This window comes from Xenia sp. Carnegie-2017, unplaced genomic scaffold, assembly GCF_021976095.1.
Source record: "Xenia sp. Carnegie-2017 unplaced genomic scaffold, XeniaSp_v1 HiC_scaffold_42, whole genome shotgun sequence".
Classification (NCBI taxonomy): Eukaryota; Metazoa; Cnidaria; class Anthozoa; order Malacalcyonacea; family Xeniidae; genus Xenia; species Xenia sp. Carnegie-2017.
Window position 1 is genome coordinate 396,520 of NW_025813507.1, and position 72,089 is coordinate 468,608.

Consider the following 72,089-nt stretch of genomic DNA (forward strand, 5'->3'; position numbering starts at 1 on the left):
AAAAAAAATCTAATTAAATCATTCTCAGATTTTACGGATAATTTTGCTATATTGAGCAAATATTGTAATATTTTTGAAAATTGTTTCAAAAAATCTGGTAAACTGTTGAAATTGTTTTTTTTTATAAAAATTTGATATATGTGATCCTTAACTTCACCATTTAATGTAAAAATGGTATTTTTATATTGTAAATCAATTAATTTTTATTTTTTGATGTATTCAATTTTTCACCAATTTTGAATGAAATATACTAACTATTTTCTTTATTTCATCATTCGAAATAATTTTCATTTTTTTCTTTCTTCTTCAATTTCTTCATTTTTCCGTTTTGACATGGTTTGGGTTTTCTTTTTATTTTTTCTTTATTATTTTCTTTTTCCTTTATTTTTCTTCACCGTCTACATTATCATGATAATCAATTTCATTTTCGGAACCTTTTATACACATGCAGTTTAGATTTAATTTTATAAGCGGTGTATCGTTGGATGGTTTACACATAGAATTACCCATTGCTAAAATTAATTAATAAAATGGCTGGAGAAACACTATGTTATATAGAAGTTCATTTATTCTTAAATGAAAATGAAAAGAAAAAATAAAAATAATAAAAGAGCTAGTACTAAATGTACCTATCAAATACTGGATAATGATAAATGTATTTTATTCTCACCTTTCTTATTTCATCAATCAATTCAAGATTGGAAATCAGATGATAATGATGATAATTCTGTAAGGTATTATGATGTCAATTCATTAAAAAAGAATTTTCTTTTTTTAAAAAAAGAAATATATAATCTCGAGTCAAATCATTCTGATATATGTTTTAAAATTGAGAAATTAATAGAATATATTGAAACAAATATTGAACTTTATGCTGGAATAAGATTAATTTACTAAAAAATGAAACAAAGTATACGAAAAGTACAACAATGTGATGGAATTACCTTAAAAAATGTAAGATGTCGAAAAAAAACTTCAATGACCAATTTATGTTGGATTCACTTGGGAAAAAGTTTAATTTAAAATTAAAACTTCAAACATTTCAAACGGTGGTAAAGGATTATTTGCATACAAAAAATTCCGAAAAACAAAAATTGCAAATTATACAGGAAGACATCTTACCTCAAGTCAAGTAATAAGAAAATATGGTGATGGTTTAGCAGAATACGCAATTTGCGATAAAGGAAAATGTGTTGATGCTAATGAAACAACTGATGGCGCACCAAGATATGCAAATGATGCTCGAGGGTCACGCTTTAAAACAACTCGTTTTACTTGGAAAAAATTTAATTATTTCTTAAAATCATCAAAAACATTAAACCACACCAAGAAATATTTACTAATTATGGTAGAGAATATTGGAAAAAAAGTAAAAAGTAAAATATTTTGTAAATAAATAATATTTTTTTATTGAATAAAAATATATTTTTACATAAATGTTTTTTTAATTAATTAATTAAGTACACAAATTGATTTCAACTAAAATATCGATCCCAATATTGGTGCTAACAATGGTAATATTCCTCCTTTTTGACCTCTTCTTCTTTTACCCCTTACATACATCTGACCTCTATATGCACCTTTACCCAATTGATTATTTGCAATTTCAAATGCTTTATCCATTAAGGGTGAATTTACAAATTTTTTTGCTTTAGAACCCAGTATTCCTGATTTTGCTATAGCTCTGGCAGCTTTTGCAGATTTTAACGCTAAATGTTTTTTACTTAATGCTTTTTTAAATCCTGATTTAAGTGTATTGCGAATTTTAGAAAATTTAATAAATCCTCCTTTTTGTCGTCTCCCTCCTCTTTGACGTCTTCCCATTTTTTAGTAATTTTAAAAAAATATTATTTCAGAAATTTAAAATGTGATTTTGTAAAAAAATCTATATATATGTTATAACAATTGTACTACTTCTGCATAAATAAACAGATATTGCTTCCCATGCATATATTTATTGAATTTGCTTACTATTTATTTTACTTATTTATTCTTTTTTTAAAAATAAAAATAAAAAAATGTATAAAAGAAAACGAAAAAGAATTAAAAAAAGAAAATATAGAAAAAAAGCACAAAGAGGAGGAATTATTGGTGGACTAGCAGGATTGGCATTAAAGGGTATTGTTCCAGCTATAACCGGTGGAGTTGTTAAAAAAATATTTAAATAATAAATTAATAAGGAATAATTTCTTTCTGATGAAACAAAAAATGTGTAAAAGGAAAAGAAAAAGGAAAAATTATTGTATAAGAGGATCAATAAAAAAAATAAAACAAAAGGGAGGTGGTTATTTAAAGACAATGATGAATGAAAATAGAAAAAATAGAAAATTTGTATTTAATTAATCAATTATTTCCATTAAAATTTGAAAAAAATAATTCGTGTCTATCAAGTCCATTTTTTTTTAAAATAAATAAAATATCATTACAAGTTGACGTATGAAAATTAGGATCTCTATCAAATATTAAACCAGTTTGTTCAAACGTTAAAAAAGTACGTGTTGTTAATGTAAAATTAGGTTTTTCTAATTGTTTACATTTTATAATAAGTAAAGTTATAAAATCATCAAACAATATATTACAATATTTACAAGATAATATATGCCGTGCATAATCCGTATAAATTTCGTTTTCTATTAAAAATTATAAATTACATCTTTATTTACATTTTTCAATTTTATTTTTCAATTGTATTAAAAATTTTTACAAGATATATAAATTTTTACATTACTAACATGTTGAAAAAAATATCTATATATCCCATTACACTCTAAACCTAAATGAAAACTATCTTTTTTTACAACCTGAGAATCATGCAAATAAATGTTGAAATAATCATATAAAATTATATTCGTTTGTTTATTTACATTAAAATAATGATATCTGCAACAAAATTTTCATTAAATAATAATATTTTTTATGTTGCATATAAACTTTGGGTAACCAATAAGTCGAAATTAAATAAAGATGTTCGGTATTTTCATTCTCCCAACAACGTATTATCCCTACTGTTCCATATAGAAATTCAATGAAATCTACATTTTGAAGACGGAATTGAATTTTTCATTATTTGAAAAGATTTAAAATAAAGCGAATATTTTAAATCTTCTACAGTTGGTTTAATTTTAAGCACTTTCATTAGTGACGAAGTTCTTTTCAATTTTAATAAACAACTGCATACAAAATACAACGGATATAACAATGGATGACCGGATATTCGTTCAATAAAATGGCAAATACTTGGATAGATAAAAAATCCATATCGTTAAACTATAAAAAAAATATAATAAACGTTAATTCTTTCGAGGTTATGTAATGGGTGAAATACACAAAAAACGGTATCAAATATAACCAATTTCTTTGTCACTATGTTATCTGGAAAGAAATACTAATAAAAACCATTTAAAAATGAAACAATTGATTTTTAATAGCATATTCATTTATATACATTGTATAGTTAGAGTTAATATCGACTCGTGGTTTATATTGATTATAATAAAAATTACAAGTATGTCCACCAAAATGCCCTACACGACTAAAAATATATCCATTGTGATCTATAACAGCACATGACTTTTGATATAATGTTTTTCCATTATACAATTTCCAAAAAATTACTAAGGAAAAAAAAAGTTACATTAATTTAGTTTAACTCGTTTCATAGCTTTTTTGTCAGATATTATTTTTCTTTTCTGACCTTTGTTTTTATTAAATTCAAATTTATCATTGTCATATTCTTCTTCTTCCATATAATTGTCTTCTTCTTCAGTATCATTATTTTCGTCTTTTTTTAACCCCACATAAATTTTATTCAACAATCCATTTGGGTTTAATAAAGTACAATCCATATTTCCTTTTTTCAAAATTTTTAATAGAAAATTGTCTTTAATTTGAAAATGATCCTTTCTTTGTATCTTTCCACGAATAAAATGAAAGAAATCAGCTTCAATATAGTCCAGTATTAATTTTGCTAAGCTTAACTTGAACCTTACACAATAAAAGCACTTTTGACAGTTCTGAAATTTACTTTCGCCGAGTTCTTTAAATAAGGCCATAACTCTTTTTTTTTCGAAATAACCCATAATTTGCCCTAGCAAAAAAATTAACATAAAAATCTCTTGTTCTTTTTTAAAACCCTGATTCTTTGGATTATACGCATAAAAATATTTAAAACTTTATCAAGATCTTTAATATCATAAAAGTTCTCCTCATATCGACTAACTTTTATAATAAAATGATTTTTCATCCATATTAAAAATTCTAAGGGTAGGTGATATACGTCTTTACAATAACAATTTATAATAAAAACCCAGTGTGATATTTCATCAGTATGACGCAAATACTCTTTCAAATGATCCATTAATTGTTTTCTATACCGTGTGATCATCTATAATTTTTTACATAAATAATATCATACTTCGTAAGTAAAAGCAAATAATATTTAAATTCTCACCTTTATTTCAAACAGTGTATACTCCTTCCAATAAACACACTTTAGCGTAGCTATAGAATGTTCAAAACCCAATTTACTGATGATACAAATTGTCTCGTTTCAATATATCATCCACAATAAAAAATGGGAAATAGCATTCAAACTTTTCACCATATTCATCATCCCAAAACCAGTCTAACCAATCTTTCATTTGTAAACAAAGACATGGCTAAAACCTTGAATTAATTGGTATGTTACACATAAACTCCAATTTACTGATGATATAAATTGTTTCGTTTTAATATATCGCTTTCCAATAAACAGATTTTAACGTAACTAGAAAATACAATTGCATTATTAAGAACTATCTCGTAAATAAACGCAAATGGTATTAAACAGACTTTAACGTAACGTAACTAGAAAACGTTAATTCAATTGCGATATTAAAAAATTACCGCGTAAATAAATAAAGGCAAAATTCTTACCAGTACAAGTTTCGTCTCAACAAATAGCGAGTGGTCAACGATTTCCAACAAGATTTCAACCGATTTCCAACAAGATAACTTCAACAGAGCTTGAGAAACTTCGATGCAATTGTGATATTTACACGTTCTTAAATACTCTCGTTACAACAAAATACCCTTTGTTTCCGTTTCACCTTGAACGATCGTATCTACATCTCAATACACTGTATCTTTGTTTGCTAGTTGCCCTTGAACATTCGAGAACACAAACAAACCCATTTACTGTCATCATATCAATTAAATATCAATTAAACACCTGTGACTGGTACAATCTGGCACTGACTTCAACAGAATCGAAAATGAACATTATGTAATAAAGAAAGATACAAAAATTGTTTTCATATCTTTAATGTATTTAATAATCAAAGCGAATTGTACCATGACAAAAATCGCAAGATTTAATACATAAAATCACACCTAAATTCAAAACAGAATTGCACAAACTCTAGAGAATACTAATAATATCTCAAACAAAATCCATTTGCTGTCATCACATCTATTAAGCAATTATCTTTAATACCTGTGACTGGTACAATCTAGTACATATTTTCAACAAAATCGAAAATATGCATTTTGCATTAAACAAAGATGTAAAAAATTATTTTCACCGTTTTAATGTATTTAATAAACAAAACGATGTATCTTATAATAAAAAACGCATGTTTAATACATAGAATCACACCTAAATTCAAAACAGAACACAAATAATATCTCAAACAAAGACCATTGGTTGTCATCACATTTATTAAAAATTATCTTCCAATGCTGTCATCACATTTATTAAAGTATTATCTTCAACAAAATCGAAATATGAGATTTGTATTAAAATTTTGTAAAATTCTAACATTTTCTGTACAATTTTATCACATTTAACATATTTTCACGTTCTTTTTGTAATTTTTGATTGCTTTGATTTCATCTTTACACACCGAAAATATCGATGTACTTTAACTTGATCGTAATTTTGTTCTTTTAATTCAGAGTGCATCATCTCTAATATGTCTTCTATAAATCCCTTGAGGGTGTCGATACGAATTTCACATTTATATATCTCATCATCTATTCTATTGTACCAATCGCCATCTGGTGTCAAACCATTATGATACACGAGTTACAAAACACACTTTAACCTTCAACTACCAACAATCGATACAATTTGTGTTGTGACAAAAAAACGCAATTTTTAATATATAAAGAAACAATTTTTTTCAAAATAAATTCAAAACAGAATTATGTAAATTTTAGACAACGCCAATAATAACTGAAACAAAAGCCATTTGCTGTCATCACATCTATTAAGCAATTATCTTATGGGTAATGATGGAATCTGATACTGGTAGCTTCAACAAAATCAAAATATAAGTTTTATTAGAAAATCTAAATGCAATTTTTTTCAACACATTAATGTAGTGAATACTCGATGCGGTTTATGTTATTACAAAATCGCAAGTTTTAACATATGTGAAACAAGTAAACGCAACAACAGTATGTTTCACTGGGTCAAAGGTTATATTTGCGCAAAAATTGATCTATAAAATTCAAGTATTTGTTTCGTTTACTTCACTTGCAAGCATACACTTATCGCAAAGACAGTGAGAAAAACGGTGAAACAAAGAAAAGATGGGAAAATGTCAAAAGAAAGAGTTCTACGATACAAAAGACGCGAAAAAAAGAAACAACGCAATATAAAATATATTAAAATATACAGTCATATTTGGAAAGAGGTTTGCGACGAGATGGTAGAGTTTATTGAAAAAGAAACAAAACAATTTGGAGAAATCTTCGAACTAAATAAAAAACAAATAGAAGAAGAAGAAAGAAGAAAAAAAGAAAAAGTAATTAGAAAATCTAAAGATTATTTAGACTTTATTTTTTTAGATGTTGACATGTCTGACAATGAAAAACAGTTGCATGTTAATCGTCTAAACAAAATATTTGAAGAGTTATATTAAAATCGTTATATGAACTATATTTCATCACTTTGAAGTTCTTCATCCAACTTAGCTTGTGCTAATATTAACTTTACTTGAGTATTTTCTTTTATTTTTTCATAATCAGTTAACGAATTGTTTAAACAATCGCATTCATCTTGCAAATCTTGAACATCTTTTAAATATTCAATATGCTTTGCTTCATTTTGCTCTTTCTTTTTTTCCAACTCATCTTTTAAAGCTTGAATTTCTTTTGAAAACTCGCTCAATTTTGCTTCATTTTGCGTTAGCTTCTCTCTCGTTTCTTCTAATTCACTCTGCAAGTCAAGTATTTGTTTTCTAAAATCGTTAAGTTTTTTATAATTTTCGCTAAGTTCGATGTTTACATCATCATCATCAGATATATAATAAAATTTTCTTTTGAGCCAATGCGATGTGTTAGGACTTTCATCTTCAGATGAATTTGGAGTTGAAATGTGTGATGTATTTGCGTTTGATTCTTGTGATTCCATTTTATAAACAAACTTAACAAATATATGACACGTTAGTTCTTCAATGCATACAATTTCAAATAACAGGTCTTTTATATACCGCACCAATATTAAAAAAACCAAAAAAATTCAAGCAATGCAAATATGAAGCGTTCAAGGTTATCGTGCATGTAATAACCATATATAGTAATAAAAACATGTAGTAATTCTTCATTGACGTCAAAAAATGCAAAGCATCTCAATTAGTAACTTCTAGACACTCAGTAATGTCAATCAACTTGTAAAGTCAAGGTTATATTCTAAATTTAAACAAAAAATGGTATCAGATTGTACCAAGTACAACCAAGGCTATGTAGCAAGTTCATCCAAGGGTAATCATACCATAAATAGATTAAATGAAAGGAAATACATATTTTTTATATCAAATTCCAGTAGTATATAAGAGCTTGCTCGTTAAAAATTTCTTTATTATAAAGAAAAATGGGATCAAACGTGTCATATGAAGATTTTTTACTTTATTTGAAAGATAAAAGAAACAAAATCGTTTCGATTTGTTTATAAAAAAATAAAGAAAAAAAATTAAAAGCAAAAAAAAATCAAGAAGAAAATCAATTTCAAGAAGAAAATCAATTTCAAGAGAATATTGAATATCCCTCTCTGCAAACACCCATACCGAATTGGGTAAATACTGAGAAAAATAACGAGACAAATCGTGCATCATCATCACCAGATTCTCCACAACCCATGGATGAAGATACAGCAGAAAAGAATGATGGTAAAAGTCCTTTGAATACTTGTCATGATAATATTCAAAAATCATCTCCTTTACCCATAATTAATAATGTATATTCAACCAAAAATTCTCCTACTAAAAATAATACAACTCTTATGAATATCATGTCTCCAATCTCAACTACAAGTATGATGTCACCAAGCACGATGTCTTTCTTAAATTACAATGTCCCCACACCGCGCACTTTTTAAGAGAACTTGAAGACATTGAATTTAATCAAGATCAAGGATTTACAACTCCTCCTAATAATAATACTGTGAATCAAAATCAAGGAAATACATCTCCTCCTCCTGAACAAATGAATCAAGATCAAGTATTTGCTCATCCCGATCTAGTATTTACAAGTCCTCCTCATAATCTTAATGAATGGGTAGGAAAAAAGACAATTAATGGATGCTACTGAAAGTATAAAAAAAAAGAGAGGACGTCCGACCAAAAAAAAAAAACTTGAAGAATACAACAACGAAATCGGAAAAATCCTGAATACTCTTGTAATATGTTATCTTTCAACAATGGACAAAATTATGTTAATAGACAATTTTATTCACTTATAAAAGGAAATATAATATGTAAAATGAGGAAGAAGCCAATTTTTAATTGATCTGTTTGAGAGAAGAAAAAATTACTTGATCAATTAAAAGAACTCAACCAAGAAATTAATTTAAACAACACAATGGAGTATTTTTTTAGAAAAATGTCTTAAAATTCTTTTATATATACATCAAATTGTAAATACTTCATCTAATACTTTATATAATACTTCATATAATAAAAAATTCATGTTTTTTGTATTTTATTGAGGGTAGTATCAGGTTGTACCAGACACGGTTCTTAAAGATGCTCGCTTAATTGATGGAATGGTTGTTGGTGTTAATAAATCAGTTCTACATATCGGACAGTTAGAAAATCCTTGTAATAATAATTGTGTCAAACAATCAAAATGTATCTTGTGACCACATTTTAACATTCCGATTCCAGTTAATGTATCTTCCAAACATATCATACATTGAACATGTTCGTTTTTGCATATATGATATTGATTTTTTCCTTTTTCCTTTTCGAAACACAATCCACAAGCATCACAATGAAATGATCTATGTAATTTAACTCTACAAACACCACATTTTACACAATGATAAGGATCTTTCGAATAATCATCGTAAACCTTACATTTGTCACAAAAATAATCAGCCAACTTTTTCTTACTTAAACAATATTGATGAATTCCTTGCTCAAACCCACAATAATTACACATTATCCAGGAAATATCTTTTGGATTGACTTTTTTATTGCAAAAATGATCTTTATTATGACAATGATGACATGGATAAAATCTTTCACAACATTTAAAATAAAAAGAACAATTTTTTTTAGAGTGTATACAATTTGTAAACATACATTGATACTTCTGTATCCGAGACATTTTTCATCAATCTGTTTTACATGGAGGGTAAATTATATATATACACACATCTTCACCTATTCAGCTACATAGGAAAATATTTTTCAACATTACTGTTCATAACTACTTTCATTTGTTCAAAATGTTGATGATTATCATCATTTTCATCCAAATATTTTTTAATACTTTAATAAATGCTTCAATAAGTGATTTTTGTTCAAAGATATATTTCTTTTCAGTTGCATCAAAATTCATTATTAAATTATATTCTTGACATTCATCAATAACATCAAAAACCCTGCACTGCTTTTTCCAACTCAAAATAACATCTGAAGATAGAAACACTTTATTCGAAATATCAACATCAGCATCATCATCAGGAGTTAAGAAAAATACTATAGTTCTGCTTCGCCAATCCGCCATTATCACCAGCAAGAAATGATACTAAACATCTAACACTCAAATGTCAATCAAACTTCGTCTTCTTAAATATATTTTCTACATCATCTGGTAAACTGAATATTAAATTTGCATTTGAAGACCGCAACCATTTTTCCGAAATTTCAGCAATTAATACAATAATTCTATACAAAACAGTCATTTTACCAGTAAGAAATTATATTATGCAATATCCGCTACTTTTACCATCTTATATATATATCATATAGTTACTATTACAATTTTTTCAATAATATTTTTATAAAACACTTTAATTAAATCCAATTGTGTAATGTGTTTATAAAATTCTTTTTCATCATGATAATAAAAGTAGTCTTCCAATTTTTCTATAAATATGTCAATACTATCTTTTTCGCTGATTATCATCCCTTCATCATATAATTTGAAATTAAATTTTCTTCCATCTTCAATTTCTTTATTAAAAATAATCATTCCACCACCATCAATGAATTTAGATATATATTCTGATTTCATAATAATTTGACTTAAATCTTTTCTTCATCAAAATCTTCATCGCGCTCAAATATAAAAGTAATGCTATGATTTGAAGATTTTGCCATTATCAATTAGACAGCAAAACATTCAAATGAAAATAAATCTTTTATTGAAGATTTTACATTAAAAGAGTGATAAAAAGGGTAAGAAATTCGAATTTTTTTAAAAAATAAAAAAAGAAATATGATGAAAAAATTGAGAAATTCGAATTTTTTTATAAAAATAAGAAATATGTTTTTTTATAAAAATAAGAAATATGTTTTTTTATTTATTTACTAAAAAAGTGTAATATATAAATCCTTAATATCAATGTAGAGTAGATAACCACATTGGTATTGGATAAAGAAAGATGGAAAAAATGATGTGGATAACCCTTCCAAAAATTATGGTGGTTTTGGAAATATTTCATATGGAAAATCGCCAACATTTCGTGAATTTAATAATTTTAATTCACACCGTATTTCTCCTCTAAAAATATGTAAGCAATCAACATGTACAAAATGTATCTATTGTGAAATTGAATCTTCTGTAAATTCAAAAGTTTTTTCTGAATTTAACAAAATAATACCAGTAATAAATGGAGAAATAAAAAAAATTGAAGAAAGACTTACAGAGAAAATTGATGAATTTATAAATCATCTAAGAATAGAATTTGAGTTTAATATAAAAGAAATGTATGAAAAAGTAGAAAAAGATATAAAGTAAGAAAAAAAGACAAACAAAAGATTTTATTAATTCAAAATAAAATTATTTGAGTAAAAATGTTTGTACTTATAAAAAAAGAAAAATAAAAAACCCATAAAAGGGAGCATTACAATGATTGGTTACTAGTAATCATTGTGAGGCTTGCTTTCATGGTATTATTTACATGATGTCAAAGAAACTGGTAAATGCATCAAGACTAAATACAAGAGAAAATACTAAGCCACTGAACTGTATTAACTATGTTGAAAAACATTCTGAGAAATATCCCAATGGAAAATGTATTTACAGCTACAATGCAAATGAATTTCTTTGGAGAGGAAATATTGTTCATTGGTTGAATAATCGACAAGAAAGAATTCAACAGAATCAACTTTATTATGAAGGAAATTATGAACTTTTTCAATTTCCATATAAATCAAATAGAGGTGAAGTTGAATATGTTCCTATTCTTTTATTTATGGATAAGGCAAAAAGAATATAAATATGTTGGTGTTTGCAATCGTTTGAAGTCGTTTTTTAAGAAATAACTCAAAGCAATAAAAGAAACCCTCATTTACAATGTGTGTGTGTACAATGTGCGACATAACGTCTTCTACAAATTCTTTGACATGCGTTTGTGTAGAAATAGAAGATTGGATTAATTGGTTTTGGGACGATAAAGTTGGTGAAAAGACTGAGTCATATTTGCGTTTCTTTCTTGTCGATGATATATTGAAACGAAACAATTTATATCATCAGTAAATTGGGCTTTGGCAAAATTTAGAATGTGTAACATACAAGTTGGGTCAAGTTTTTATCCATGTCTTTGTTTACAAATAGAAGATTGGCTTAACTGGTTTTGGGATGAAGAATTTGGTGAAAAGATTGATTCCTTTTATCGTTTCTTTAATGTGGATGAATCATTGAAGCTTGACAATTTGTATTATCACTAAATTGGACTTTGGACTTACCATATTATCATTTTAAAAAAATTGGACTTTGGACTTTCATCAATGTAATTATTTTATATTATATTATATTTGAAATATATCTTTTTTTATAAAATCTTCTTGTTTATATATTTTATATTAGTCTTATCCAATATTCTAATATATATATGTATATTATCACTGGCTCACCCTTCTCTATTTTTATGTTTACTACCGCTGACTGCCTCAAAAACGATCCCCCCGGTTTTTTTTATTATAAGATGTATTATGACTATTTTTAGACATAATACATTTTATAATAAAAAAACTTGAGCCTGCGATGATATATATATATATATTAGTTAACTACTAACCTTGAACGAATATTGATTGTAAGAAACAAATAAGCTTCAAGATTACAATGTTTTAAATACTAAGTAACTTAAGTTTGTCCAAAAGAGTTATATTTTGAAAAAGAAAGTTCTTTCAAGTTAACTTGAATAGCTGCCTCTATCATATTGCTGTGATCATCTGCAAAGTGTCAATCTGATGCTGTAGATATTTTTTCTTTGACAAGTAAAACTGTAACAATTTACATATGTAAGTATGTACAGAACTTTTCATCTGCCAAGTTAAACTGTAAACTGTTTACCATCTAAAAGAAGGGGGCAATTCCACAACATAGACAAAACATAAGAGAAAAATCTTATCATATTTCTTTGTGAAAAACATATCAATAGTTGTAGATAATAACCTTAAGTGCATAGAAATTGAAGCTTGGGCTTAAAAACATCAGTTCTGAGAATTTTTTAGGCGTGATAATTGGTGGCCTCAACTCAATAATTATGCAGTCACAATATGGACGACATTTAGGGATAAAAATTTTGAGTGTTAAATGTTGCTGAGAAGGTTGATTTCAACAACAATCAATTGAATAAGTTTTAAGATGTGATAGGATATGTTTAAATCTAGGCTACCACGTATATGTAACATAATTACACTCATCCATTGAGGTGCCTGTAATATGTAACGTCAGTCACAAAATGAATATAATTTTTATCTTCTTTAGAAAATTACTTAATAGAATTTCTAAAAGACACTTTGCATTATAAATTTATACTCTTACAAGCAATAAAAGCTAACAAGATAAAAAAATATAGTTCTGTCTCCAATATGACAAGTGTTAAAACTTGTAACGTCAGTCACATGTAACGTCAGTCGCACCATAGAAAAGCTTTAAATCACGCAAATCACGATAAAATTTAGTACATATGAGTTAGACAAAGTCCATGCACATTCAGTTCATTACTGCTGACCCAAACGCTAAGTAAAATTGTATTTGTGTCTGTTTTTGCGTTATGTTTAATTCACGATGCCACTAACCGCAGTTCAAAGACAAGCTAAACGGAGACAAAAATTGAAAGATACTGATAAATATGAAGAGTATAAAAAAAGAATTCAGAACAACAACGAATAGTGAGGGCTAAAAAGAAAATAAAAGAAGATCGGCTACCAGCGGGTGAGAAAACCAAGTTGCAAGCAGAAAGAAAAAAGCATGTCAGAGCACGTGTTGCTGCATGTAGAACACGAAAGAAGCAACTGAAATCAAACTATGTCTCACCCCCTACTTCACCAGCTTTTAAAAGTGCACAGGCTTTAGGAAGAGCTGTTTCCAGAGCAAACCGAGCAATAACTCCAGCTTTTCCTTATACAACAAAGTGCAAAAGAGCTGTTGTCCAAAAATTATCACAAAAATTCCAAATAGAATGTGGTACCTCCCGTGAGGAAGTCACTACACAAACAATTGCAAGAAAAATAAGTGATGAAACCATCAATTTGGTAAAAGCGTTTTACGAACGTGATGATATCAGTCGCCAAGCTCCAGGCAGAAAAGATTTTGTTATAATTCGTGAGGCAGATGGTTCAAAAAAGAAACTTCAAGCTCGGCACCTCAATATGTGTGTCATTGAAGTGCAAGCACTTTTCAAGGACGCTAACCCAAGTACTAAGATCGGAAAAAGTAAATTTGCTGAGCTGAGACCTAGGCACGTTCTTCTGAGCAGTCAACTACCTCGAAATGTCTGTCTTGATAGCCTTCCAACAACAGTGAATACTGTCTCAATATGGTCTGATGGTCCTTCATCACAATTTAAGAATAAATACATATTTGCTGTTCCTCAGTATGTTTTTCTTGATATCACATGCTCATTTATTTGTAAAGTTTGCTAATTAGTAATTACAATATTTTAATTTTTTAACATTTTTTATAGATTTTGATGTACTAGAATTAGATGATACAGAATGTGTTGATGTATCTTCCAAAAAATTTGTAGGTTCATCAAATATTTATTGCAGATGAAATACAAGAAGTGTTATAACATCTTAGAGTCATAATGATTGTGCCCAATAGTGACATAGCAATCTCAATAGTTTGGGGAGCTGGTATTCATTTGAGTGCTTGTGTTTTGCCATGCTAAGTTCTTAAAATAATTGTTTCTTCTGGATTAAAACATGCATTAATTTTTTACTTCATTGTTGGCCAAGGTTTCCTTGAGCTTACATATACAGAAACAAAACAGCTCAGCAATATAAATAGCTTGTGCAACAACTTTCATTGATGCTTTCAACATGCCTAATTTTGCAGTGAGACTAAAAGTGAAATACTCAGCTTGTAAGTTGTGATCCTGCTCCGTAAACATTTTACTGTAAAAAGAAGCCGTTCAGGCACAACTGAACTTATGAATAGTACACATTCCAACCAATTTGCATTGTCGAGACAACTCTGATAATTGCAATTTTGGAAAATATGCATCTGTGAGTCATTCCATTTGAAAATTAATCAGCATATTAATTTCACAAAAGAACAAAGTAAAACAGTATATGGTAGTTTTCTTGATGTTTGAACAATTTCATGCACAATTGACTTTTTCATCTAAGGTGTGTATAAAAAAGGGGATTTGCAATTTGCAGTAGCATCAATATATATATGTATGTATTATTGTATTGACTTTCAGGTTTTTGAGAGTCAGTTACTGCTGAATTATACAAATTCTAAGTGTCAGCTTATTATAAAAATAAGCAGTTTTTTATACACCCTATATATACCCATTGCTTTCATTCAAATATGCATGAATATAATTTTTTAAATAAAGAAATTTTTAAATGAAGAACTGATTTTTAAAAATGATGTTAAAACTAAAGGAAATTGAAATAATGACCTGTTGTTGTAGTTAAGAAATTAAAAGCAATTACTTTGTTCAACAACTTAACAAGAAAACATATAAATTAGTTAGTATAATGTAGGGAATACTGTTTATCAGGTAAGACTCAGCGACACACATATAATTAATGTTCTTGCGCTATTCTGCCCCTCATCGTTATCATCTAGCAAAAGTTTACCATATATCAAACGTCTATGAAGCGCACACTGTGTATTAAAACTGTGTTTTGAATTGTTGCTTTTATTGTGTTTAAATTGTGTTTTCAATTGTATGCATGTTGCTAAAACTGGGGATTGAAAATACACAGTTTTCTTGCACTTAAAGGTTACGTAAATGATGTGATTAGTTTCATGTTTGTAGATGTAGATCGTCCAGGTCAGTAGAGTTATGAGAAGGAGATCGTCCAGGTCAGTAGACTGTCTTTCTAAGGTTGACCGCTAAGGTTGTCGAAACGTCCGTCAACAACAACAAAAACAGTCCTTCTCAGGACTCTACTGACCTAGACAATCTACATCTACAAACATGTAACGATACTCCCGGGTTCAAACCCTTTTACATTATTACGATGATTAGTTTCCGTGGTAAAAGAATCACAGGACTTGTTACTGTTTGTCTTGTATTTTCACGTTTGTAGTATTACTTTTTTGTATTATTCGTGTATAAATGCAATTACATTTGGCCAGTTGACATATTGTTTGTTGCTGGACCAGATGGTTTTACTCACAATATATAACTACGTAAATCTTCCGCATTTTTTTTTCTTTATGGCTTTTATTGTTTTCGTAAAGAAACTTCCTTGTATATGTATATTATAGTAAATTTTCTATTTTTTTGCCTGATCTTCGAGTGGAAATATTTTTGATTGATATCATTGTATTATAAGAAGAACAGATTTTATATTATGCGCGTCATATCACGTAAGAAGTCCAAATAAAAAATTTCCGAGTCGTGAAATAAGACATTTATAACTACTTTGAACTTCACACTTTTTGTACTGCAGAGAAATTTCTTGTAAGTTATTTCTTAAAGTTTTCATACGGTACATCAATGAATGGAAAATGGCGATTTTGATGGAAGAAAAGTGTAGGGAAAGGCAGCGTGCTAAAACGTTTATCCACTGTTTTATAGCAGTGGAATGAGCATGAGCGGAAAGACTTTAGTTTCTTTTACTATGATGTTTAGAGGAACAAAGACATCGTGCAATTTTCATTCAATTTTTTATATGTTGTTCTTTGAGCTAAATACTTTTTAATTTTACGTTTATGCGGATGCTTATGTCATGTCCTTTAGAAATCAGCAAATGGTGAAATATTTAATGCCTGATGATATTATTGTGCAGATTTCACTGTTACAATTTACGTTAAATTTCCAAAAACAATCACTTCAATAATAGTTGTCACATAGATAGATAGTTTACAACCAAATGAAATGAGATGCACTTTTTCACGTAAAAATTGACGTATGAAAATTGTCTGTAGTCGCAGCCTAGTGACAGAGCATTGGAAAATATAAGAATAGATTATATGCTAAATATATGTTCTATTTCATAGATCATACGCTCATTCTTTCATAATTGCATTAAAAAATATTCCAAAATAAATAGATAAGAAAATAAAATTTGCGATATGCTTAGAACAACTAGAGCTCATTTATTATCTAAAATATTTATGTAATACACGTACGCGAATTTATTCAAGTGTTGTTCACCTATTAATCCCAAAAATAAGATGATTTAAAATTCTTTCTATGGAGATGCATAATAAATTCTGAAAAAAAGCATCAAATGTTGCGTGAAAAAACACTAAGACGCTAACAACCAACGAAATATATTCCAGGTGTATCAAAAAAGTAGACTTTTGGAAAAAATTTCTCTAAAATAAGACGCGCATGTGTATTTTAACGTTCTCTGGTACAGCTGGTAATGATTTATTTGCATGTTTGAATAAAGTACAATATGAGATTAAGAAGCCAATTCCAAAGGTAAGTAAAATGCGAAAAAGCAAAAAAATTTAAGTGTTTTAAAGATCTTGCGTTGTCCAGCGCTTGCCCTCAAATTGCTTGCAATTAAGATAGCTTGCACAACCTCCTCCATATTTTGACTCAAGATAATTAAATTTTCTTTTCAATGAAAATTTTTCGTGCGCAAGGCCTGTTTTAAAGGACTTTTACCAGCAGATATTTCACTGCTATAACATTTTGCATTTCCCATGTACCTTTCATTTCTTTTACCCCTGTACACATCTCCACGATATAGGCTACCCACATATATACACTATATACACTATACACACTATATACTAACAACTATATACACTATATAGGCTATATACACTATATACACTATATAGGCTATATACACTATATACACTATATAGGCTATTTACACTATATATACACTGTTTAGGCTATACACACTATCTACACTATATAGGCTATATATGCTATATACACATATACACTATGTAGGCTAGGCACATTATACACACTGTATTAAAAAAATCCCACTAGATACCCTGCATACACTATATACACTATATACAATGCATAGACTGTAAACAGTGAGTGTTTTCACCAACGTCACAACGACGTCACAATTTTTTACTGTCCACTATTATATAGACGGAGTGTAACACAAAAGAAGAAACAATGGAAACATAAAAGTAATATTATAATGTATAGTAAGAATATTGTGTTTATCATACAGTTTATAACATACATCAAACGACTTTTTCTGCATACGGCCTTCCCACATCATACCTTGACGTTCTATAAAGCAATTGGTGACATATTGCTTGCCATTCATCTTAGAAAAATCGGTTAAGGCTGCTTTTATAGAGTTTAGTACCAATTGCACAATTTATTAACAAAATTTAAAACAGAAATGTCTACAATCTTGATGAAACATGTTTTCAATCACTTTTGTTAACAAACAACTTATAACAGCTGCAAAAGGTGAATGGCTTCATTACATCCAGGGTGTTTGAGATATAGATATGTACGTGGTAATCACTTTCTCGACAGCTATGTACTGGAATTGAACCAGTATACCAGCTAGTGGCTGGTAGCGATTCATAGCTTTTTTGGTTACGTGAGTGAGAATGAACGATTGTTAAATCAATAAATCTATTACAGAGGAATCAGAAATCTAAATATCCAGGAAAAAGACAATTTGTGTTGCGAAAAAGGACAATTTGTAGAAGATCATAGATTGTTGCAAAATAGGCCGTTTGCACTGGACAACTACAAATGCGTGTATCTTCTTAGATGTATATACTTGCAAGTGTATGTGCATACATTTTTTTTTACAAAAAGAGGAACATGCAAATAATTTTTTATTTATAAAAAGTGCACACAAAAATATGATAGCAAAGTTTTCAGCAACAAAATACTACGAACTATATGCATCTTCTTCTTCAACATCTTCATGAACGTCATCTTTATCGCTACAGTCTGATTCACTGTCACTACAATGTACGTTGACTATGGACTGTTCTAAGTTGTTAAAGTATTGAAAATCTTTTTTCAACTGCACTCTAGCAAATGCAATTCCGCTGTTTGTGATGGCGAGACGACCATGCAGAGTCTTCATTGTGTCTTTTCGCACACAATAGCCATGTTTATATTCATCTAGAAGAAAGCTCTATAAAACAAACATAATCATGTCAATAAGTATGTTCGTATTTTAAAAGAGTGGTGTCATTTTCACTACTTATCTGACCTCTGTTTTAAGGAAAGAATAGTCATTAAATTTATCAACATTATATGTAAATACTAAAAAAATAATTGCAAAATATGTTAAACGCATGTACATTACATTCCACTGTATATAAATACGTAACCTTTAAGCTTGTTTTAACTTAATACGAACATCTATCTGTACACCTATCCTATCTTTTATCTTCTCTTTTCTTTCACAAAGGAGAGGCAAAACGTTTTCCAAAAAATAAATCATATAATTTTTCATCTCCATGTTGAAAAGTGCTTTTTCCTCTTCCAATCTTTTAACTACCATGTACTTATCGACAATTTGTGCCTTGAAACGCACAGGTGTATCTAAATATTGTTAAGTAAAATAGTTGAAACTAAAAGCGAGCATGGACGTCACGATATACATAGAACTATATTTGCTATTCTTTTACACACCATGTGAAGTCGTACTATCTATGTCACACTGGTTAAACGACTAAACAAAATCTCCAGACATGACTTCTTCCGCACTTGTCATGGGAAGACCACACAGACTTGAGAGGCAATTTAACTCTTCTACGGTGGATGTTATTTCGGACTTCTCTTTAGCGCATTTCCTTCTTATGGAAGATCTTCGTTTACTAGAATCTACAGTACGTGCATGTATAATATACGTAACAACGACAAATCGCAATTTTACAGTAATTTGGCAAAATGCTTTGAAATATAAGTCTACATATTTCTACGACGATGGTGTAGATAGTATTTACCCGTTTACTTTGAAATAAAGCACAATTTATCTCGAATAAAACTGTTCCATATTTTGCATTTTGTGTCGCCTATATCTAAAATCTAACTCACTTAGATTTTGCTACGAACTTTAAAATAATGCTTACAGTAACTCATAAAAAACCCCAACAAAACTCACCAGCAAGAGAAGTTATTTCTTTTGTTCCTCTAGTGACTGAAAAATACAACATTTCTAATCTCTTCTGCAGCTTTACTACTGTGATTTTTGCCAGCTGCGACTTTCCTTGCTCAAGAAGCTGCTCCTCGGTCACATGTCCATCTAAAAGCTGTCTTTTCAATTCCAGCAATCTTGTTGCATTTTGTTCAAGTTGTTTCACTTTGTTTCGAGCGTCATGAACGAAACGCCTATCACCCAATAATGTCTGCGTTTGATCATCGTCGGCTTTTACAAAATTCTACAAATGTTGAGCATTTTCAACAGTTTGATGCAAAAGGAAAAACTCTTCGACGGCACCTTTCAACGAAGAAACTCCAATTTTTTGTTCTATACAAACAATAAAAAATATTAATTTATCTACGTAAGTACTAAGCACTCCATACAATATTGTATAGCTATATATTTCCCGGGGGTAAAATGAATTGTTAAAAATAACAATTGCCAAACATAAAAATTTGAGCCAGGCCAAGAATTATTTAATATAGTTTCGTTTTAAATGATGTTTGAACAAAAATCAACCATTAGTACAGAACTGTACAATACTAAGCCATGTTTCTAAAAAATATTTGAAAGTAAACAATGTTACCTCTCGCAAATTGTTGAACTTCTTCTTTCCACTGCATTATCGAGTCGTCCAAGTCTGAATCCTGGACATTAAGTTCGCTTCTTAACTTTACAAAATTGTCTCTGGCAGATGAAAGTTGCCTTTCGGTCTTCGAAATTGCCTTGCCTTGCGTCATCCAATGCCAGATGGCTCAGGTGAAACATGAACGTATTCCAAGTGCCAGCGATGGCAATCTGCCATTGCAGTCACCAGGTCTTGTCCAGACAAGCCAGTTTCTTCCTTAATGATGTTCTTGAGGATGACAAACGGGCGCCCAATTCTTCTTTCTGCTGAGGGTGTCCATAGCAGAAGCCTACCAGCTGGCTCTTCATGACGACTAACTTGGCCCGCAAGAGTCAAACGCCGCTGACGAACCGTTTCAGACACACGAGGAAGCGTACCGTACAGAGATTTGTTGGTAGGATGGCTTTTCCAAGAGATGTCATAGGCGTGTCTAAGCATTCTTGTGTATGTGCCGTCGAGGCGATTTTTACGTTTCACATTTAGCGTCCATGAATCTGACCCGCAGAGAAGTATAGTTTCAATGCAAGCCTTGAACACTTTAGTCTTTGTTGACTTCTTGATTGGAGACTTCCAAACTGCCGGAAGAGAATGCAGCGCACTCCATGCCAATGCTATTCTGACAGATATATCATGCTCAGTATCTGAAGAATTATATTAGCGCAGTAAACGTATTGGATTCAAACAACACCTATACACAACTATGAACTGTAAATTCACTTCATATTATACACGTACGTTACACACATTAGAATCATGGACTGACACTAGTATAATTTTGAAAATTAACTGAACACATATACAACGTGTAACCTTTTTCATTCGAATAACAAGTGATTTTGCCAAGTTCAAAATATTTCCTTGTTCCAACTCAGAAGATATTTAGTAATGCATTCTTCTTGTCCTTAATAGGTACAACCATTAATGTGCACATTTGTTCGTGGACTTAATCGACCAAAAAACCTGAGTGGATACGCAGATCAGAAAATAATAATCACCGGAGGCCGTCATATTTTTAGTAGTCGAGCCAAGTCTTGACAAATACGAATTTATTTGCTCAACTTCTTCGCGAGCAGTTGCTGCCGCACCACTTTGCCATCTTCCGCTCCAAATAACCTAAAAAGTGTGAAAAGAATCATCCATTCAAAACAACCCATTTCAGATTTACGTAACAACGGTTTAGTTACGTGAAATACAATATTATTACAGTTTGACAAAGCACGCTTCGTCTCATAACATCTTTAATAGAGCATTATCGTGGTCGTATGTGGTATTTAGTTTACGAGTTATTGGGTAAACAATCATAACCTACGTATGTAACGTACCTGACATGACCAACTGTGTGATTTCCCATGCATTATAGACAATGCTGGTGCAATATTTCTTAAAGCATTTTGATTTTCTTCCTATGTAAGACGTAGAACCCACGGCCAATATTTGCATATAATATCTTCCCACATATATGTAACTTTATGTGGTTGTAAAAAATTCATATGCAAGTAGTGAGCATAGCCATAAATTTCTCCTCTGAACATGTTCAAAGTAGCTTGAGCAATCGAGTGCCTGCATCCAGCTAGTTCAAGTCCATTTGGAGACAATTTTTGCAGCTTTCCAATGGTTGTCACCAAAAGAATTATCTTCATTCTATAAAAACTGCTTTAACCTAATAATAGATTACTACCTTTCAATCCTACTTCATAACACATTACCTGAATTGACTTTGAACGAAGACTTTTTAAATGAGAGTCCACAAAACTGCTATTTGCAGTCAGTACATCACGATAATAACACTGGACTGGACCCCTGTGGTAAAAATAAGTTATCAATTTAGAACACAAGCCCTCATAAGCCCAACAATGCAAGTAAAGAATTAAACATGAGCAGTAGGTCTTTTTCTTGGATTTGTTAAAATTGGTTCAATTTATTTAAACTGGTTTATTATTTATTAAAACATAAAAATATCTGAATTGTTTACAAAGGGTAATTCCATTTTCGCAAGTTTGAGAATTTGCCATCGAATATCACAAACCTTGCTACTTTGCTGAATCTGTACACTTTTTGATTTCCATCAACATGACATGAATGTTGATCAATGCTACAAGGAGGACAATTTTTCCCATGTCTGCTCATGAAGAAGGTCAATTTCATGTTGGCAATAGCTCCATTCAGCAAACGATTTTCTGAATGTGACTGGATTGATAACAATTTCCTAGTGAAACCAGTTCCACATCAAAACATAGCACAAATATATACTATTTGTTGATTATGCAAAACCCAACTGTACTATAATATAGTTCTCATACTTCAAACGTACATATTATATGAAGCCTACAAAAATTGACATGTGCTTGTTACAAATTTTAAACAAATTTTCCTTGACTGTCCAGAATTTACCAAAATTCTCAGAAAGAAATGATCATAAAGGATTATTTTGAAACCAAGATTTACGTCTTGTAGCTTTTGGTTTGCGAGACAAAAAATATACACAAAGTAAAAAGCACACTAACAAAGACATGTAGATAGCATAAAAATTAATCACCCTTCCTCTAGAGCTGGAAATATCTTCCAAACTTCTTACAAAAGCAGATTGTGATGACCCAGGCATCCTCTTTCTAAATGCATCCCACAAATTTAAGACATCTTGACTAAATATGTAATGAACATGTTCAGGGCTATCAGGCCACCAGCTACTCTCAATTATACTGTCAACCAAAATTGGTGACCACTTCCATTGACAAGATGAGCAATGTACAGTGAACTGATTAAGAGCAAATAGTCCTGTTAAAGACAAAATATAATCAAAGAAAACCAGTACAGCGCTGAAAATATGCACTTCAAGAATTCAAATCCTGGGGTTTCATAAGAAGCCAGCAACTTCATTGATGATTTGAAGTTTTTAGTTTCAATTTAAAGTTTATGAATTAGTGTACAATCCAACCTGCTGCCTATGTATTTTTCTCAATAATCAGCCCCTAACATGCCTAACGTAATGAGCCCCTAACAAATCAGATTTTAATAAGATGCATCATATGTACATCCATGTAATAAAAATTGCTATTTGGACTCAGTAAAAAAATTGCATAAGGACACTTTCACCTTCACAAGTGATCATAATCACAAGAGAACTGTTGGTAATTTTCATAATAGATGCATTACACAACTGACATGATGATGGGTAAAGGATGGGACATGATCAATCTACAAAGATAACAGCATCATCACAGAAAAACATTTCTCTCACATTGGGCACAACAACAAAAAACAAATATATAAAATTTATATAAAATTCAATAGTATGTACATTATACTTACCAATGCTGCAAATCTTTCCATCAGATGGAATGGATTGTGTTGGCTTGATATATTGAAAATAACCATCCAACCACACTTCTCGATCATGGAGAGGATTGTTCTCATGAACATCATCATCGCATTCTCTACAAATATATCTCAACACACCACATTGTCTGCATCTCAGTACAGCTTCATTTTCATTGCATCTCCAACACTTCATAGCAGATAAAGGAGGAAGAAATAATGACACAGTGACATTGAATAATTTTTGCCTCATACTTTTCCAATTTTCTTCTCAATTTTCCATTCTTTTTTGCCAAGCAGATGGCCCAGTATCCACTTCTCGAATAACCAACGAAGAGCTTTCAAGAATAGCTTCAAGATCTAAAATGAAAATGAAATGATTTTATGACATAAAGCTGTTTCCTTTTCTATTTTTTTGTCTAAAATATGATACAAGAGTACATTGAAGTCTTAAAAGCACAGTCACATGTGTATAAAAATATAAAAAACTATGTATAGATGCAGTGGCATGGACAGCACAAAAGTTTTGCTTCTGTTATGTAAAGTTGAGATGTAAGAAGTATTATCAACAACCTCTTTTAGTCACACTGTCATCACATAACATTTCCTGTGGAACATCATGTAAATCTGACGATGTTGTAGGCATTTCCTCATCTATGATAATAATAACAACAAGTAAGACAAAAACTACCGTGAAATTGGCACCACATTGGCCACCACATTCAACACAACATTCATCACAACATTCATCACCACATTCAACTAAAATTTATCATTCAAAATGATAAATCGAAAAATCGTCTTTAAAACACGTATTCCATCAAATACGACAGTAAAAAACAATTCTTAACTGTTTATTACTATTTTACAGTCCTTACCCATCACAAAAAACGTATAAAAGTCAAGAAATTGAAGAAAACATTAAGATTTATATTACAATGTACTTTCCATTTCTCTTAATTAGCCTATAATTTAAAAACTACGCGGTAGAATTTTTTTAAACTTGGAAAGAATATAGATAATTATATTGTCTAAAATATATCCAAAATCTGGAGGTGGCACAAAAAAATAAGTTGTAAAAAATCATCGACAAAGTCGGATGACACGGATGCGCATAATATAATCTTATATAATTAACTTCCTATATCCATGTAATTTTTCAAACAAAGGCCTATAAATAAAAAACTACGCGGTAGAATTTTTTTAAACTTGGAAAGAATATAGATAATTATATTGTCTAAAATATATCCAAAATCTGGAGGTGGCACAAAAAAATAAGTTGTAGAAAATCATCGACAAAGTCGGATGACACGAATGCGCGTAATATAATCTTGCATATTTAAGTTAAGAATTCCGGTTCTTTAACAAACAAAGCCTTATAAATAAAAAACTACACGGAAGAATTTTTTTAAACTTTGCCATATTGTAGATATTTTATTAATCAGGACATTAATCCAGATATAGAAAAGAATATAGATCTTTTTGCAAAAGACAAAAGAAGAATTGACTAGCTTTCTAGTAAGGAGTGAAAGTTTTGATGCCTTTTTTAACTCTTGACTGTAAAGATGACTGCTGCTAACCTCAGTCAATATAAACACAAGCAATCGCTCTCAGGACTTTACTAACCTGGACAATGGACATCTACAAACATTTTTTGCTTTTTTTTGTTGGCAACTTCATTTGATAAATTGACATAAAATCGTTTGCATAATAATCAGCATATAGGTATGACTAGACCATTATAAAATGAAATTCCATATAAAAGTTGATGAAGTGTAAAGAATTTTTTTACGCTAAGTTTGTAATAAGCCAGGCAATGTCAGATGCCATCAAAGCATATTTTACTGTGAGTTTCCTAGGCATGCTGATAAGCTCTGATATTGAGCGAAACGGTCAAAAAACAATGATTTATGAGCAAGAATTTTAGCTTTCCAACTGTAAAAACGCATGAAATAGCGTTTTCTGCAATCCAATTTTAAAATTTTACCGTGGGGGACATGCTCCTGGACCCCATAGAAAAGTTACGCTAACGGTGCGACAGTGTGCCTAAGTTCATATACGAAGCTGGATGCGCCCCTGGTGACATGCACTGCCATTTCCTTTGTCCGGTTTAGTAATAATAATATTGGGTTTGTTACAAATGTTTTCGTGCATACGATTTTTTCTAAAATCAACTGGTGTAGGGTTATAACATGATATATGTGAGTGAGCAATGTGTGAAAAAGTCCCGTTGTGAGATGTGTGTTGTCTTCTTGATTACGAATATTGTGTTTAATAGTTTGATAGATTCTTTCAAATGTTGTCAGGATATCGGTAGAGCTAAGTCGTAGTGGTTTGATACTGAAGTCTAGGTCATTTTCAAAAGTTCCAGTTCTTCGTCTTTCAGTTAGTGTGATGATAACTTGGTGAATGTTTCGTTGTGGGTGACATGAATGGTAAAGCTTTGTTCTTCGTTAGATGAGTGTCTTTCAGTGTGTGAGCATAGTTTTACGTAAGTTTTTCTTTGTGTTCTTTTCAAAAGCTTTGTTTAGAATAATGCAATCGAGAGATGATAGAGTAGACTTTAAAATCTTGAAAAGAACACAAATAATCATAATACATAACATATAACACATAATCAACGGAAAAGCTAGCCCTTCAGTGGTAGTAGACCGCGTTAGTTTTACAGTAGACACTCGGTAAAACACAGTTCTGCAAATACTACATCATCTCCATCTACGTATGCTGGACAACAGCACAGCATGAGCAAGAGCGTACATGGGAAAACAATTCAGCATCCGTTAAACAGTTCTGCACAAGGTAACCTGGCTCAACCATGTCCAGTAACTTATTCTCATGTTTTTATAAAAATAGTATATTTATCCTTATCCACTGCTACTCTCTGAACCAAATACCTTTCAAAGTTCTTTATCGTTTGCACCAATACTTCAATATTTCACAAACCTTAGAACAGTTTTCCAGAGGCTCAACAACCTTTTGCCGTCAAACCACATCATCAAATCATGAAGGTTTCACCATTAGTCTCTTGCAGTTCTGCCGGCCCTTAGTTTGTTTTAGCTTTGGTTGTTAGTTCAGTCATTAATCCAGGAAGTAATACAGCCAGTCCTCCTCACGACTGAAATTACTGTGATCCTCTTTCTGGAGAAGTAAGAAGTAAAGTAGGAAACGTATATTTCCATGCAAACTTATATTGTGTCAGAATAAACAACCCTAATTTTTTTCCTCAAATTACGAAAATATCGACTAATTTTTTACAACACCTTGCGTCATTAATTTTTTAAAATGCATTTATAATTTCTTTGGCGTTTAGGATTTGGTATCTAGAAAGTGTTCTCACTATTTTTGTACCCACCTTTGCAATCGTTTGCAAAGCAAACAACCAAACTATCTTCATTTAAAGCGCATACGCCAATTATTTTTCTTATATCTTTTTATCATGATAAAACTGATATTTCAAATCTGTCAACAAAATTTTAATTACTCTCATTACCATAGCAAATATGTCGACGAACACGAATATTGTTTCAGAAAAAGTAATGTCAGTACTATTTTATAGCTACAGAAATCATTTGTATAAATACCAATTTTAATATCAAATTAAGACATTGGTATTCTTGTGAAAAGTTACATTCAGAGTTGAGTTGGTTGTTGAAGACTAATATATACACATGCTAAACTTACTTATTCTGTATGCTAGTTTTATCATTTTTATTAATAGTATTTGTTTTCATTTCTAATAATTCAAAGCAATTTTATGTTCACGAAAAGAATAAACAATGAAAAATAAATCAACAACATTCGCTAGTTTTATTCGTCGCTTCATCTCCAATTCGGCGTTTTATCCTCAATTCGGCGTTTTATCCCCAATTCTGCGTTTTATCCCCAATTCCGCGTTTTATCCCCAATTCCGTTCCGCTTACGTATTCCGGATCCGCATTCTACTTATGCATTTTATCCTAATCCCTTACCACAGAATAATGATTATACAGAAGGGTCACTCAGGTGTACGTGTCCTCATGTCGGCCATTATTCCAGCCAGATGATTAGGATTTCTCACTTGTTTCTAACCATTAAAATTACATGACGTCAATACTTAATAATTATTCAAGTATATTTTGACTTAAGAAATGTCTTCGGATAATTTTAAACGTTTGGAAACAGTCAAAAACCCCAATCATCTGGCTGGAATAATGACGGCCACTATGCGCGGCACGACATGCGCGACGACAAAAACATCAAAGGTTCCGACATGAGTGACTCTTCTGTATATTCTTATTCTGTGCCCTTACTAAAAGCACTTAGTCCATGAACAATCATTTTATCGCACCAGATGCTATTAAAAAGACGTTATTAAAAGGAGGTCTTATTTCTTCCAGTTTACTATCTAAGTGTGCGAGCTTCTAGCTACGATTATTTAGATAAAACATCTTCATATGCCATTATGTGATAGAAGAATATAACACGTATAGTCTACAAAATCAATTAATAATGCTACACTCGCTATTCATAAAAATAATATTAAGAATAAGTTGACTGAGCTTATTACTAATAATTTTTGAAACACCAGCTTCTTGTTTCATTATAGTATGGTACGTTATAAACGTATATTACTTTGTTCTGACTAACAGCTTACTCGAACTCAGCTGTCGCTGTCAAGATGAGGAAAGAAGTGTAAAGAACAAACAAAAATAAGTAGAACTTTTGCCTTTTAAACTGGCTACACCGGTAACAAGCCCAGGACTCTGTGGTTCGCTTCGTTGTTTGCTGCTGATGGCAGTTAGTAGGACAGTGAGTGGAAAGTTTACAGATATTGTTTTATATGATATGCTTATTAAGTTGAGAAATGAAATACAAAGTTTAGGTGTTTCACTAAAAACATTACTTGCTATGAGCTTAGTAAACTTATTATTAATATGTATCAAACACTTTACATTTATTCTTAACTACAATCTTGCGTTTAGCTTACAAGAGCATTTTTAAAGGCTCAACCTTTAGCTGTTAACCCCACATCTAGAAGGTGATACTATTTGTTTTTGTCTAATATTTGTTCCAGTGGATCTCAGCTCGGATTTCAGTCCTTAAGAAAGGAAGTATTTTAAAAAGCCTGCTCATGCTCTCACAATTAAATCGTGATGAGAGTTCATGATTGCCATCTTCTTACTAGAGTAGTCCGAAGTGAATCAGCTAGGAAACGTTTCTTTTCCTGGAAATTAATATTGTGTCGGAGTAAAAAACCCTACTTAAGGCTTCATTTGCAAATCTTAATCTTAATTTACATGAAAGAACGTTTTCTACAACATTTCTGACTAAAAGGATCGCGATCGATGATTTGCCTTGATTACATTTTGCTGGCAGACAGATTTATCCCAATAGAGATTAACCATTATTGCTAGTCTAATTGAACTGGCTTTAAAAAGTATTCAGTTTTAAAGTATCGTCGTATGAACAGTATGGCAAACACTCATTCCAAAGATTCTTTCTGTGCGTTCTAAACCATGACGCAAGTATTTAGTGAACGCGCAATGAAACGCTGCATAAAGAGTTCATTTGAAGGTACTTGAGAGCATGTATTAAGAAGTAGATCTTCCGTGACACCTTTTTACTACTTTTAAAATATCGTTGTCCCGTGATAGTTTTGAATCATCGTCGTTATACCAAGTGGATCAATCTTTGTGTTACTTTCAATTTGCTTTCCTTTGATGACAATTGGAGAAAAGAGATCGTCTGTGTTCGAGCGCTATAATTAACTCTGCTTTTTTGATGTCTTCCAGATAAAAAGTTGATAACCCTGTAAAAGACACTATTAGGAATATCCAAGAGTTGCAGTTTGCCAACTAGAAGGGAATGATTGATGAGGTCAAAATTCTTCCCATATTTGTATGGCTGCATGAGCCAGTGCCATCTGTATCTCCATACCATTTCTGCAACATGCTAATTATAGCCATGATCGTAGTTGAATTTACTATTGATCCAAATTAACTAGAGTCAAATTTTTTTATCACTGCTGTCTTAATATGGTCTGACATTATGAAACCCTCTACGATATTAGAAATAGTTGGTGTAAGTGAGTGCATGAACATTGTTGTGTGCGTTGAACAATAATGTGCGCGTGAACCAGAGGAACATTCAGTTTTAAACATTCAGTTTTAAACATTCAGTTCCGCAGGTTCACGCACACATGATGAACATTCCAATTAGGGACGCCGGTAGATCAATAATTTTGAAGGAGTGCCAATATTCATAAATGCACGTTTAACTTTTTTTTTCCTTTTAAATTATTGTGATGATGATTATAATACATGAATATAGGATTATGAGCCTTCCCTCCAATCACCAGATTTCTGGCATCCCTGTTAACATTTTTTTCTGAAAACAGAAATTCTTTACATATTCGCATGAAAACATTTATGTTGTTGTACGCATTAGCATTTTTTAACACTCCAAATGAGGGAGATTTCCATTTTCGTCAATTATATCCTCACAATCACCCCATTGTGCCTTTTGCTTTTTGGTCCAGTTAGATTGCGATGAGTTGTATACGAATCTGACAATTTGAGCATATGGTTTTGGGTAATCGTCTGGCTCACGAATGATACCACTTATCCAATACGATCTAATGTCACCATACCAAGCAAAGAGTTCAGTTGCAGATAAAGAGGGGAGAAACGTAGAGCTGGAGACAACCACCAGTCGATTACTGCTACGTTTTATGCGGTATTTTACATTTGCTAGTTGTTCCAACTTGTCATTTATCGTTTTCCAATCTGCTTCATTGAAGTTTGGAAATTCTTGTTTGCTGGATACTTTTCTAATTTCATTTAAGGCCTCGAAAACGCCCTTTTGATTGACGTAACAGCCTAGTTTCCCTTTTTCTGCATCGTAGTATCTTTTTTGCCCCATGTGTTCCACTTCGACAAGATATGATCCTATACATTCAAAATAGTTCATAAAACGTTTGTTGAAAAATTAAGCTTCGATTTAAAGCCATTTTGTAGAAAAATTATAGTTTATTTAAAGTAACGTTTCGTCCTTACACAAGACATCATCCGACTAGTAGCTGAATTGATCAAGGTGTGCGATCAAGATATTCAGGGATTTGTTTAAAGATTGTTTAAAGTTATTGAAAGTGAAATTTATAAATAATTTTATTGGGCTTTCGACTCAGTGTTTCGAGCCTTTTAAATCTTTACAATTGTTTTTGGTTTGTAGACGCTTAAAACTTCTAATTGGATTAATGCATGGATTGAGATAATTAGATGATGTGGAATGCGTTGGTAAAGTTTTTGGTATATTGTGAATAGAATTGGTATTAATATTATTACTGTGTGTTTTTGTAGTCTCGGTGTTGTTAGTAGTTCTTCTGTCCTTGTTTTTAATTGTAAACATATGATTGATATGTCAATATGTCTGTTTATTGTGTCGTTGTCTTAACTGCATTATGCACGCTTCTTTGAATTTGCCATCATGTTTTATCTGTGCGCGTCCGAGTACTTTAGTATCTGTGCAGTCCAATGTGTGGTTATTTACGTAAGCATGTTTTGCCGGTAGCTAGTGTGTTAACCTAACCTGAAATGCGACCAAACACGAAAACTTAAAGCTCAAAGGCAGTGATTGTACACGACGACATTTGGACTTGCCTGAATCATGAGGACGCTCGTTGCTCCACAAAGCTGAGTAGTCACATATGTAAGTGTTGGGTTTGATGATGTCCAAATGAGGCTTTAAAAACAATCCCATGCCAGCATAATTAATCGTTGATTCCGCACAGAAAAGACGCTCTAAATGTATCAAGGTTGTTAAGAGCGAATTGGCTCTTCGCATTATCTGCAAACAAAAATTTGGGACTGAAGATTACACAACGCGTGCAAGCAGAACCTCCCTAAAACGGGAGTATTCAGTTTCGCTCCAATCTACGGATAAATACCCTGAAACACTACGTTAAGAGATATCACCTCCAGAGACGCGTGTCTGGAGGTAAAGCTCTGCAAGTTTAGGCTTTATTCGTGATTCACTCGCTGGACTGTTGTGGAGATTGAAAAAAACCCGTAGTTGTGGTGTACAGAACGAATTCGAAAATACATTTTGATTTACTCTCTGATTTTTAGTTAAAATTTGGTGATTGGGACTGTAATAGAATGAGTTTTCACACCAACACAATTAGGTGATGGACAGTGAAGTGAAAACAAACGCTTTGACTGCTTGAATACTTTAAAAGCCAGAACTTCATAGCAAAACTAGTGCAACTACCAAAGATTTTTATGTGTATAACTTTGAGTTTGTTGCATTTGTAACTGTAAATAATGACGAGTTTTTCGTCGTGACCGTAAAAATATTACACGAAGGCTGTAGCTAAGTTTTATCAAAGCAATAAATCTTCTTTCAGCATTTCCAAATGATGAATCTTTATCAAAATCAAAATGTTAGGTTTTGGTCAATGATTTTAAACATAAACCTAAAATGTAGTTTTTTTGAGTTGTTTTAATGATGTGTTGTATAAAAGAATTAGTTTGGACGTGTTTTTTGAGCAGAGTGACTTAGGAAAGGCGGTTTCTAAAGTACACCGAAAGATTGCGTTAAACCAACGCGGTTTTTTTAGGTGTGTGGTTCACAGAATAAAGAAAAAGTAATGTTGGATTTTCAAAGAGCTTGGTTTTAAGGAAGAAATGAAATCTTATAAATTTTCTTTTTTGACGATCAAATTTCAAACGAGAATAATCTGTAATGATAAATACAGCAAACAGCCAACTACTTTTTGAAGATAGCTTTTTGTGCTTTAATAAAATCCATCTAAACGATAAAAAGTCAAACTTGCGGGCTCTTCCAAATTACTCTTCGGTGTACATGCTGGTGTGATATATCTTTTAATACTGGTAGATTAAACGTACATTTTTTGTTCCATAAGCATATTGGATATGACATAGCACATTTATTAGGTCTTAGGTAACAATACAATTTATACACATGTGGCACAGCTTTCGAATCATAAAAAGACTCCCCAACAACTTAAGCCTAGTTAACACCAGCGAAATAAACATAAACACAATCTAAAACAAAAGATTAAACATTAAAACATCCAACAAAGGCAATAGAATAACAAAAGATAATTGAAATAAAAAATAAAATGTCCATGTCCTTGTAAAGCTCTTAAGCAAAAAAGAAGAGCGGTGTTCTACAGGCAACATTTTAACGAAAACAATCAATGCCCAATGCTTTTAAGAAAAAACAAAGGCAGTTTGTTGCCTTTATATTCGTGGTATTTGACGTCACATTTCAATTGGATAGTGCGTATTAAGCTGTTGGGATATATTCATTCCCTGTGTTACACATAGAAAAAGTAAATATCGAATTTTTTTATGTACAGTTGTTGTCCTAATTATTGAGAAAAGATGCTACCAATTTCTCTAAAAAACCATTTTCATTTATTGTTTTCCCAAAGGAAAAAATACGAAAAGATTGGCTGATCAGAGATATGATTGGTCATTTAGCATTTACTGATAAACAGAAATCTCATGCTTCGTTTTTACATTTTATGTCAACTTCAACTTTTAACAATTAATTTTAAACTCGGAATATAAAATGTCAGCTTTAAAAATGGGCCATTGATGAAGAGTATAAAATTCGTCTCCCAGCTGAGGGGAAATAACAATTCAACTACGCTGGTACGTTGAGCTCAAACACGATAATAATTACAAATACACTTTCAATAATACAATTTGAAAGTGCACATAGGTCACATAGTGCACACAGAATTTAACGTGCGCAACCTCTTACCTGATGGATTCCAGTTATTTTGTACATCTTTGCTGTTTTGCCATGGGATCTTGGGTATAGCTACTGTAAATATAAGAGGCACATACATGAAAAATCATTGCTTTAGCCATTGTCATAACAACCTCAACTAGTTCACGGAGTAGTAATTTTTGAAACACCTAAATCTTGTTTTTCTTCAACTAAAGCAATCATAAAATAGTAAGTAAAATCATTCAACTCCTCCTCCGTGCAAACAAGACAAGTCTGCTCAAAAGCAGACTCTCATGCTTCTTCTCTTTTGCCCTCATTCAAACAACATAAAACCACTAGCACCAGTCGAGAAAACGCCTTCTTATATAGAAGCAAGAAATGTACAATGATACCATCCTCGCACCATACTAAAGAACCAGAGGAATACAGAATTCCCTTTGGTAACGCTTCATTCTTTTTAATGTTTTAAATTTAGTAACTTTTGGTTCTTTAGTATGATGCAAAGATTTTACTAGCATCATTTTACGTTTCTCGCTTCTATATAAGATAGCGTTTTCTCAACTAGTGTTAGAGGTTATAGCAATAGTTGTTTGAGATTGAAGAATTGAAGTAAGTACCCCTTCACCTTTCCACGCCGCTATACTGGTCACAACCACTGGACTTGTACCGTAAGGCCCTCTGCTTTTGAGTAGAGTTATCTCGTTTGATTGCTTTAGTGTAAGAGAAACAAAATTAAGGTATTTGTCAAATTACTACTCGCATTAGGTTTGGTTAATATTCTCATATAGTTTCTGTAAGAGAGAAAATAGACTTAACTAATAGAATTGCATGGAATATAATAATAATCATTTTGTATATTAGTTAAATATAGCAACAGAAAAACCTTGATATTACAAGGATTTTTAAAACTATTTAAAACTATTTGTTAAAGCTAAAATAGCGACAGGCATACACTGTTAATTTCAAGGAGTCATTTTAACTCCAAAAGTGGAGTACAATAAAAAGGTACAGAATGACTCTGTTTTTGGAGTTAAATTTTACTCCAAAATTTTAACTCCATTTTTGGAGTAAGCGTAACTCCAAAAGTGGAGTTAAAATAACTTTTTCTAGAGTTAAACGTACCTCCAAAAGCGGAGTTAAAATAACTTTTTCTAGAGTTAAGCGTAACTCCAAAAGCGGAGTTAAAATAACTTTTTCTAGAGTTAAACGTAACTCCAAAAGTGGAGTTAAAACAACTTTTTCTAGAGTTAAACGTAACTCGAAAAGCGGAGTTAAAATAACTCTTCTCTTCTTACGGAGTTGTTTTGTTATGTAGAAATTACAAAAACCTGTAGTTAGGACAATTTGACAAAACACACGAAATACAATTTTTTAAATGAAAAATATAATAACAACAAGAAATACAGTTTTAAACAAGATAGAAAAGATATGCACAATAATTATATCTAGAACGTCTATATAACTATATAAATTACCATCTTTCTGTAAATTTATGGGTGCTCTATGAATTACTTTAATTCTTGAAAGAACTTATGCACAACAACTCGTTTCTTAGCTTCAGCTGACCTTTCTATTAGTGCAGCCTTTAAAAAAAGAAATACATTCCCTGCTGAGGTGGGATATGCAATATTAAATATATAATAACAACCCACTAAAATTCTAAAGCTTGCATTGGCAAAATCGAGATATTAAGCTTTGAAATAATTTTCCCCTCTGCAGCAATGAATAAAAGAGACAGACAGTCAGTCCGTTGTCCCTACGCTGACCAGCTTTGGAGTCAAAGACTTCATTATAACATCATCAATTGATTCATCCTCTGTATGACAAAACCAAAAAAATTATCTGAAAAAAATATAAAATAACACATAAGAATGCTCTATTTAACTAGAGAGAGAGCAATCAAATTGCTATGACATACAAATAAATCCTTCACCATAATATTTACAGAGCAAATGTAAAGTAAGCCTGAATATTTTGTAGTACGTTCTTTTATCAAAAGTGGAAGAAGTATTACTGCTACACTCTCCTCAATTTCTGAATTAAAGAATTAAAACAGTTATAACTTGTGCTGGCTTTTAATGCAGAAAAATTTACATTCGAATCTTCCTCTACTAAAAGAAAGCTAAAATCAACAGCAAACACAGTCTAAAATTATAAATGAAATGTATGAAATGATGTATTATACCTGACTGCCTCTTTTGGATTATCCAAAATGCTTTCTTCCATGTCAGTAAGATGTGGTTTGACTGAAGGCCTATTGGAAGCCAACTTAAAAAGCTTGGATTTCCATTGTTCTTTGAACGAGTCAACCATTTTTCTGACAATACTTTGATCACGCATAATTTGACCAAATTATGCTTTTAATTAAATGATCAGAACAAATAATAAACCAAGGAAGAAAGACATAATCTAAAGTTAGCATGAAATAAATTTTTTAAGCAAGTACCAAAAAATGAGGCCAAACCGGTTCATAGTCATAAGCACAATTGTAGAAATATGACTCACTTCTGACACCAATCTTAGAGCAGGATATTGTTCTAGAACCTGTTCCACAGCTGATGGTTCCAACAAGATATTTTCTCTCCTGAAGGGAAAAGTATCAATCCATCAATCTACGTTCAGCTTCGTTGTGAGTGGATTTTGTATTTCCAATAGTATTCTCTCGAATGATTTGAATTAATAAAGGTTGAGTTCTTATTCCGCCATGTTGACTGTCAGATACAAAAGAATAAATTATGTCATTCGCTTCAACTGGCGTGGGCTAACGATATGGTTGATTGAATAATATGAAAGGGTTATTTGTTTTATTAATATATTATTTAATAAGTCTCCTTATATTTATAGCAATTGTATCAATTTTAACAATTTGTAGCAATTATATCATAAAGAGTTAAAACAATTACTGTTAGGAGTCATAATTACAACCGGAGTAAAATGTTATGGGTTAAAATAACTCCATTAATTATACTCTGATAAGGGTTAGTTTAACTCTCTTGGCGGAGTTAAAATTGCTTCATATGGAGTAAAATCAGCATTTAATCATTAGCTGTAGTTAATTTAACTCCATTTAAGAGGTTGATATAACTCTTAATTTTTTACTCCACCAAAAGGAGTTATGTTAATTCCCTATTTGGAGTTGAAATAACTCCTTGAAATTAACAGTGTATGAAAAGCATGAACACCAGAGTAATAACGGAGAGAGGTTAGGAAAAACTCTGTTAACATATACAAAACTACTGGAAAACTTTGTTAATATTTAGGGGCTGTTTGCATGAGCACCACATGGAGGGCTACCCCTACCAACCGTGTTATTAAAAATCCATATAAAATTCTTTTGGGTTTACATGAGAGAAGTGCTAGCCCTACCAGCCGAGATCTCGCTTTTGTTCACCTGAGATCTCGCCATGTAGGGCTGGAAATTTCCCATGTAACCGCATTCGGTAGGGCTGAAAATTTAACGCATTTGCGTTGCATTAACTGGAGCAAACAAACTATGAAAGCGTAAAAAATCAAAAGGCGGCAATTATATCGATTTGTTTTCAGCTATTTCGTATTTTAGCGCTGAAATTCGCAATTCAAACTGAACTCGTGATGCAGGGCTAGTATTTTCATGCAAAAGAGAGGTAAAATACAGCCCTACAGGGAGGGCTACCCTTTTCCTTGGGGCTCATGTGAACAGCCTCTTAGTTTATTTACTCAGAGCAGTCCGCGGTTAATTTCGGATGCTGCAATAAAGTTCAAGGATGCTGCAAGAACGAAGAGGCTATTTGCTACAATTAGTTGTATTCGGTTCACATGCACATAGTGCGATTCACGTGCACAGTGATAGTGTCATAGGTAAAGCACACAAAAATCACATGTCATTCAGCAAGTGGCCATTGTCCGTTGGCTTCACCCAAATTCTCCCTTCCCTCTTCCCCTTGCTTTCTGTTGACTGAGCATGACTATTTTAGTCTTGTTTCCGTAGTGGTATTTTTATCACCCCGCCTTTTTTGTGCTACACAAAAAAACTTTACACGTAAAGAATTTTGTAATTTGTTATTTCGATGTTATTAATGCGGCATGTTCTTTGACACATTGCCAATTTATATCCAAAAGAGAGCACTTATTCATATTCTTTAATGTCATAGTATCTACAGCAGCTTTGCTTTCAACTGTTTTGGTCCGTTTTCTTATCTCTAAACTGCAAAACGCAGGAGAATTTTTTGCAGTTTTTGTACCTTGTGATGTCCTGTCCAATGTTTTCTGCCATATTTTTAACACTCAACAGATGATTTGTGGGGTTTGAATGAAAAAATTAACCTGAGCATGCCGAATGCCGAGTAATTGATTGATTGATTAAACTTTATTAAAAAGAGGGTAACACGTGACACAACAAGTGTCAAAAACTTGTGGCCCTCAAACTAACAAACTACGAGATAAATTACAATTTAAAAACCAGAATTACACAAGACTAAAAATACTAAAAAACTAAATAATAAATTATTCTATGAGCATATCTGAATTAGCTTTATCATAAAGTTTCTTTTTAAAAAGTGTAGCTGATGAAAGTTTACGCATAGTAAGAGGTAGACTGTTCCAAAATCGACTTGCAGTAGCAGCAAAAGATCGCCCACCATCATTTTGTCTCTTCGTTTTGGGTAAACAAATAGTTAAGTCTTTATAACGAGTATTTCTATTGTGGCGACTGGCATTTGTTGGTAGAATATCAATAATATAAGATGGACAGTTACCATAGAAACGTTTATGACAAATCATGGCCTTTCTAATTTCCACTTCCTTACTAAAAGGTATCCAGCCCAATTTGGAAAAGAGTGGAATACTTCTATCGCGTGTTGAGGCATCTAGAATTACGCGAGCTGCTCTCTTTTTGTAATTTTGTAATTTGATCCAAGTTATCTTTTGTTGTATTTGACCAAACACAGCTACCAAACATCATAGCAGATTTAATAATGGCATTATAAAACGCAATGCGTTCATCCAATGGTAGATAATATCTTAACTTTTTAAGAAGGCCAATTCGTTTGGCTAATTTGGAACATAGCTTATCAATATGATTTGAAAAACTTAGGTCTTCATCTAAAATGATTCCCAGAAGCTTCTGGTGGGAAACCTGCTCTAACATATTCCCATTAATATGAACACACAATAATGTAGATGAATTTACCAGTTTCTTTGCAATTCTTTTTCCAGTGATAAGCATAGTTTTTGATTTTGTAGAGCTAAGCACCATTAAATTTTTATTTGCCCACGAGTTCAAATTAGTTGTATCCTCTTGTAATATGCGTTCAATAGAGGAAACATCTGAGTAATGATTAGATTTAATAAGAGTGGTATCGTCAGCAAAAATATTCGTTGAGGCGTTTTTTATTGATTTAGGCAAATCATTAATAAATATGATAAACAACAGGGGGGCCCAAGACTGAACCCTGTGGTACACCACGATCAATAATAGTTGTAGCTGAGGAGACGCCATTCACTGATACGTATTGAAACCTGTTTGACAAATATGAGTTGAACCATTTGATGGAATTAGTACTAAGACCGCAGGCCTTAAGTTTACCCAAAAGTAGATTATGATTCACCATATCAAATGCTTTTTTAAAATCTCCAAACAGCAAGCCACTAGGATTGTCATTATCAAGATCAGATAATATCTGATCAACAATTTTAATAAGAGCCATTTCAGTAGAATAGCCATTCCTAAAGCCAGATTGCCGAACATAAAACATGTCGTTGGATTGAAATTCGCGAACTAAACAATTATAGACATGGCGTTCAAGAACTTTGGAAATTATCGGTAGCGTAGAAATAGGTCGATAATTATCTGGATCTGTGGCATTTCCATTTTAAACAGGGGAAAAACTTTGGCTGTTTTCCATGACTGTGGAAATTGACACGAAGTAATACAATGATTGAAAAGCTTTGACAACGACGATGAAATAATTGGGGCAGCAGTCTTCAAGATCTTTACACTAATATTGTCTGGACCAGGTGCTTTTGATGAGGGAATATCTTGAATTATTTGAATAACCTGCTCAGCACTTATTTCAGGAATATCTAAACTCAAATTGCCAAAAGATAAAAAATCGTTATCATTTATAACAGTGGTATCATCTAAAAGATTAGAAGCCACATTTGCAAAGTGCAGATTAAACGCTTCAGCAATTTCTTTGTTATGATGGAAAAGAGATCCATTAAATAACAATTCTTTCACTTGAACGGGATCATTTGTAACACCAGAAAGAGATTTGAGTATTTTCCAAAGCTTCTTAGGATTTTTACGATTTTCAATAAGAGATGACTTGAAATAGACTTGTTTGGCTTTAAATACTGAATGATTTATTTTATTTCTAATTTTTCTAATGGACTCCCAGTCTTCATGGGAACGAGAGGATTTCGCTTTTTTGAGAAGCATATCTCTTTTTCTCATCATTGAAGATATATCCTCAGTAAGCCATTTAGGCTTATTCACCTTTTTAATGCGCTTAGAAATTAATGGGGCATGTTGATCAAGTATACTATTGAAGAGAGAGTACCACGTAATTACAATATCCTCAATATCATCGAAGATAAATGATGTATTCCAAGGCACATTTTGCAAAGAACTCCGAAATTTTTCTTCATCAAAGTTTTTCATATCGCGATAAGTCATAACAGTATGCGTTTGCATAAATTTCCCACAAAAATTTTTTTCTTTAAAACGACGCAAGCAACATACAGGTAAATGATCAGAAATAAAGATATCAGCAGTCGAGCAATGAGATAAAAATTCGGGTCTATTTGACCAAATATGATCGAGTACTTTACCACTAATTGGACGTGTAGCATCGATAATATGTTGTTGAAAAGATAAGGATAACAAATGCTTAACCAAGCGATGATGCTTGAAATAAGTGTCAAGATAATCGATATTAAAGTCCCCAAGGATTAACGTTTCTTTACCTTGCATGGAAGCATTTTCGATATTCATACCCAATTGAACATCGTAATTTTTGTCGGAGTTTGGTGGGCGATAAATGCCACCTATAATGAGACTTCTCTTCGACTTAAATGGGCACAATTCCAACCATAAAACTTCCAACTCGATTGTTTCCAAGTCATGTCTTCTTTTAGCAATTAAATCACGATTACCATATATTGCAATACCACCACCATTTAAAGTTTTCGAAGTACTATTCCGATTTCTTATATATAAGTCAAAGCCAGGTATATTAAACAATTCAGTAGAGGTTTGCGAATTCCAAAACGTTTCATTTATAATCAAAATATCCAGACGTACCTCGTTATAGTCATGGCCAAGGATTTCAATTTGCACTTGTTCAAACTTTGTTTCATTCAGACGGTTTACATTCCATTGGCCTATCCGAAGGCCACGACTTGGTAGACTAAAACAACTATTTCTTTGCGGGGAAGACACAAGATTTTGTGCAGGAACCGGACCTGGATTTAGATGAATGTCGCCATCCAATGCCAATAATAAATAGCGATGAAGCAAAGATAATATTACAGACGTCATTGCTTGTTTAGACATCACCACAATTGCACAGCCAAATTGAAAGTTACTTCATTTACTTGATTTGTTCGGCGTAAGCAACGACACATTATTCTTCATATTTATAAAACAGGTTTGAGAATGCGATTTTGCCACATAAAAATAGTTTAAACAACGATCTCTACTGTTATCCAGTATTTCATGAATAAAAATATCTTTAAAAATTAAAAACCAAATCAAAATAAATAAAACTGAGGCGGAACTACACGAAACACGTCTAGTCGCCATGTTGACTCTGGCAATGATGCATTTGCAAAGATCATAATCATTTACATGTGAATAGTTTCCGAAAATTTGAACTCTTAAACTAGACTGCCCATGTTGATACGGCTTACCTGCATTACCGGTAGGTGATCAGTGACGTACATAAAAACTATACTGGTAGGTAAGGTCCGAATTTACTGTGGAACGACCCAAAGGCTTATGTGAACTAGACACTGAATATTTGGGATTAAATAAATGCATTTATAATACAAACTAGAACTAAATTTAATCAAATGCACTAAAATACGGTAACGCGCTAGGCGAAATAGGGTATCCCCAGAAATGTTGTAGAAGCACAATACCGTTTGGTCTTTAGTAATTTTAGGCCTGGTCCTTGTGATTTGTTGAATTTTTCTCTACATAAACTACAGCCACAACCCATCACAAAACTTTACATGATGTCTACCTGATTAAAAATTTCAAATGAGTTATTATGAACTACCTGATGGCTGGTATAAAGGCCAATAATGATTAAATGGCTTTTCTGTGTTCTTAGGGGTTTCTATTTTGCTCGTACAGTCGTAAATTTTGGGAAGAACAACTAAAAATAGAAAGAGTTACATTTACAACTTCAAAGGAAAATCTAATAGTGTAAATGTATATACTGTTTCGTAACCAGCCCACAAGTTTTGGTCCTGCTATGTAAATTTTGAAACATTAACATTATTCATTTCTTTAGAAATCTGTTGTTTTTGCAGTGCGTGAACTCACAAAAATTAACATAGCAGAACCAAATTTGCAAGCTGGCTACGCCACTATGTATATATACTGTTTTCTGGTGTAAAATTCATTGATCATATAATCCATTGTATGAACATATGATTTTACCTTAAATGAAATACATTAGCAAGAGGTAAGTTCAGCCTTTATGAAATCAATGCTGAGGTAAAGATGTTTTAAAGTAAATCAATTAATTCAACTATTTTAAGCACTCTTAAAAACACAATTAATACATATTTTGAAGAAAAAAACATTGTAAACGTGTTTGTCAACAGCTTAAAAATGGGCTCTTCTGATATTTGCATTGACGATTGAGCTGATTTTCAAAATTACTATCAATAATAAAATTGAAGAACTCGAAGAAAATGAAAGTCGAAACATCAAGAGGTATTCATCGCATATACAGGCGCTGCATGCATTGACAACGTGTATTTCTTTGGAATTTTGCTCGTTAATTTTTTTTTAATTGCCATCGTTCGAAATTTCAAATACTCAAAATAAAGAGAACAATTAGAAATGATATGAGGCTACCCTATTGAAGGACTTTTTCTGTGCTCTTTGTTTTCGTACAATTGAACTAGCTTCATTTTCAGACACATTTATGTCACTAGCACAGTTGAATTTCTTAATTTTCTTTTGCAGTAGCAATGTTGGGAGGAAATCGCATGTAATGAAATGAATTTATGTTAATTTTATGGTCTGTTGAGCATCGGCACTTTGATGTAATCCTTCAACATGGCCGCTTTGACGTCACATGGAAACACCAATCAGCCAATTCATTAGATTTATAATTTAGTACATTTGCACATCCGCGTTCTCAAACATTGTAGAAAGCAAATACATTGTAGAAAACACGTAACATACAATAAAAAAATCACGAAATGAATTTAGGAAACGTACTTTCCATTCTTTACGAATTTAATTAAAAAGTTTGTAATAATATTCAGACAAAGATTGGTTTCAAACAGATATATTTTGGCATTTACAGCTATATTACGACAAATGAGTAAATGATCTTATGCCAAATACCTAACTTAATCCTTAATTGTCATAAAAAAGTATCGTACCACAAAAATGTCTGATGTCTCTTCTACAAAAATAACAGAAAGCGAACCAACGAAATTAAATGTATGCTGAAATTTCCAAATCAATCCTACGCGGATTCAGAAGTATACGGATTTGTTTATTCGAAAACGCATGAATAATCCGCCTCCACACTACCCTTTTTGGTTCGTTTCTAATGGTCCCAACTACCCTTTAACGATCTGTAATGAATGCCTTGCGAGACATAATGAGCAATTTGCTCATGCAAAAGAAAACTTTTAGGAAGAAAAAGTTTGTGAAACAAATTTGTCCCACCTCGCGCTTTCAACTATAATCTTTTCGCCTCTGTCAGCCGTAAGTCTGAGCTATTTTTTCAATATATGCATACTTAAATCATGCCACGTTTATTTTGAGTTTTGCGTTTGGTTGACGTCTTCGTTTCAATTTTTATGTTGATGCAACTGTTCACACTAGCAAAAAACATATGCGGATTTGTTTTTATCCACTTTCGACAGCGTTTCCAAACTTATACGGATTCGGTAGATCCGATCTGCGTGCTAGTGTGGACGGAAGGCCTAAACGTATCAAATAGAATATATGTATGTATATGAGAAGTTAACATTTGTAGTCGTTAAACAAATCAATAGAGCAGTGACGTAACTAGCCAGCATTTTTAATTTACTGTGCTATTTTTTTCTCCGTTCACTCACTGTAAAACAAAAGATTTCTAAGGAAATTAATATATTTGACGCCCGAAATTTACATAGCAGGAGCGTAGACCAACCTGCATGTTGCTTCCATGTGAAATAGTGACGTTCCTTCATGGAAATTGTAGATGTTTCTAAATATTTAGTTTGTTCACTTTTCTTCAACTGGCCCTTCTTCATGCTTTTCTTGGTCGTCTCTACAGAGATTAAAGTTACAGTTAAAACTTTGGAGAGAAAAATTTGAATGCCAGATGGCTCAATGGCATAGTTACTGTCAGCTTGCACGAATAATTTCCAGGCAATAACACAAAACATATAGCACATTAATTTTTATAAATGAATCTAGCAATGCAACAGGAATTGATGAGAAAATACATTTTTCAAAGCAAGAGTCTGCCCATGCAAATAGAAAACATACAGAGCAGCATTGAAGTATTTTCGAAGAGGTTTTTCTTATGCAGTATTCCTTCTATTACACCATGTCCCACACAACTGTACTCATAAATACTTAAATGCTGCTGTTGCAGTTGAATTTTTATAGACATAATCGTTTGTCAATTCCAGCTCTCAGCATGTATGTGTAAGTACTATCTGATAAAGTTCTAATCATATTCTGATACGAAAAAACAAGTCATACCAAGTATGTCAAAATATTTCACTAACCTTGTTGACGGAGAGGCAATTCAACAAAGTCTTAAGCCTACATGACGTAATATTTTATTTAGGTATCAACATGTACTCACCTGACGCTAAATTTTGCGACGGCGTACGAAATCGAATCGTCAACGGAGCAAAATCATTTAAATCCTCCTCATCTGTTTCAAATAAAATTACATGAACCAATCAGTCTTATTTCAAAGCCATCATCAGAAATCATGCATAATATAAATCCTAACATGGTTTTTATATGCACATGAAAAAATGTTCAAATCTCGTCCAATTCACATGTTTTTCATGGGCACATAATTAGTCTTTCATGGGCACATAATTAGTCTTTCATGGGCACATAATTAGTCTTTCATGTGCACATAATTAGTCTTTCATGGGCACATATTGATGTATCAGTCTTACTCTCCATTTAGATTAAATCGTAGTATATGGTCACGATCATCATTGATCTAAAATACATGGAGCGCTATCTGAAGCAAATAATTGAAGTCAAATTTTACATTCAGACTCCCGAGATTACACTCAGACACGCGTGTTTTGCCTTTCCAGATTCTCTCGCAGTGTGAAAATTCTCTCGCGGAGCGAAGTACACACGCGTGTCTGAGTGTAGTCTCCCGTGACTGGGTGTAAAATTTGGCTTCAAAAATTATTAGGCTTTTCTATTACATGTAACGTTCCGTGTATTTTTGTTCAATGGCTTTGATTCAATCTTCTCTCTGCATTCAATCTTCTCGTTTACCAGGTTTTGAGAAAACATACTTGAATATTTGAGCACTATGTTTCAATAAACTGTGGTGGGATGAATTGTGAGCATTTCCTGAAAACATTCAATAGGTAATACCTTTCTGATCGTGATCTCTTTCCTCACGTGACAAATTTAGCTCTTCTTTTTCGGTCTCGCATATCTTTTTTGATTTTGCACAACCTAATTAAATCATATATGCGTATATTAAAAAATAAGACACCCATGAGAAAGGTCAACCATTTATCTTATATATATAAGTTGAGCTTCCTAGTGTCACTCTGTCAAATTGAAGATGCTCAATAGTTTTTCTCAATATTGCAACTTATTTGGCCATGTTAGAAAATAATTTTGATGTTCTTACAAAAAATGCTGTCTATGACCTCAAATGAAGACGCTCGAAATTAAAATGTTTTAACCATGGTAGGGCTTTGTGAGATTCAAACACCTAATCTAAAATCAAATTTTATAAGAGAATTCAAAATAATCACAGTTTTACTAGTTTACAGCTAACAGAGTGTGCAATTTTTTGACAGTTAACAAAAATTTCCGAAGAAAAGACTTTCTATTGCTTGAAATACTTACATGTTCTATACTTTGATGTTCGCTTTTTCTTTGTGGTGACAAAATCATTTAAATCGTCTGCATCTGTGTATGAAAAACAGAATATATGTCTCTCATTGTATTCCCTTCAATGCTTGTGTAAAGAGCCAGCTCGGTACATTTTGATGTCCAACGTGATGACAGTATGACATTCACACGTTCACAAGACTTATTTAGGACATAAAATGACTAATTTATACATATAGCTAACAGAGCAAAAGGATTGGTGAGCACAGTATTTGGCAAAAAACTTATTCTTTGGATTACAAATACATTACACTCAGCATAATACATCTTTTAATTTCATGAATATCTCATATGAGAAAAAATGTGTGGTTAAAAACTTCAAAAAGGCTTAATTAGGCTTGCATTAGTTTCGCCAGCACGATAGTTAATTAAATAACATACAGAGCATTGCTAAAGATTCTGATATTACCATTCACACGACAATGAAAATATTGGATAAGTTTCTATACTATATCACATTCTGTGTTAACCTTGATCTCACTTTATGAATATCCTATTAAATTAATACATTACTTGGTGTAAATAAATGTTTCAGAAAACACTTACAAAAATAGGAGGAGCGAAGTAAATTTTTTAGCAATTGAATGTTTTACAACAATTGTTACCTCAACAACAAAAGATTTGTGGCATGTGCCACGTGTCGAAAGTAAATCATACCACATTTTTAAGACAGGTAACTCAAAACATTTTTACATTTACATTAATATAGTAAATTAAATGAATGTTAAAACGAGTCACCTGTTGGCAAGTCAGACAATGCCAGGGAACTTGGAGTTGTTTTCTTCATCTTTGGCTTGAAGGACTGTTATTAAATGATATTATTTTAAACATTTTGGTGTAGTAAATTTAGTGTAGTCACATCGTTTGATTTTAAATTTTAGCCAATTGCAGTTGAAATTCTCTTTGAAAAGAATGGTGTAGGCACCATTATGAGGCATCCAGCAAGGTCACAGAAAAATTTTACAAACAAGTTTAAAAGCTCATGCATATTTTTCGTAATTTTTGTCGTCTTTATGGATTCATGTAAAAAAAATACATACCAATAAATTTGCTTATTTAATCGGACATTTGCTCCAGGATGGAGCGCGTCCTCTGTCAGTCGCATGTTGTTGAACAATAATTAACATTAGTCAAGATGGAGAATAATTTTCCGTACAAGGGTTTCCTTCATTTTAAACATCGTTTGTTTTTGATTGTTTTGGCAAAGAATTAGTCTGACCGAACTTCAGTAAAATTACCAACTGCACGATAGATGTATAAAAAGGCAAGGCAAAAACGAATGCTCCCATATTGTAAATAGTTATGCGGTTACGAGGGATCGCGCTCTTCTTGAACGTCAATTCGCCATAGGAATTTTCCCTACAAAATTTTAAAATTTGGCACCAAATTGTTCCTTTGGACCCAGTCTATTTAAAGATGACCGTATAATTCGCATTTTGAGTAATGGCATTTAATGAAACTGATTTTTCGACTGACCGCGAGACACTCGCTTACTCAAAGTCAAGTACGAGCATGAATAGAAAACTCTGATTTGTCAATATTTTCTCTTTGTTTATTTTAAATGTTTGATTGTAGTTGGGTTCCTAATAACTTAAAAAACAATAATAAATGCGTATATTTTAAATATATTGTAAAGATGGAGAGATATCTAATACTTTAACCAATATTTCATGAAAATTTTACGATTTTAGCCCAAATAAACGGGAACTGGGTACGAAAATTAATTTGTTAGGCAGATGTCTTAAATTTATTGCCATGATTCCATTTTTATTAATAATATTTTGAATTCTTGTTTGTTTTTTACGTATTATTACTTTATATATAAAGGCATGTGTTTGTAACGGCGATCATAGTTGCCTATCAAGGGGTAAACATATAATATATATAGTGGGCAGTTTGAGGGTGTGCAGGCAGTGCACAGTTTCAACACTCTCGGATTGTGTAGAGAGTCTCGTAATGAGACCTTTACCTTGTTCGCGATATGCAAAGCTCACCTTTATAGGTTTGAGCGCTCTGGTGACTCTACAATACAATCCATACAATGTGCAACAGTACATCCTGTGTCTCAACTGCAGGAGTCACCATTTTAATATGGTGATAGCCGAGAGGGCACATTGTATATACACTTTGTATATATAAATATATATATACATATATAAGTTTGAAAATTTGTAATCCAGGTATTGAAGTTTCTCCGTAAAAATAAAAGTTTCACTTGTAAATAAATATCCTCATTCTGATGAAGGCTCGAAGCAACGAGTCGAAAGCTCAATAAAAATCATTTAAAATCCGGAGAAACTTTTATCTTTTATATATACATATATATATACTCTTTAGTATCTTTACTGACACTGATACTCTTTAGTATGTTGAAAATAGCATTATGAGATGTTGAAACATGTCTATTTTAAAAAAAATTTGCGATATTTATTAAATGCACATAATTATTTGTTTGATGGGCTGAAACATCTTTCATATTCTTTTAACAAGTCTAAAACTAGAAATGAAATATTAAATTTTCATGGTGAGTAACATTTAACAAGTAAAAATGACTAAAATGTTTTTATGAAGATGACGACCTATTTGTCACCTTTTTATTACGGTGTTAGCCGGGAGGGCACATTGAATACACTTTGTATATATAATATATATAAGATGAAGGACGAAGTTATATATTTCAAGCATTTATTTATTAAATCCCCTGAAGAGTGAGCAATCACGAAACAGGCTTGTCGGGATGAATCTGTAGTTTTGTGATTTTTCTCCACGTCACTACACATATTTACGCTCTGCTCTCGGGCATCGAGCACTGTTTTATACGGAAAATCATCAAATATAAACTTCCTATAATATATATATATATATATATATTCAATTAATACAAAGTTAGCGTCGCACGGTCTGTTACGATAGAATGGGGAGAGTTAGCGTTTGTTTAAACTATTTAGATAGCTAAGTTATATTTTTAGCCGCCTATGGTTCAACAGCCGATAAATTCTGTTCTAGATCGAAATTGAAAAGTTCACACGAGGAAAAAAGTGTCGCTTTACATGAATCTTTGGTTTTTATAGTTATTTACTCAAAAACATAGCTCACCAAAGGATTGAAAAAAGTGCTATTTTCTCTCTCCCTTTTTTTTAAAATAAAATAACTAATTTTAAAAAACATAAGAAAATCGCTGATTTGTTCAAAACGAAATTCCCCCTTGTTCACAGCAATGAAGTTTTTCCAAATAAGATACTTCATTTTTTTACTACAACCTGAATGAAAACAGCATATTATGTAATTTATACTTAATTAGTCTTAATTAGTCTTGTGTAACTTCAAAAAGGGATACGAGTTTGAACTAAACTTTAAAGGGCATAGGATTTAAAAATTTTACTACTTAAATTGTAGCTTCATTTAACAGAACATTGAAAACGACAGTGTATTTGCTAAAACAGTTTGTGCATATCTCTTTTCATTCTCGAACTATATCACTTAGCTTGATAATGACTTTGAAAAAAAGTAGAAATATAGCTTTAAATCTTGTCTCTTGCTTTTATTACTCGAATCTTGAGTTTACAAGATGATATTTTTTGTTGGAGTGTGTTAAATTATGTTTTCAGAAAATATATGCGTATTATTAAAGTTCAAATGCAATCACGCGCGCTTGATTATTTGCACTTGACTTTTTTTTGGACATTTTGCCACACACGGGCTTGTGACAGAGCGTGGACTGGACTATGGTCCTATGGATTGTGATATAGTTTAGTCACTAACAAAGGGGATGAGATCCTAGTTTGCCACGAGTGAGCCAGAGATGTTAAAGTTTACACTTTTGATTGAAAAGCGCTGCGAAGTACTTTAAAATTTTGCCAATAAAATTTCAGTTTGATAAATAAACAAACCTATATTGACTAAGTACTTCTTAAAAACACAATGTATATACGCTTCTACCAACAATATATTTTAACAAAAGCAAATATGTTTTTCGAAGCTGTCAGATAATATACGTACCGTAAAGTATATCAGGGTTGACAAGAATACTTTGAAAGATCATGTCATATGTAGAGGGTTGGCATGTGACGTCCTGCAATGTGAAGATGTTGAGGGAGTACGAACATTTAGGTGCCGATGCTTACCAGAGCATAAAATTAACATAGCTTTTTTCACCATATAAGATTTTTCACCAAAATAGCAATCAATGAAAACATTATACATGTTTTTAAACATTATGCATGTTTGAAAACATTATACATCGCAAAATTTATAATAGTCGATTTAATTTCAATAGCTGAGACTGTAACTATAGTTTAGGTATAAGACAAACCCAATTTCACACTCATAAAGCAGGGACCTTAGAAGGTCAACAATATAACCAGTTTAGTTTTCTCGGCAAACGATATTGTTTGCTGATACAGTCAGTTTCTGAGTGCCGAATGCCATTTAATTGTAATCATGTGACATGCAAACGAAGCAATAGCGTGTGGAATGTGGCAAAAGGCTTATCACGGGTTATATGGCTAAGTAGTGAGGGCTATCTGAAAAACAAAGAATGGGAATCGAGACATGAAATTAAGCTTTCAATATAATGTGAACTGTATTCATCAATCTTCTTCACTTAATGGTCATTTTCAATGAAAGATTTTTCAATTGTACGATTTATGAACAATTAATGCTTATCTACTTTTACGAATATCCAAGGCCAAACATCGTAATTTTTGCTACAAGCGTTCTGGCGGTTCATGAACTTTTAAAGACATTTGATTTCACATGGGTTTTGAATAAATAACGTATAAATAAATGAATAAACAATATAAAAATGAAATCAGTATCAAGAACTCTGCTTAAAAAGATACAGTTAATGAAAAAAACTGGAACACTTTGACGTTAAATACAACTAAAAGCGCAAAGACACTTGACAGACCGCCTCAGTTTACCTAAAGTTTATATTGTCGTGTAAAATCTAACATAACCTTCCTGATTTGAACGAGGAGCGTTGACAAGAAGGCATAAGGCTGGAAAATATAATAGTAATGCAATATTAATTGCTCCCAGAAAATTTTGAAATTCCGCAACACTACAAAAAGAAAATTTAGTTTCTTTAATTTTTTAAGCTTTCAAAAAATATATGAACACCCAATCATTGTCATTTTTATACGAATTGATGCAGTGTCTATTCGAGTGCGTTGAAAAATTGAGGGCAGACGTATATTAGAGTATTACGGTAATTTAACAAAAGCACTGCACATTTTATAATGTTAAAATGATTGCAAGACTATTTTTACATAGCGCGCTTGTTATAACTACGTATGTACAATTTGCTGCCGAATCTGTATTGATTATCAATACGTAAACATTAACATAAGTCCTTGGAAAACAATTTTAACAAGGCGCAAATTTAAATGGCATTAACATCCAAACCTAACAAAACATAACAACTTCGTTGACAGTAATTATCAGTTAAGCTTTCTACGTGATCACTTACAAAATAACAAGAGTCTTTGCTCAGAAGCGGTTACAATTATAAATATGGAAATGCAAAGACAACAGTTACAAATTTACACCTCGCCAATCACTAATTAAGCCGATGAAAATTTCTAAGTTGCATAAAACAAATCATGAAAATGGTTAGAAAATTTTAACTTACCAAACTCAAGAACTTTCCAGAGTTACTTCCTTGTAAATAAATCCTTATGAGTGATAACACGGTCACGTCGGAAGTTGTTTATTACTAAATACTCGACACATCGAGTATACGAGTGCTTACGGTGGATCGCGATTAAGTCAAATGCGCCGAAAGATTCCAAGTTCGCATCTGTTTAACGATTACTACTATGAAGCAGCACAAAAAAATTCTTTAAATTTTCAATGAAAAATTTTCCAAATGAAGAAGCCTTAATAATTTAGCGTGTTTATATGTTATGAATAAAAATCCCTGGATCGATGTAATAACATTTTGTCAATCGATTTAACCATTTTTATTGAAAATTAACAAAAATGGTCCACTTAAAAGAACCCTTAGTTACCAAGCACAAATAAAATAGCAGTACGACATGTTAAAAAGATCAAACAATCTAGTTATCCAAAACAACTCAGTTTACCAATATCTCTGTAAATTGTATTTGTAAAGAATGAACAAAGTATCATCGATAAACTTTTTACCATGATACTTTATCAAGACAGACATGATGGCAATTATAGCAAACAGAAGTTCATTAAAGAATGTTCTCAAGCTAATATTCTTCATAATTTCATTAAAACACTTTCTTTTGAAGTTCAGATAGATATAAACACAGTAAACAACCTAAGGCACTTATTAAAAGTTACCACAAGTGATGAAGTCAATATGAATTTCTGAAAGAGATTCTAATACAACTCATCCATTCGCAGTTCAACCTGTCATGAGTTATTGATTAATTTGTAATTTGAGTAGTCTGAACCCAGTTTAATAAAGACACGAGGCACAATCATTACATGGTGTCAGATGGAGAAATTTCGACCCCCAGATCCACTCATATTCGAAGGAAATTTATCAGATTTATGGGATAGATGGAAACAACAATTCGAGCTTTATCTGGTAGCTACAGAATCACACGAGAAAACAGAAGATATCAAGACGTCAATTTTACTAACATGTATCGGGAAGCACGGCATAGAGATCTACAGTACATTTACGTTCTCTGACGAGGCAGACAAATTGAAATTGAAACCAGTATTGGAGAAGTTTGAAGCATATTGCAAGCCGAGAAAAAATATCACTCTACTTAGACACAATTTCCTTACGCACAAGCATCATGATGGGGTGACATTCGATGCCTTTGTCACCGAGCTAAAAAGACGAAGTGCACAATGTGAATTTGGCGACCTTAGAGAATCACTCATCAGAGACATGATAGTAATCGGGGTCTCAGACAACCCGCTTAGAGAGCGACTGTTAAGGACGGAGACTTTGACTCTAGAAAATGCAATAAAAATTGGTCAGGCATCAGAAGCAACAAAGCAACAAGCAATGACATTAAGCAGACCACACACCGGAAACCAGAACAATGTCGACGAACTACGCACGAAATCAAACAATACAAGGTGCCCACGACAACAAAGCGCATATACTTTTTTATCTTCGCAAGCTCGCAGCAATTGTAAATACTGTGGTGAAATTCACCAACGAGGAAAATGTCCTGCATAAGGAAAAACATGCTCAAAGTGTCATAAATTGAATCAGTTTGCCTCTGTTTGCTTATCTACGTCCCGCAGCGTACATTATACCACGGAAGGTCATGAAGGTCACGATTACGAGATCGCAAGCGATGCCAATAACATTTTCATAGGAACTCTCTCAACGGAAGTGACAGACAACTCCGTCAATACGGCTAATATTACGCAAGATGGAAATCGTGACTGGATTATCTCTCTGCGATCAAATGAAAGTGTCACGCGGTTCAAAATTGACACTGGAGCTCAGGCTAACGTCATACCAATGGGAACAATTGAGAAACTAGCAGCTAGACCGCATATTAAGAAAACTAATACAACGTTGACAGCATATAACGGAATGAACATTCCAGTGGTAGGAAAATGCACGCTAGACATTCAACATAACAATCAAACCCACGCATTACCGTTTGTTGTTGCAAACACTACTTCACCGCCACTAATTGGGTTACAAACCGGCATCGACCTCAATCTTATAAAGCGAGTTTGGACCGTAAATGCTAAAACACCAAACTTCATACAAGAGTACAAAGATGTTTTTGGAGAACTTGGATGCCTAAAGGGTGAACATCACATTAGCATTGACCCCAATGTAACGCCAGTAGTTCATCCACCTCGAAAGATTCCAATATCACTTATGGAACGTCTCAAAGCTGAGTTAAAACGCATGTGCAAGCTTGATGTCATAGAGAAAGTTGACGAACCAACCGATTGGGTCAGCTCCATGGTAGTTGTAGAAAAGGACAATGGCCAGTTACGTATCTGTTTTGACCCTAAAGATTTGAACACTGCCATAAAACGTCATCATTATCCTATGCCTACAGTGGACGAAGTCCTATCCAAACTGGGCGGCGCCACCATATTTACAAAGCTTGACGCATCCAGCGGTTACTGGCAAGTTAAAGTCGACGAAGCCAGCTCGAAACTACTTGCATTTAACACGCCATTTGGACGATATTGTTTTAAGCGCCTAGCATTCGGGATTCACAGTGCCGCTGAAGTGTTTCAGAAGAAAGTTGCTGAAATCATTGATGGTATACCGAACGCGGCAAACGACCAAGATGACATCATAGTCTTTGGTAGGAACAAAGAGCAGCACGACAAAGCACTAAAGGACATACTTGACAGAGTAAGAGAGTCTGGACTTAAACTGAATGAAAAGAAATGCCGCTTCGGGGTTTCCGAGACAACCTTCTTAGGACATGTAATCACTGCAGCAGGCATTAAGCCAGATCCTAGAAAAATAGAAGCAATAATCAACATGCCCATGCCGAGCAACAAAGTCGAAATTCAACGTTTTCTCGGTATGGTGACGTACCTCGGAAAGTTTTTACCGCGCCTATCTGATGAGACAGCGCCGCTAAGACAACTACTTGAAAAAGACGTCGTCTGGCATTTCGAAACGAAACACCGTCAAGCCATAGAAAATCTAAAACACCTCGTCACCAGCAGTCCAGTGTTAACCTACTTTAATCCAAAACATGCCATAAGGATCACAGCTGACGCCTCTAAATCAGGTCTTGGTGCAGTACTCGAGCAATTAGAAGAGAACACCTGGAAGCCCGTCGCATATGCTAGCAGAGCAATGACCCAAAGTGAGCAAAACTACGCACAGATAGAAAAAGAGACATTGGCAATTGTGTTTGCATGCGAGCGCTTCCACGAATACACCTACGGCAGACCAATCACGGTACGTTCAGACTGCAAGCCACTCAAAGCAATCTTTTCAAAACCACTATGCAGGGCTCCTCCGCGCTTGCAAAGACTACTGCTCAGGCTCCAGCGATATGAGCTAAGTGTTGACTACACACCAGGAACGGACATTCCCGTTGCAGATGCTCTTAGCAGAGCATACCTGGAAAGTAAACCCACACCAGAGATATCGGAGCAAGACATGAACTGTCATGTGCACTCAGCTCTGCACAACCTGCCAGTATCAGATTCCAAGCTACTAGAATTTAAACTCGAGACTGCTAAGGATCCTACTCTTCAAGAGCTGAAAAACATAATTGTCAATGGTCTTCCATCCAACAAACAACTCATCCCTGATGCTGTCAAGCCATACCTGACATTCATCGATGAAATATCAGAAGCTGAACGAATCCTCCTTAGATCAAACCGCATCATAGTACCCTCCTCAATGAGACGTGAGATGAAAGCAAGAATTCACGAGGGACACTTAGGAATTGAACGATGCAAAACAAGAGCAACAGAAGTGATCTTTTGGCCAGGGATGGCTACAGAAATATATGAGATGATTTCCCGCTGTGAAACATGCCTAGAATCAAGAAAACGACAGCAATGCGAACCACTTATGCCACTACCACCAGCTCATCACGCCTGGAGCAGAGTAGCATGTGACTTATTCTACATGAATGGCAAGGACTATTTACTAATTGTCGACTACCATACTAGTTTTCCAGAAGTAAGTCTACTTTCAGAAACTACCTCTGCCGGAATAATCAAGCACACAAAGTCAATATTTGCAAGACACGGTATACCAGACACAGTAGTCACAGACAATGGACCACAATTCGCTTCGAAGGAATACCGAGACTTCGCCAAGCAATGGGAATTTCAACACGTCACCTCAAGTCCTGTTCATCCGAGGTCCAATGGGAAAGTCCAGCGCACAGTACAAACAGTCAAGACCCTCTTGAAAAAAGCCATTAAGTCTGGTGATGACCCATACCTAGCCCTTCTTAACTTCAGAGCCTGCACAAGCCCTGACGGTACTCCAGCTCCAGCAGCCATGTTAATGAATAGGAAACTAAAGACTCGCCTACCCTCAATAGAGACCCAAGAAATCTCCAAGAAATCTATAATACAGAAACAGTACTACGATAAGCATACAAAAACTCTCCCTGAGATTTCAGATGGTTCAAATGTTCGTCTTCACGATGGCAAAGGCTGGAGAATAAAAGGACAGGTGATCCGGAAGGCAGAGACACCAAGGTCATATATCGTTCAAACTGACACCGGAGGCCAATTGCGAAGGAACAGGCATGATATATTAGTCACTCCTGAACCTGTTGAGAATTCCCAACCAGAAGAAGTTGAAGAGCCTCATGTGCACCATAGTGAGCCTGAGGACACACGAACAAGTGAGGATGAACATTCTACTCCACCCAGCTACGCTTATGTGACCCGCTATGGCAGGACTGTAAAACCACCAACTAGATTTGGCCAAGATACCTAAGTTACTTATAGAACATTGTCACTTAGCTAATCCAACATATAGATTACAACCTTATTACAGTTAAGTGTTAGATTAATCTCAGAAGGGATGATGTCATGAGTTATTGATTAATTTGTAATTTGAGTAGTCTGAACCCAGTTTAATAAAGACACGAGGCACAATCATTACACAACCTACTTAATGTATACTATTTACATGACGTTCAATTAAAGGCTTTGTTTTGACTTTTCATGACCTCTATATTCCAACCTGTGCACAAAAAAGTGCGAAACTGCTTCAGTAGCAGTCGCTAAAAGTTTACAGTTTGTATTACCTGAATATTCATTATCACGCAGGTCTTGTTTTTTGCTTGTAGCGAAAGAAACAATTCAACAAGTGCGTTCTTTCATATCTTTCTTATCTAAGTGAGGCCAACCTTGCATGTGTTTCTTCATGTTGAGCAAGCCATAAGCGTCCTAATAGCTGTAATAATACAAGCCCGTACAAACAATAAGAGCTGAGAATTCTGTGCTCAGTTACTACAAGTCTACAACAAGCTTTGCATTGCTCAATGAAATTCGATAGGACTAGACTTAAGGGGATCGAGAAATTAGTGAATAATACTGCTCGTTTAACTTAAATTGCTTGTTTGATTTCATTGTAAAAGAGTTCATTGTTTAACAAACTGCACCGATGTTCTATCCTCCACATTGTTCGTAATTTACTACCAGTTTGATTCAGTACCAGTTGTCAATTGGTGAATACATATTGAAGTTATTCAAAATTTAATTTAGTGGTTGTAGTATTAGTAGTAAAATTTATTAGCCACTTCCCAGAAAGGGCTTCTCAGTGAACTATTACAAGATTAAACACTATTTTACAAAAATTATTTCAGTTAATGTACATGCAACATAGTACAAATATTAGTAAGTTTTACCATAATTAAGTAAAGAATCCAAAAATTTACATGTTTGTAAATGTAGATCGTCCAGGTTGGTATAGTCCTGAGAAGGACTATTTTTGTTGTTGTTGACAGACGTTTCGACAACCTTAGCGGTAGTCATCTTTAAAGCCAAATGAGGAGTAAACGTCAGGTTAGCCGTATTTTTTATCTGGTTCTTACGTCATTGTATTGTGTGTACAGGAAATTTGTATTGTCATTGTGAATTAGTGTGAAGTGTAATGTTTTTAGTTGATCGTTTGTTTGTATTGTGAATAAGTCGTTTGTAAGGTGCTGGTAAATGCTGTGATCTGTTCAGGGGGGGGGATGTTCCAAGTTGGTATACCAAGAGTTCTCGATCCAAAGTTACGCCTAGATCCTTTACTGATTTGAATGGTATGTAAAACTCTCCCAGAAACTGTCGTTGTTTTATGGCATTTTTCTTTTTGTTCTTGGGTGTCGTTGTTTTATGGCGTTTTTGTTTTCTGTGAGTCTTGTTTCGATTTTCTTTGATGTTTGTCCTAGGTATTGTTTTGAGCAATATTTACATGGTATCATGTAGATCGCGTTGGCTGTATCATGAATTATGGTTTTGTCTTTATGTTTGGTGAGATATGATTTCAGTTCATGTGTTCGGTGCTGTTTGATTTGTTATTTGTAGGTTTGATTTTCAGGGGAAAAGACTCATGATGAAAAGACTCAGGTGTAAAGGAAAGAATGTCTTAAGAGAGCTGTTGGGTGTATATTATATTTCTATGAGAGCAATATTGTATACAAAAAACTGTTTACCTTCTTCATTTTTCTGGTTTTCAGACGTGGAGCCACCTCAAATAGTAGTAGAGTTTTAGCGCATTTTAATGCATTTATATATTGTGTAATCATTAAGCAGTATAAGCATTTTGGCTAAATACAAACTTCTGGAAATCTTTCTCTTCTATTCCCTGACCTGTTTAGAATGTAATTGAACTTTTTCAATGATTTGCAGTTTTCAAAAAAAAAAATTTATACACATTTGATACCAGTTTCCATAGTTTTTTCCTGTACAGTATAATCTAGCCTCTGGAGTTTTTGTACGCAAAAAACGATAAAGTGTAAATAGATATTTTGCAGTAAGGGATTTAAACCATTTGAATGAATCACTCTTTGTTTTCTTCCATGCTGGAAGCTTCATATAAAGCTTTTCAGAAAATTATTCAATTATTAATCTGTACTAACCTCGTTTTCATCCATGGACCAATAAGGATAGTTGTTCAAATACAACAAAAACAGGAAATTAGCAAAGAAAAGCCTAGACAAGTTTTAAATATATTTATTGTTTTTAGGAAAAAGTGGGAAAAAATGCAAATGACAAACGCCAATTGTGTACTCTGATTTGTTAATAAGATCAACCTTTTTTTGAAACTATAAAGAAATAAATATTGCATTGAATTTAAAGTTTTGATAGTTTGTATGAGATGATTCCAATAATAATATATTTGTAAAATTAGCGTGCATAACTCACTGTTCGTGAATTGCTGTATCAGTAACATTGAAACAGGGGTGTAAATCCTGAAGAGGGGAGGGTGAATGGGCTGGCTTAGCCTCTCCCCTTCAAAACGTTAGCAGTGTTGTCGAGAAAGGCATTTAATTTTTCGGAAATTAAAATGGCAAATATTAGTGATGACGTTTAGATGAACTCATATGTAAAAAGCGATTTTGTTAGTGTCCAGGCAATGTTCAATTGACTTATGATTGAACTACACAAGCTTAGACAGCTTTTTACCAACTTTCTGACCATGTCTGAACTTGTCCTTTTACGTTTTGGTCAAGTAATGCATTCGAAGTTTCACAAATGCCTCAGCACAACACTTAATCCGTTTATAAGCATGATTATCTGTAATTTTCGACTCTAACACATGCTCATCTAACATGCTGAAGACTTTTTTCTCTACACACACACAATACCGTCGCAGCAATTGCACTTGATATGTTTGCTGCATATGGCAAGCCACCATGACAGGAATTCATCATTCTCATTACGCATTTCTCTGTTTCCGGACACACTTTCAAAAGATCGTCAGTTGGTATTTTTGAGCCACCATTGCTCTTCCATGCCACAAATAGTTCTGATGCTCTCTCTTTAGATAATGTCAGAGAATTCATACAATCATCACAATGGGTCTTCCTTTTCACCATTTTAGTAACATAGCCAGCAATATACGATATTGCTGCCTCCTTGTACTCTGAAAGCTGAATGTAGTTTGAGGTGTCGAAATAATTGTGGTCAGTTTGTTCTGGAAAACGCATTTCTAGATCGTATCTTCTTGTACTATTTACTTCAGAAATATGTGCAGACATTTGTTCAATCTCACATCGATCTTCTACTCTACTTAGAATTTCGGTTGCATCCTGAGAAACACGATTTTTACGACCTCCTTTAATGTTATGTCGCATCAACAGCTGCTTGTACGCTGCTTTGAACTGTCGAGATGACGGGTTGTTGTTCCAACCTCTTGAAGCTCGTACAGCTAAAAAAATTCTTAATGATCTTGACTTGTTTTATAAGTAAGCAAGTATTTAAGGGGAGGATTTTCATTTATGACAAGATCCTCAGCAAGCCTTTGCATTGCTTCAATGCAAAACAAGAACAACGGGAATCCTGTTTTTCTCTTGCGTGAAAAGTCGACTTTCCATCAGCACCCTTAAGATTTAAGATGTATTGCCTTGCTTCATCTAAGAAGGTCTTTATAACTTGTAATTCGCTTTCCTTATTTGCACTTTGTAATTTTTAGCAATTGGATTTATGGAATTCAAAACGTCAAACAAGCAATCAAATACTCGAATGAATTTAATTTTTTTTTCACACCCTTTAAACTGTGGAAATTTGAGCTTACCTTCAAAGAATTCTAAAGCGTCTGCAACACTCGGGCTGAGTGCTTGCCTGCTAAATTTACCTTCATTTTCTGTGGTTTCCAGTTTATATGAGCTTTCTTCAATTTTTTACAGTACCAGAGTCAACTGTTTCCGATGAGATATTAGAAGTTATTGAAACAACCTTTTTCAAACTACTGACGAAAGATGTTTGGACAAATCTGATAGAAAAATGTTCACAGATTAAAGGCACAGATGATATTTTAGTTGCACCAATCATGGAGACGAGTACGAAAGAAAATGTAGCTGCGCCTTAGAAAGTTTGACACAATCAGCAACAATCAAGGACAGTTGAAAATTACTGTGTACCTCAACTTTTACACATCATTCCGCCAGTCGTGTCAACGGCAGGGCGCTAAATCACTACCTCAAAAATTGGATAAAACTTACATGAGACATACAGGTCTCACAAATGGTGACAGGGTACCAGATTCCCCAGACGTGTGTACCACATCAGTGGCGACAAAAGGCAAAAAAAAGGAGGAGTTCAGACGCGCAAACCAAGATGATAGAGATAGCTATATACAAACTACAGCTGAATGGAGCTGTGAAGGAGTTCGACCGAGTAAAAAATCAGTAGACGTCGACACTATATGTTAAGAAAAAAGGTACGAAAAACCGACTTTTTTTCAACTTAAAGTCTCTAATCATTGTTTCCTCGGAGAGAAATTCAGACTGAAAGGATTATACATGGTTCAGTGTATTCTTGCAACGAAAGATTATATGATTAAGTTGGATTTACAAGACGCGTACTTCATGATTCCCATACATGTAGCACACAAGAAATACTTAAGACTGGAGTTTGAAAGCAAGACTTACGAGTTTCATTCCCTTCTATTTGGGCTTACCTCCGCCCCTGGCGCTTTCACAAGATTGATGAAACCGGTGATAGCAGTATTACGCTCATTATGAATCAGGATAGTAATTTACCTAGATGACATAATTTGACATTCTAATAATGCACTAGAGTCAAGATATTCAACAGTGTACTTGTGTTGATAAGGAATTTGGTATTTTTGATCAAGCTGAAGAAATTCCCCCTCTTTCCCTCTCAAGAACGAGTCTTTCTTGGGGCCGTGATAATTTCTCACAAGATATCCTTTGCTGTACCAAAGGAAAAACTCCTAGCTGTCCAGGACGAATGCGTGATGAGGGTGCATATGAAGAAATGCTGTTTAATGCAGACGTTGTCAGCAATGATTTGTCTGATTAATTAATCATGTGGCAAGGATTGGCATTGATTCTGCCCCTCTTCCCTTGTAACGAGCGTACATCAATTGTCCGCACAGGAGAGGTTGCCATATATGGTCATCACGGGTGCAAATTCTGCTAAATCCATTAGCACTAGCAGAGCTTCAGTGGTTGACATCACTGACGATCTTGCATTGCAATGGTACAGCAATATAGCTTTTGCCAATAGATCTGACAATTATAACAGACGCTTCCACCAGAGGTTGGGAGCGGTATGCCAAAGAATGAGGACAGGAGGAAGATGCCCTTACAAAAATTATCAATAGGATCTTATTAGAATTCCAATAGGAATATAAGATTCCTGTAGGAAATCCTATAGGAAGGCAGATTGAATTCATTTTTATTCCGATTCCGGTAGGAAATATATTTAGAAAATGCCGGCAATTTTAAAGCCTATAGGAATATTTAATTTCCTGTAGGAAATCCTATAGGAAGGAAGAGTCAATTCATTTTTATTCCGATTCCGATAGGAAAAATATTGAGAAAATGGCGGCAATTTTAAAGCCTATAGGAATATTTGAATTCCTGTAGGAAATCCTATAGGATTCCATAAATGGTGATTTGTTTTGCAATTCCGACTGGAAATCCTTTAAAAAAATAGTGGGAATTAAAAACCTTTATGAATATTAAAATTCCTATAAGAAATCTCCAGGAAATGTTATTGGAAAAACATATATAGCAATCGAAATATATAGGAAATGTTATCTATTTTTTCCCCAAATTTACAACTATGGTAGATTCTTTAGATATGTAATGCATGAAATAAACGAAGCATTGTGGTATGGAGTTGTTAGTTGTGTAAAAGACAATGATAATGTCATCTCTTGAATCAAAGGCTGCTGATGTTTGAATTTTTACCAGAATTTAAACAACAGCTTTACGAGCTGACATTGATTAAACTCCTCAAAGCAGAGCAACAAAACATGTCGAAATTTACAAAACATGTCGAGTTTCACAATTGTGAGATCTGGGTCGGAATCAACGTCAGGAAGTGAGAAAAGGTGTGAGATGTAGTTGGCCTCTGGACAAATGAGTAAATGTTGTGAGATAGCACTAGAATTATTGTAATAAGTGGCATGTTGGGTTAGTCTTGTGTGTAGGTTTCGTTCAGTTTTGCCTATGTATGTATGACCACAACCTGGACATTTAAACTCATATATAACATTGACTTTAGAGTGTTCTGGCATTTTGTCCTTTTTGGGACAGAAAATTGATGTCTTTTTTGTTTCATATATAACTATAGATTTGATGGGAATTTTTAAGCTACGGTGAATTTTACGAAGAAGATTGAAAACCAAACGTTCACCCTGTTTGCCTAGATATTGTATTCTAATGAAAATTTTACGAAGGTCATTCTCAGTATTTTGTTTAGGGGGGTTATTTTCAGCTATGATTTTGGTTTTGAGATTATGAATCAAGAATTTCCGGACTGTAAGAGGGAAACCATTCCATGACATAAAAGACTGGAGTGTTTGAATTTGTTTTTTGAATAGTGTTTGGTTAGAACAAATCTTAAATCTGCGAAAAAATAGGAAATTGATCCAAGTAGTTTTGCGGTTGAAAGGTTCGAAACTTGAAAAATGTGTATACTGGCTAGTATGAGTTGTTTTACGAAATATATCAATGTCATTATTGGTTATTTTGAGGTCTAGAAAGTGGACATGTGAGCCAGAAAACTACCGTGAAATTGGCACCGCACTGGGCACCACACTCAACACAACATTCATCACAACATTCATCACCACATTCAACTAAAATTTATCATTCAAAATGATAAATCGAAAAATCGTCTTTAAAACACGTTTTCCATCAAATACAACAGTAAAAAACAATTCTTAACTGTTTATTACTATTTTACTGTCCTTAACCATCACAAAAAATGTATAAAAGTCAAGAAATTGAAGAAAACACTAAGATTTATATTACAGTGTACTTTCCATTACTCTTAATTAGCCTATAATTTAAAAACTACACGGTAGAATTCTTTTAAACTTGGCCAGAATATAGATAATTATATTGTCTAAAATATATCCAAAATATGGAGATGGCACAAAAATATAAGTTGTAGAAAATCATTGACAAAGTCGGATGACACGAATGCCCGTATTATAATCTTATATAATTAACTTCCTATATCCATGTAATTTTTCAAACAAAGGCCTATAAATAAAAAACTACACGGTAGAATTTTTCTAAACTTGGCCATATTGGAGATATTTTTATTGTTTATAACATAGCCAAAATGTGGAGGTGGCACAAAAAAATAAGTGATCAGAAAATCATCGACATAGTCAGTCTCCCAAAAAATCTTGATGAGATAAGGTGCTCCTTATCAAAGGGTCATATTGATTTAATAGCCTTTAACGAAACTAGGCTTCACTCAACCATTAACGATGGTTTGATGCATGTAACTGGATATGATTTAATCCGAAAAGACCGTTCAAGGAATGGTGGTGGTGTTTGCATTTATTTACACAATACCATAAACTATAAAATAAGAAATGACCTTGTCTCCACAAATGTAGAAGCAATTTGCATTGAAATTATTAAACCATAAAGTAAACCATTTTTAGTTGCCACAATTTACAGACCCCCTAGTGCTCCTTCTGAGTTCTTTAATGAATTTGAAAAATATATACAGTCAATGGATGATGAAAATCTAGAAATGTACATATTAGGTGATCTAAATTGTGACATGCTAAAACCATGTGACCAAATGTTAGAGAAAACAAAGAAACTTAAATCACTTTACGAAACCTATCAGCTTACTCAATTAATCAATCAGGCTACACGAGTCACAAAATGCTCCAAAAGAGTAGTTAACTAATATATATATATATATATCATCGCAGGCTCAAGTTTTTTTATTATAAAATGTATTATGTCTAAAAATAGTCATAATACATCTTATAATAAAAAAAACCGGGGGGATCGTTTTTGAGGCAGTCAGCGGTAGTAAACATAAAAATAGAGAAGGGTGAGCCTGTGATGATATACATATATATATTAGAAAAGTGAATAAGAGTAATACAAAATATATAAGCAAGAAGATTTTATAAAAAAAGTTATATTTCAAATACAATAAAAAAATAATTACATTGATGAAAGTCCAAAGTCCAATTTTTTGAATGATAATAAGGAAAGTCCAAAGTCCAATTTACTGATGATACAAATTGTCTCGCTTCAATACTTCATCCACAATAAAGAATCGATAAAAGGAATCAGGCTTTTCACCAAATTTATCATCCCAAAACCAGTTAAGCCAATCTTCCATTCGTAAACAAAGGCATGAATAAAACCTTGAATTAGTTGGTATGTTACACATTCTAAATTTTGCCAAAGTCCAATTTACTGATGATACAAATTGTTTCGTTTTAATATATCATCGACAAGAAAGAATCGCAAATATGACTCAGTCTTTTCACCAACTTTATCGTCCCAAAACCAATTAATCCAATCTTCTATTTGCACACAAACGCATGTCAAAGAATGACTGCACACGAACGCATGTCAAAGACTTTACGTCATTATACCCATATGTTCAAAAAAGTATGATTATCCTTTAAATCATCCTGAAATATATTTAGAGGAAGAATGTTCAAATATTGATGTCGGTAGTGTGTTTGGGTTAATTAAATGTTGCATATTACCCCCTACTAAACTTTTATTTCCTGTTTTATCCTCACGCATTGATACTAAATTGATATTTACACTGTGTTACACTTGTGCTATGGAAAAAAATCAAAAATGCAATCATAATGATGAAAAGAGAGCATTAAGAGGTACATGGACTAGTGTTGAAATAAATAAAGCTATTGAATGTGGATATAGAATAATTAAAGTATATGAAATTTATCATTATAAAAATAAGGGTAAAATTTTCGGGGGATTTGTAGACAACTTTATGAAAATGAAACAAGAAAATAGCGGTATTCCTAAAGAATGTTATAATGAGGATGAAACTGTTAATGAAGAAAAATTAAACGAATTTATATTAGATTATTATGAACACGAGGGAATTCAATTAGATAGAAGTAATATTAAGAAAAATATATGTATTCGTACCATTGTTAAAATGATTTTAAATTCATTATGGGGAAAGTTTGCACAAAGTGATAATGCAGTTACAGTATCATTTATTAATAACTTATATGATTTACTATATTAAGCAAACAATCATACTAATGAATTAACTTCTTTAAATATCGTGTCTTCGGATATTTTAAGAGCAACACATAAAAAAAATGAAACATGTTCATCAATTTTACCCAATCGTAATGTTGTTATTGCTTCTTTTGTAACAAGTTATGCAAGATTAGAGCTTTTAAATATATTACATAAGTTGGGTGACAAAGTCTTATATTATGATACCGATTCAATAATTTACATTAGTGTTGATGGGTAATTACCTAGGGGACCTTACTAATGAATTAAAAAATGGTGAATATATTGTATCATTTTGTTCTACGGGACCAAAAAGTTATTCTTTTAAAACAGATAAAAATAAGGAAATAGTGCATGCGAAAGGATTTTCTTTAAAGGGTGATGGGAAAAGAAAAATAACATTGATTCGATAAATGAGTGTGTAAAAGATAATGAAAAAATAATTGAAGTAATTTATAAAGAAAAAATATCACGTGATAACCAACAAAATGTATTTTTAAACGAAGAAGTGAAAAAGTTTGCATTCATTTTTGATAAACGTATTATATTAGATAATTTTTTTACAATTCCTTATGGTTATTTTTTAGATTGAAAATATGATATATAAACCAGTTGTAAAATTTCAACATCCTTTTATGATGACTATTTGTGGACCATCACAATGTGGAAAAACACATTTTATAAAAGAATTGATAAAATTTAATGATGAAATCTTTGAACCTCCTTTTACAAAACTTTTATATTATTACTCGTCTAGTTATCAAGAAATGTTTGACGAAATAAAATCTATTATTAATGAACAAAAAAATACAGCCCTGCAAAATTACGAATTTATCAAATGCAAATTGCACATACCCTCTGTAACTGACATAAAACAAAAATTAGGAAATCAAACATTAATAATACTGGACGATTTGATGATTAATGCAACGAATAATAAAGATAATACAAAAAAATTGGATGAAATAGCTACACGAGACTGTCATCATGAGGATTTTTCTATCATATTTACATGTCAAAATTTAAAGTACGGTAATACAAAATTAAGAACAGCTAGAACAAATAGTCAATACATTATTGTATTCAATAATGTAGGAGATAATAGGAATTTAAAAATATTATTGTTTAATAAGGGTTTATCAAAAAATTTCATGGAATGTTTAATAGACGATATGAATGAGAATGATCATGGTTATATTGTTTTCGACAATCATATAAAAAGTAAACATAATGTAAGAATTGGGAAAGGTATTTTTCCCAATGAACTGACAACAATATATGTTGTAAATATTTAATTTTATTTTCTGAAATATATTTTCTATTAAATAAAGATAGTTCTTTTCGCTAAATGACTTGTATAAATAGAGAGTAAATTTTCAAATTTTGTATAATACTTCTAACGAAAGCATCTTATTTAAAAAAAATGATTGTAACTTTTTTTGAGCATAATTACACTATTCCCATTTTTCAATTTTGGTGTGAATTTGATGTGTTTGAAGACATAGTAAATAAAATAGGAAAAGAAAATGTAGAAGTCCCATTTGTCAACGAAAGGGACGAAGAGATATATATTGATGAAAACTTTGTCACAAAAGTTTGGAGCTAATTTCTTAAATATTCATTGATTCCTGAGCGAGGTAAACATTTTGTTTGAATGTGATGAAAGATTTGAATTGCTTTCTTAAATATTCATTTTTTTCTGAAGTTCCAAGCAAGTCTGATTTACGAATTACCGAAATGTCTTTTTGTATTATTAGTTATCCCATTAATCAAATCGTCTTCCTCGCGTCTTCTCTTCAATTCTGCTAATAATTTATTTATTTGACTTGTGTCAACAAGACCAAATTTTTCAACACTATCATTTACCGTTATTTTTAATTATGTTATAAGCATCTTCTAATAAGTATCCTGTTTGAACATCTTCACATAATAAATGTTTTATATCGTCACTATGTTTTTGTTTTAAACTTCTTAATAACATTTTCTTATGATATGGATTTATTTCTTCATGCAAAATTATTTTATCATTTAAAATATTTTTTAAAATAAAACTCAAATTTTTAAATATATTCTTATTTTTAATTAGTTTTATTCTATTTTCTACTCTAGAATTAATAAATAATTTTAAACTTGGAATAATGTCATTTTTTTCACTTTTTTTCTTTTGTTTTGAAAATTCAACTAATTTGACAATTGCTTTAAAAACCTCTTCATTTAAAATATTTTCTTCGTCATCATCATCCTCATCTTCATCATCATTATCATCATCATCAAAATCATATTCATCATCATCATCAGAATCAAATTTTTCTTCATCAAATTTATTTTTTTCTTAATTAAATTCTCTTCGTCTTTAATAATTGTTTCCGAATTTTCTTCATTATCTTCATTTTCCATATCATATTTCCACCATTCATTTACATTTTCTTTATCATCCATCATAAATAATTAGGATTTATTACTGGATCAACGTGTATAATTTGGTTTTTTAATGGAAAATTAATATCGATTACTTTTAAAGTTTTTCTTTTTAAATTTTTTTCTTTCTCTTTAATTTATATAATTTTTTTGTTCTTCTCATGTTGAATACACAACAAGAATAACAAAATTAAAATCGATATTCAAAATATATAGGAATTTTATATCCATAATTCATTTGATTTCTAAATTCTCCAAAAAATATCATCGTGTGTGCTTCAGTTAATGCTGCTTTTAAATTAATATCAAATCCAAAATCCCCTGTGTTCTGACCCGATAAAACTTCAGTGAAACTATCTTGATTAGGAGATAAATCAAATCCGATAATTCCACATTTAGACTTAAATCGGGAGTAATCAAAATTCCTTTTTTCATTTTTCTTATTTAAAATTTTCTTTAAATTCCAATATGCTTCTTTTTGTCCGCGATACTCATGTGTTACTGCACAATTAGTACGTGCACAACAATAACGGAATTTCAATAAATTATATAAGTGGCAATTAGTTGATATGAACCATTAAATCTTGTTGTTTTTTGAAAAAGTATAAAAACTCTTGATGGTAACCCCCCTGTGAATACATCATAACATTTGATTGCTCGGGATCCAATAGGTAGAGTTTTTGTAACAACTCTATATTGTTTACAAAATAATGACACTCTTTATTTTCTTGTATCAGTTTATTATTTATAGCTCTACTCAATTGTTCATTTGGTTTAAACATTCTAGTATTTATCTTAAAATCTTTAAGATGAACATCGTAATTTTGAGGATTATCACCAGCTAATCCCATCAAATAATTTGTTTTTCTGCTCTTGCAAATTGAAATTTCAAATCACTAGCTGATGTAATCCATGTTGTTTTACTAAAACCATTTATCAAAGTCATATCAAGTTGATCTATAATTTTGCAAGTCTCATTATTTATAAGCTTTACTCGTGCATTTTTTCCATTTAAATCAGCTTCCTCTTTTGCAGTCGTATTTTACGCAATTTTATTTACTTCATCCATTTTTCCACTTCCATCCAATATATCTAGATTCACATCGCCTAAATTGCCACGTGATTCATATGGTGTGTATAAAATATTTTTTAAATATGAAATCCTATTATACTGATTAGTAATGTTATTTACTAAAACATCATTAATATATAAATTTATATTACACCACATGTTAGTTAGAGGTCTTGGATAAACGCATACATTAAATTATTAAATAAAGTCCCGCCAGCCATTAATTTTATTCTACCACTCATATCGAAGTCCTCAGTTCTCATTAAACCATATTCGGATTTTGACATTACACATTCAAATTTTTTTGCATAAGGTTCGTCAGGTTCAGGATTTAAATAAATAGGTCTAAAATCTAAAAATGTGTAATTTTGAGGAACTGGTTGAAACAAATTTAAACTACTGCTTACAACATGATCATTTTTATCAATTTCATTTTCACTAACGCTTGCCATTTTTTATTATTTTGTTAGTTAGAAGTTCACACAACCAACAAAAGATATAAAATTAAATCATAATTTTTTTTAATAGCTTATAAATATATATTTTTTACAAGAAATTTAATTTATTTCTGCAAAAAATTCAATAAATCATCATCAATTCTCTTTCTTTTTCTCTTTGGAAAATCTTTTTTATTTTCCTTTTCTTTCTCTTTTACAGTATATTCTGATAATTGTTTTTTTAATAAATTATTAAGTGCGACATCAGTTAAGCCAGTAGGTGGACAAATTCCTTTTTTTCAGTGATAGAACTAGATTTATATTTTATATAATTAAAATTTGGATTACAATATTTCATTCCATTACCCTCTAATACATTTTCATAATATTTATACAAATTATTTTTTCTTTCTTCATTCATTTTTGTCTTCAAATTTTAAGCCCAGAAATATATCTAGTTCTTCGTCGGTTATATAGTTATTATCTGAATCATCGTACTCCAATTCAAATAATATATATTTGGAAAATAGAATCGAAGGAGCTTTTTCATATTCCATTATTTGCATTGATTGCAAATTAATATTAGCAACAGCATCTAATTTGGCTAATCCTCCATTTAAATATAAAAAAAATTTTTATGCATTAATAAAAAAAATTTAATATTATTCGCCTCGTTATTAGTATTTCTTATACTATCTGGTATACAATTTTTCACATTAGTTAAATAACCAAGATCTGGTATTTTTTGTACATTTCCACTTGTATTAATAAAAAAATCATATGGAATAACTGAATAGATATTTAATTTAAATCCCCCTTTTTTGAAATTGTTTTGTTTTTAAACTCTTTATTCGATATAAAATTTTATTATTTTTACTAATTCCTGATAAATTAAATGGATATAATATATCTATATCTGGCCAAAAAAAATTTCGAGATAAAGCATGATTATGATTAGGTATTTTAATAGGACGTAAATTAATTTCCATTTTTTTCAATCAATTTGGCATTCCAACGTTATATTTCCAGAATCAAACGGTATATAGTTGCCCTGATGATCCAACACTTATATAGTTAAATCTTTAATAAATGAAGAAATTAATTATTTTTTGATAATTGGAGGGTTGTACACAAACAAATCGTCTCCACTTTCATCTACATAATGTAAAGGGACAATACATAACAATTCACTTCTTGAATCACCAACAATTTCACTATCAATTTTATCACAATATATAAACATTTTATTTAACCCAATTGTCTCATCAGGAAGGTATGGACAATGAAATATTTTATTTTTTTAAAAAATTTTACGTTCGCTAGAATGAAATCCAGAATCAAATGTATATTTTATTTCTTCTTTATCCAACCCCAACATAAAACTTAATTTTTTTTAAAAAGTCAATTTAAATTCCAAGGTATTATTTCCTGTAGCATAATCAATATATTCTATTTTGTTCATTACGGGTTGTGTCCAAATATAATTTTTAAAATCATATTTTTTACCATTTTTGATATAAGATTCTTTCCCCTGACCATAGTAACAAGTATATTCATTTGTTAAAATTATATTATTTTTTCCATTTTTATTATTAAAAAAAACATTAAAATCGTTTAAATAATCATTTAAAAGTGCTAAAACTTTTTTATTGTTATATATTCCCGATGGTATTTTAATTCTTGGTAAATTAAACTTCAAAATTGGATATAAACTTTTATCTATGTTTTTAGTGGTATCATCCGTTTGAATAAAGTATTTTGAAAATTTTAATTCCAAATCAAACCAGCATTCATCTTCATTAATATTTTTTTGCTGTTTTTGGATAAAAAACATTTAACACCGATATGTATTTTTTATTATTTATTGCATCAATTTGACACGGTAATGTTGTAGTAAAATGATTAATATAATTTTTCTCACCATTTTTATTATTAACATTAATAATTAATGTAATATTTTTCATTTTTTAAACTTTTTTTAGTTCTTCACGATAAAACTTCCCTTGAATTTCCTCACCGTTGTTATCACAAAGCTTATAAGTAACAGGATCCGTCAACAAAACTTTATTTATATAAAAAATCTCATTAACCCACTGTCTTAAACTTTCCTTTTCAAAAATATTATTTTTAATTCTTGAAATTTACACTTTATTTATTTTTTTTAATATATTTAATTTTTTATCCCTTTTTTTGTTTAAAATATTAGACAGTCGTTTGATGTAATTTATTTTTTTCCCACCTAAGTAGACATCATATGGTGAAAGATTATCTTAAAGTAATCCACGATGAGGAGACTCGTTATATCTTTCCACAAATAAATGTAAGTATTTTTTATAATTAAATTTTTTTTTCGCTTCTCGTTTGCAACAAGTCAATAGTTCTTCCAATCATCTGTTTTATTGTTCGTATAAATCTTTCAGCATGAGTAGCTTTAATTTCACGATTATAGGTATTATAAATTGTAAAATTATATTTTTTTGACAATTCTTTTCGAA

General features: G+C 32.1%; 3 long non-coding RNA genes and 1 pseudogene across 3 annotated transcripts; 1 reads left to right on the forward strand and 3 right to left on the reverse strand.

Annotated features, from left to right (window-relative positions):
* Window positions 1-19,199: 19,199 nt before the first annotated feature.
* On the reverse strand, window positions 19,200-23,410 carry LOC124456126 (annotated as a pseudogene).
* A 2-nt stretch (window positions 23,411-23,412) lies between these two features.
* On the reverse strand, window positions 23,413-24,685 carry LOC124456104. The gene is made up of 3 exons (XR_006952108.1): window positions 24,529-24,685; window positions 23,950-24,315; window positions 23,413-23,835 (listed from the first exon to the last, which is right to left on the reverse strand). It is a non-coding gene; the product is annotated as an uncharacterized LOC124456104 (long non-coding RNA).
* An 8,121-nt stretch (window positions 24,686-32,806) lies between these two features.
* LOC124456115 lies at window positions 32,807-36,069 on the reverse strand. The gene is made up of 4 exons (XR_006952115.1): window positions 35,882-36,069; window positions 35,172-35,538; window positions 33,727-33,789; window positions 32,807-32,999 (listed from the first exon to the last, which is right to left on the reverse strand). It is a non-coding gene; the product is annotated as an uncharacterized LOC124456115 (long non-coding RNA).
* A 19,500-nt stretch (window positions 36,070-55,569) lies between these two features.
* Window positions 55,570-66,903, forward strand: LOC124456106. The gene is made up of 3 exons (XR_006952109.1): window positions 55,570-55,581; window positions 62,876-62,879; window positions 66,835-66,903. It is a non-coding gene; the product is annotated as an uncharacterized LOC124456106 (long non-coding RNA).
* The last annotated feature ends 5,186 nt before the right edge of the window (window positions 66,904-72,089 follow it).